At 37.3% G+C, this 72,089-nt stretch overlaps 1 protein-coding gene across 1 annotated transcript; it reads right to left on the reverse strand.

Moving 5' to 3' along the window:
- Window positions 1-14,453: 14,453 nt before the first annotated feature.
- On the reverse strand, window positions 14,454-50,508 carry CCND2 (cyclin D2). Its single transcript, XM_074269235.1, has 5 exons — window positions 50,056-50,508; window positions 48,010-48,225; window positions 42,953-43,112; window positions 29,442-29,587; window positions 14,454-16,622 (listed from the first exon to the last, which is right to left on the reverse strand). Exons 1-5 carry the CDS (start codon window positions 50,248-50,250, stop codon window positions 16,467-16,469), a joined length of 873 nt encoding a protein of 290 aa, XP_074125336.1. The 5' UTR covers window positions 50,251-50,508; the 3' UTR covers window positions 14,454-16,466.
- Between the last annotated feature and the right edge of the window lie 21,581 nt (window positions 50,509-72,089).

Raw genomic sequence — 72,089 nt, forward strand, 5'->3', positions numbered from 1 at the left:
CTGTATCCACCATCTAGCTACCCCTTCTCATTGCTTTTCTAGCTAAATTTGAAACCACAGTAAATGGGAATAAAATGTCTTGGAATTAAGGAGAGAGTTTATTCTGTAGCTCTTGAGAAAGTTTTTGTCATTGTATGGATTACTTTATTTTAGAAATATTAACCTGGGCATTGCAAATAATCAATAAATTGGCTCTGAAGCCTTACCCCCTTCTCCCTCCCCTTCCATTTCCCCAAAGGTGAAGATTGTTGGGGGAAATAAATAAATAATTTATTGTAAGATCATATGCTTGGTGTTTATATAGCACTTTATCTCATAAGATATTTTATCTCTTTGGAACAACCCAGTGAAGTGCTCTTGTTCTCCCATTAAACTGAAAAGGAAACTGAGGCAGAGAGGTTAAGAGATCCAGCTAATAAATAAAATATGTCTGAGGCAGTATTTGAAGGCTATCTAGTATAATATGCAGAACAGAGCTGTTTACTCTTTAATATCAATATATCAATTATTTGGGATATTCAAACATGGTTAATTATTAGATTAATTAATTAATGTTCTAAAGCATTTGTTGTCTTCCATTGGAGTAAGAATGAAACTTAAGTTCTTCTAAATTAACTCGAATACAGTTATTAGTGTCTTTTAACTTACAAAAGAAACAGAACTAATATCAAACAATAAGTGAATATTTAGCAAATTGAAATTCTGTTTTCAAAAAACAATGAATTTTGAAATGGAACAATTCAGAGCTTAGCTATGGTCTGGAATCTGCAAATCATAACTTTTTCTCTTCCATTCTACTCAATTTCAAGTACTTTGATTTAGGATACTTTATTTTGAGCTTTTTTTTTTATTTTTATTTTTTTAAATTAAGCGATTTGGATTTACTGGCAGAGATTTTCTTTTGTCACTCAATGTCCTAATTGATTACATGCTGTAGGCTGATGGTTTTCAGGCCAACAGAGATGCACAAATATATGGCAAACCATCTGCTTTGTCCAGAACTCACATAATAATAACATGACCCATGAGCCAAGAGAAACAGAGCTGCCAGCCCAAATGTGCCCAGTCCTTCCATCAGTTTGATGCCCAAAGGTGGAAAGAGATTTGATTTGGCAGCTGTTTTGCCAAAATCTGGCATCTGGCATAGCTCCACATTACAGTTAGTTCCAAAAACTTCTATGTCATTTGAACAGATTTCCCCCACTGGACAATTTAACCGTGCCTCCTCAATCTGACTCCCTTCTGAAGAGATACTTCTCATTTGAATATAAGATGACCCCTTTGCTGATCTCCTTTCATGCCTTGCCTTAGCTTGTCACTTAGTATAACTGGCCTCTCCCAAACCTGAGCTGATTGCTAGCTGGAATAAATGACAAGCTGCATGGGGGTGGGAGTGGGTGCCTGCTACTTTGGGAACTGCCAATGCTCACAGTTTTATTGCCTTAGAGTCAACAGGACTTCCCTCTTCTTGGATTCACATGAAAAGAGGTTCACACACATTGACCTTGTGCTGATAGGAAGTCAGGGCGTTTAGGATGCCACAATACCGGTGCTTCTTGTACTTGTGTACCTTTCAAGTACATTTTATAGAGTTTTCTAAAAAGTAAAAGAGCAATCACAAAAGACCATTAAAACTTGCAAGTACTGGCTGTGTTGCAAAAGCAAACTTGGAGGCCTTTAAAAGCTCTCGATCTTATCTGGAGCCTTAGGCAACAAAGTTAGGGAAAGTTAAATCATGTTGGGGCCAAGAACTCTAGTCTGCAGGCCCTAGCATTCTGTAAAGATTTAGGACCCAAAGCAAACAAATTGAGCAAAACTGGTGAGCTAGATAGAGCAGAGCAGCCAAATTAAGTTCATTTATGTTTTATAGTATGAATCTATTTGTGGACTGGATTGTACTTGTTTCAATTTGATTAAGTTTTACTCTCTTCTCATCCTTTCTACCCTATTTAAGACAGATAGCCTAGAGCTAGGGAAATACAGGGAGCTATCTCATCAGCTGGGAGAGACTATCTAAGGTAGATCTAATGAGATAATCTGCTTATGGATAGGGTTCTGTTTGTTTCGAATGAGGCAAGAATGTACTGACTGCCAATTAAAGGCAGCTGGGCAGATAGTTTAGTCTTATTAGTCCTATGACCAGAAAAGTCAGGAAACCAACTCTAAATAAATTAAACCTTACTCACAAGCACCCAGCAACTGAGCCTTTTGAAGCAAATAATCATGGCAAACAGGCAACTTGCCACATTACAATTTTGAGGTTTAGCTAAGAGAATTACCAAAATGGGGGAGGGGAGTTAAATGGTTTGAAAACTTGGTTTCAAGAAAATAGAAAAAACAAGTAGAATTTTGTACTAATTTGCAGAGAATGTTAGCATGTAGGGATATGCTAGCTCCTAGGAGCTGATTGTTAAATTCTCAATGTGGGTTTATAATGTCTCAGAAATAAGCAAACTACTACAAATCAGGATTTGATTTTAATGATTATCTAGAGTTGAAGTGATAAAGGAAATGTTAATAATTCATATTAAATTTTAAAGTGTGTGGTGGGTAAATATTTTTTCTTCTGGAGATGCTAAATATTTATTAAACATCCCATATTCTAGATTTGCATTTCTGTCAGTAGCAAATAAGATTCAAGTTCATCTCCAAATTGAAAAAGGAAGAGAAAGGCTAGAAGCATAAATTTCTTAATTTTTTTTCCTGAGGCAATTGGGATTAAGTGATTTGCCCGGGGTCACACAACTAGGAAGTGTTAAAATGTCAGAAGTCAAATTCGAATTCAGGTCCTCCTGACTAAAGGACCAGCACTCTATCCACTGCGCCATCTAGTTGCCCTGTTCATTTTCCATATCATCAAGGAGAATGAAGTCAATAAGCATTTATTAAGTGCCTATTAAGTACTAAGCACTGCAATAAGGTAGTCCCTATCCTGAAGGAAGGCATAATCTAATGGACGAGACAATAAGCAAACAAATATGTCCAATACACTGGATAAATAGGAAATAATGAATAGAGGGAAGGATCTGGGGAATTTGGAAAGGCTTTCTGTAGAATGTAGGATTTTAATTGGGTCTTGTGGGTAAGCTCTGTGTAAGAATGGTAGATAACTATCAGAATGTGAAGGAAAATAATACTGAAACATTGTATATCAGAACTCTGATATTTTCAGTGATTAACTCATAACTCTATTATATCACTGATGATACATTATTCCATCTTTAATGAAAAGACATGATGTTAAATTAAGTGACTTGCACAGGATCACAGAACTAGGTTAAATATCTGAGACTAGATTCATAGGAATTGTTATTTTTAAGCAATATAATAGGACTGGCCAATGACCTCAATTTTTATGTGCATGCAAAGGCTACTTGATTTATATAAATACCATATGGATTTTGAAGTATGCATAGATTTCTGAAGTCTTTTTTGATTACCTATGGAGCTGGAAGTGCAATAGACTCAAAACCTACTTAGTTAAAGGTTTGGCCCTAGCTTTGCTCATTCTCTTTTCTGCCAGATGTATTTTAAGTGAGGGTTAAGAAGATAAAGGGAGAGACCTTAGACCTTTTTCTGAGATGAGGAGATAGCCCATTAAAACAGCGTTCTGTTCTTTACCTTTTTGTATTTTTTTTTTTTTTTTCTATGTTTGGTGAAGAAGATTGGAGATGAGCTTCAAAGTTCAGGAGAGTGAACCACCTATAACAGCTGATGCTGGATTTTGTGACCTGTTTCAGCACAGAATCTATGAAAAAAAAAAATGACCTTTGAGATTCATTCAAGTAATAGCTGAGATACAGACATACCCAGAAGTTAAGCTTCATTTGCGCATAAAATTAATGGGACCAATGCTGTGAAGAAATTTCATTGTCTCCCTTTCTCTCTGGGGTCAGAGATGGTCTGAGAGTGTTTAGGTTGGAGAAAGAAGGAGGAATATTTTTACTTCTATTCTTGTTATATCTGCAATGTAAATATCCCTTTGTAAAAGCTAAACACTGATCAATGGTTAAGTGGAATTCTTGATTACTGGCAGCTAACAGTAAAGAGAATACCTTAGAGGGAGAGTTTGATCCAACATCATTAGAGAAAAATTGCCTCCACAGAATAAGTTCAATGGAACTGGCATTTTTTTAAAAAAGAAAGTCAATACATTATTTATTTAATACATTTAATTAAAATTTTTAATGGCTATTCATGAATTAGTTCTGAATACTAACTTATGGCAAATTTAAGGTAGAAAACCTTTCCTAAGACAATATCTCTTAGGATTAACAAAAATTTCATTAAGAATTGCTTAAGGTATAAAAATCTAATTTTAATCTAATGTTAGACCTTATAAATAACTAATATTGCCAGAGGTATTGAATTAAAATATATTGGAATACTGGAAGTAGAATTAATTTTTACCTTCCGAATACATTTCTTCCTTTGCAACAACAACAACAAAATTCGATTATGCACATATATATTGTATCTAGGATATACTATAAGATATTTAATATGTATGGGAATGCCTGCCATCTAGGGGAGGGGGTGGAGGGAAGGAGGGGAAAAATTCGGAACAGAAGGGAGTACAAGGGATAATGTTGTAAAAAAATTACTATGCATATGTACTGTCAAAAAAAAATGTTATAATTATAAAATTAATTTTAGAAAAAAGGAAGTAGAATCAAAAATTAAATGGAGAATAACATAAAACATCATTTGGAATTTCTATGCCAAAAATTTGGTAGTACACAGATATAAAAAGTAATAATATTCTAATCTCTGAAGTATAGCTATAAAACTAAAGATCAAAAATATGTTTATTTCAAAGAAAGGCAACATGATAAAGCACAATGTTTTCCGTTTAAGAAAGGTAGTCTAAGGGTTTTGCACTGTGATGGCACTTTAAGCAGTAAATATTGCCCAATGGTGTTACAAGTATATTTTTCTTTTGTGACAAGTATGTGCATGTTTGAAGCATTGTATGTGTTTCTGTGGTGATCTGAAACCATGATGATCATGTATAACTAAACAGAGTATATTCTTACAGTTTCTCAATCAGTTATCAAATTGTTTCCAAACTTCCATGAGAGCTTCACATTTGAATACAAACTTATTTCCAATGAATGATCAAATGCATAGGCATACCTCTGTGTTCTGTGAACTCCCTTGTTTCCCATTGTTACCTTGTAATCATACTTCCTAAGCTATGTAATATGCGATCAACAAATAACATGTTTTGTGTTCTTGATGTATAAATAGTTATTGGACATGGACATTTTAAGCATTTTAAAACCATCACACATCAACACAAATATTGCAAAAAACAAAACAAAACAAAACAAAACAAAAAAACCTCATATAATAATATATATCTATATAATATAATATATATATATATATATATATATATATATATATATATATATATATATATATATATATATATATATATAATGTTTCTATTCTTTTACCTGGTAGGTTTTTAAATGAATCAGCAACAATGGCCAGTTGTAGAGTTTCTGTAAAAATGTGGCTGGTATTCCAATAGTAGAAGAGAAGGAAGTCATATCTGGAGAGACTATTTTCTTACAAAAGATTGTTTAAATATTAACATTGTTAAAAAATGAAGCAATATATGCAATTGTGCTTTTTAAGTATATAAGTTGTCATTAGCCAGTAGAAAAAGAAGTATTTTATAACCTAACTCTTAGCTTTCATTGCGTGGTTGGGTGGCAAAAAACAAAAACAAAAACAATTATCTCTCAGATAGAAAGTTTATAAAATTTCTACTGTTTCCAGCACACATTTTCACTTTATTCTTGTTTTAAATCAAAATTCAAGTATAAATTCAATATGGAACCAGATTTAAGATTGTATTAGTCTGATGATGAGCCAGATATTGCAAATTTTTGTCCAAATAAAAAACTCCAACACCAAATTATGCTTATGTACAATTACTATATATATTAAACATCTTCCAGGTTGTAATTTATTTTATTAAAAATATTATTTAAATTCAACCAAATTTAATGTGAAGTCTTATAAGTAATAATAAAATTTTGCTGGAATTTTACAGAATGCCCTGCACATAATAGTCATAATTACTTTTATTATTTTGTGGCTTGGATTTTTATAATTATAATTTATTTTTAAAAATATATAATAATACAATATTTAAAAAGATGTTTTGAAGGCAAAAAGAGAGCCAAATGCTCCAGGGGTCAAAAAGATGACGGAAGATGGTGAGAAGGTTGAACTGCTCAATTTTTTTTTTTTTTTAATCGTTCTTCTGTTTACATTTTTAAGGAAAATATTTGGACTAGCAACTGAAGATATATGTAGAGGTAGGCAGAAATGATCCTTGCAATAGCCAATATTGAATCCATACTACATCTAGTGAAGTAACAAACTTGCTACTAACCTCTGAAGGGAGATGGAATGAAATATACAGATTAGAATATGGCTGATGTGTGGGTTTGTTTTGATTGACTATGCTTATTTGTCATAAGTAATTTTTTTATCTCTAATTTTTTATTTTTTAATTTTTATTTCTAATTTTTGTACTTTCAGGAAAAAGAGTTTAAATGATAATGACGTCCCAAATAAAGAAAAAGGATCATTAAAGCACTAAAAAAAACACACAGAAGAGTATAACATTTGGAAAGAGACCCAGCAAAGGTGGATATCTTTAAAGAGAATATTAAGTTTTCATTTATTTATTTGTTTATTTCTGGTTATTCATAAACATTTATTCACTTTTTAAAAAAACATTTACTTATGAATAATAATGTTATGTTTATTGTATTCTTTAAAAGGAGGGAAGTTATTTGTAGAGACATGCTATTTCACATGTAATTCTTTTGTTCTTTTTTTTTTTTTTTTTTTTTGCATATGCAAATGTTTATGTTATTTGATGCTTGTCCAGTGTAGAAAAAGAAAAGTTTTAAAAACAAAAATAAAAACAGACACTTATGAGGCTGGGAAGGAAAAAAGATGCTCATGCAAAACCCTGCGCTAATTTCAATATATATTCAGATTTGAAATAAATCTGATATTTCAGGGGGCTGAACAAATCTGCAGTGGCCTACCATCTCTGGACAGCCTCGATCTATGGGTTGCTTAGGGGAGGTCAGATGAGAGCTACATTTGCTCCATCTAGTGGAGTTGACAAGAAGCATGGCAGTTCTTGGTCTATAAGGCTTGGATACATTGGCTATAGAATAATTACCTCACAGTTCAAATGTGTTGTCAGAAACAACATGGAAGACTTAATCAAACTTTTGTGCCAGAAATAAATAATTATGAATAGAAAACAATGCTAGTCACATTTTAAATAAGCCAAAATTATGTGTTGGTTAAATTAGTGCTAAGTGCTGGAGATACAAAAAGAACAAAGTTGATTGAGTGGAAGGGTGACATGGTCAGCCGTGTACTTTAAGACATTATTCTTGAGGCTGAATGGAGGATGGATTGAAGTGAGGAGAGAACTGAGGCAACAAATTCACTAGCAGGCTATTGTATAAGCACAGTCCAGACCTGAGGTGATGAGGGTCTGCACTAGAGTCGTGGAAGTGTCACAGGAGAGAAGGGGGCATATTTGAGAGATGCTACAGGTGAGAAAGTTAGGAGGTAAAGGTGACACGTAGATTGGGAGCCTGAGGAACTAATAGGAAAAATAAGAATGGGGGGAAAGCTTAGAAAGATAATGACTTCAGTTTTAGATATATTGAGTTAAAGATGCCTACTGGACATCCAGTTTAAGATGTCTGAAAGGCAGTTGGAAATACAAGATTGGTTGTCAGCAGAGACATAATGGCAGGATAGGTAGACAGGAGAATCATCAGCATAGTAATGGTAATTAAATCTGTAGGATAAAATGGGTAAAAAGAGGGAGAATCATAGGCTGGTAAGCAGAATTGATTGTTTTTTTTTTTTTTTTTAATTAATTGTATTCCTGGAGGTTAGTTCAATTTTCTAGTCAACCAACTTCAGTGTCCTTTGTTATGTCCTTTGTTATTTTTAATATTTATTTTTACAATTTTCAATAAATGAATATCTCCATCTTGAGTCTATCAAGTCTCTAACAGGAAGTGGATAGCATGTTTCATTATTAATTCTTTGGATTCCTGTTGGTTATAGTAATGCTTAGAATTCTTAGGTTTATCAAAGTCATTTGATATATAACAATGTTGTTATGGTTTTACTCCTTTATCTTTGAGTGAGTTCACGGCTCCCTAGATTTTTGTTGACATTGTCCCATTTCTTAGAGCACCATAGCATTCCATTCATGTACCATAGCAGAGGTCTGAATGGTTCAGCCATTCCTCAATTGATAGATATCCCTTTTTTTCTCTCTTGCTTTGATTTTTTTTTTAAATGTATAGGCTAGTAGTAGTATTACTGGATCTTAATGAGATGAAGAAACCTAATTTCTGCCAGACTATTTTCCAGTTTTCCCTAGTTTTTGTCAGCCTTAGGGTCTTATGTCTGAATTGTTATGCTATGGGACCTTTCTGGGGGAAAGAGAGGAAAGCTAGTAGAAGGGTAAAGAGTAAAATGGTAAAATTGTTATCAGAGATTTTTCCATATCTAGGTTTATTGCTTCTTCAGCTTCAGTACGACTTGGATGGTGATTTCAGGTTTCATTCAAATGTGGTTTTCTGAACTTGGCTAGACAGCTTTATATTAGCCTATGTTTTTGAAGTTACCTCCTCTTGGAGTATTTAGCTTCTTAAATTTTCAGTGTGGGGAAGCAGGTAAATATAATATAAAAGAGTAATGCATTAAGGAGACCTGAGTTGAAACCCTATCTCTGAAATTTGCCACTGGGTTATGATAGGCCAGTCACTTAAATTGACTCTTTCCAGATTTGTAAATGGTGATTCTAATGCTTGTAGTACCTATCTCCCAGGATTATTATGAGGCTCAAAAGAAAAAATGCATATAACAAGTCCCATGACATTTACAACTTATTTTGCAAACGTCTAGACCTTACTCAAATAATTGTTTTATTCTTTAGTCTCACCCCAATTTCCTAAGTTAAATTGTTCAGAACTTCATTTAAATGCTTCATGGTTAAGTAAAAAACTCCCATGAAAATTTCTCTAAAAATTTTGGAATTTTTAACTTCCCTTGTAATTATTTATTTATTTTTTGGGGGGCTCCATGGGACTTTGAAATTTGTACTTGACAAATTTGCTTTTCAACTAGTTTCTTATCCCAGTGTGTCATTTTCCTAATCAGATTGAAAACTCATTGAAGGTATGGACCATGTCTTCCTGTTTCTTTAATATTCCTTCAAATTGTATAATTATTATTGATTAACTTTCTTTTGGTTTCCTTGATAAAGGGCTATGACATAGTTATTGGAGATGTTATGACTTTTATTTTTGGTAATAATTTTTATGTATATAACATGTTGAGTGGCAGGGAGAGCTGAACCCAGAGTTTATGTAAGGGGAAAGTTTCCATAGTAGGAAGTACCTATATGGAATCTTTAATTTCTCCTCCTTCACCTCAACAAAAACATCACACACACACACACACACACACACACACACACACACACACACACACACACCCACCCTATCATCTATCTATATAACACCAAGACTTTCAAAATACTTTCTCAGTGATGCCCATCCCCTTAAGCTAGCCAATGTAAGTATTATTATTCCCAGTGTACAGATGAGGAAACTGAGACAAGTTAAATGACTTGCTCATAGTGACAGTCAGTGTTAGAACTGAAATATGAGCTTCAAGTTCAGCTCTTTGAATACCATACTTGGTTTAGTAGAGGGAGAATACTTTGTTATAACACTGAATTTGACCATGAAGGAAATGTGCTTAAAATATTAAAAAATATCCTCTTTTGGTGATATCTCTTGGTTCAAAAATTGGTGATTTCATCAGAGTAAGGTGTTATTGTTGTTGTTATGGGTTTTTTTACTGATACAGATGAGAATCCTACTATTTTTGAGTTACAATGACTGAAAAAAGGGGGCAGCTAGGTGGCACAGTGGATAGAGTACCAGCCTTGAATTCAGGAGGACCCGAGTTCAAATCTCATCTCAGACACTTCCTAGCTGTGTGACTCTGGGCAAGTCACTTAACCCCAGCCTCAGGGGGGGGAAAAATGACTGAAAAATTCATCACTGCAGACAACCTGTTGAACCTTTCTCTGAAAGTAGTTAGGTATGTTCTTAGATGACAGATATATGGTCTGAAATTGAAGCCATTTCCAGATCGTTAGGTTAAAGTTCTTTACGTGGAATCTGTGAATCTTTTTTTTTTTAAGATATTTTAATACCTGCATTTCAATATATTTGTTTCCCTGTGCAATTCAATTTTATTTTATGTATTTAAAAACTTTTTTTTTGGAGAACAAATCCATAATATTTCACCAGGCTGCCAAAGGTACTGTGACTCCCCAAAAGTTAAGAACTGTTCTAGAAATTGTATTCTGCTGGCATAGGCCCCTCAAGAACTTGGGACTAAATTGATGCCCCAAAAAGTCATTAGAACATTTTCTTGTTAAATGCACTGAATCCAGGCAAAATTAAGGAAAAATAGGAAAAGTTAGAACTGAAGAGAAAATACATTTTCATATTTAAGTACAATTATTGAGACCATTCACTTTCACACTATTCTTGAAAAGTATGCTAGGGATTTACAAGCTCTGGAAGGTCTTAACAAAAAGCTTTGAGTACAGGCCTGATGTTCAACTGCATGTCTTTCATCTGAGGTCCTGACCATCAAGTTGGGAATTGAGGAATGATTAAAGAGAGATAAGTCTAAGTTATAGAAGCAGTAAGTTGGATGAAATGGACCCAATACACATTCTCTGATAAAAGGTGAAACTGATGTGTCAAGAAAAGTAATGTGAACCTCATTCAGGTCTTGTGTTTAAAAACAAACAAACCCCACACCATAAATAATCTTGAGGCCAATTTTTAAACCCTGGTAATATTTGCTACCTATCTTTTTAAGTGGTGAAGTTAAGCAAAATGGCCACACTATCACTGAAAGAAAAAAGAGGGTTGATATTGTAATATTTTGACCTAAATGTCTACCCTCATGAATTATACTTAATATGTCCCCCAGGTTTTTTATGTCACACTAGAAGTTTTTTTTCTTTTTTTTTGGTAACTACATGCCCCAAATTTAATGACCAATGTCAATAAGAGATGTTTAAACAATTTTAAAATAGGTATGATTGGCAATAGTATAATTCTGCTTTTAGGTCTACTGATCCTATGAATTACAAGTCAAGATGGCCAGAGAATTTAGGTCACGGTGAGTTTATTGTCCATACAGCATACCTAATTGCATCCAAAACCATTCTCAAATCCAACTTCAAACTAGTCGGAAGAACAGGTTATTAATTTTTTAAAAACACTGAACAAATCAGCCTTAAGAGGCAATCAGCTACATGTCACAGTCTGATCGAATAACGCAACCTTATATACTTTCTCCAGACATTGTTCACATGAAGCATGTCTATGACAGTACTCTCTAGGGTTCCCCACCTCTAAAACAACCATGCCTCTTAACGAGCCCATTGTGAGAGAAGAAAATTGAAATGATGTGGTTTCACACTCATTAAAGCAGAAAAAAAGTTCAAGACCGGAAACTCTGCAACTGAGTTAACTGAGGTACGTGGTAATGAATGAGACATAATGGAAAAAATCCAGTGGCCTGGTATTTGATGGGAATTTAAGAGTTGCCAAATTATGGGCAGTGGTCAGAAGAAATACATCTGTTTGATTGAGGGTAGGAGCTTGCCAAAATATTTAGGATGTGCAAAGAGTATAGTTTTCAAGGATTTTCGTTCAACCCTTTCTCCCACCAAAGTAGGCTGTGTAGAAAGGAAGGGTAAACTAGGGCTACAAGAAGTAACAGGATCATGCATTCACTTATTTGAAGATGGGGGGGAGGAGGCCAAAAATCAACAACATACAAATACATGGAAGTAGTTTTTCCTGAATTGAAGATATCAGGTTATTCAGAGTATGTATGTAACCCTTTGATTGGATGAAGTAGCAAAGTTCCTCTTGAATTCTTGCACCCAATGTTAACCCTGAAAGGATGTTCTGAGACTTCTATGCTGCGTATCCTTTCTGGAGAGAGTAGGGACAATGAGTAGGGCATTATAGTCTAAGTTTTAATTTTCACCCTTTAAAGCTATGTACAGGGTTGGATTACTATTAAAGGTTGGATTATATCAGGAAAAACACTAGTGTCCTGGAAATCTGATTAATCTCAAGTTGGTTTGCTCAAATATTTGCCCCAGAATCAGAAAGATATTTATCTTCCAACCCACTTTTTTTTTTTTTTTAATTTAGAAAGTAATATTTAGGGGCAGCTAGGTGGCGCAGTGGGTAGAGTACCAGTCCTATAGTCAGGAGGACCTGAGTTCAAATGTGATCTCAGACACTTAACACTTCCTGGCTGTGTGACCTCAGGCAAGTCACTTAACCCCAATTACCTCAGGGGGAAAAAAAAAAAAAAGTAACATGTTATAAGGTGCAATCGGTCATTTTCTTCTCAACAGTCCTATTCAGAGTCACATAGAATGCGAATTCTGCTCCTTCTCTAAGAAAGTTCCTTAACTAAGGTACTACAGTGTCATATCGTCTGCATGGACATTGGGACATAATCTAAATAGATTTTTAAAGTTCTGAACTAAGCAAAAATATAGTTTCTTTTTGAGGGAAACCCAAAATGCTATAGAGAACCTGTGATATCAGAGACAATCCAAACTTTGACCTAACCATTTAAATCTCTGCGCTAAGGACACAATTCTCCTGGCCCCCATTGCATCCTGATTTAGCTAATAAGGGAGGCCAGCAAGAGTCTTTTCTGTGGATTAAGTTAACAGACTAATTGTGGACATTGTAAGCTGTCTTAAAATAACTCCCCAGAGAATTCCCCAGGATTGGGCTTTCTTGGTAGGCATTTATCTTTTTTCTCCCTTGCGGAGGACTCCTCTGTAGGTTCTTGGTGGGGAGAATTCCTACCTCCAGATTCCTCAGCTTTTGTTAACTTGTATATATCATATTATGCTTTATTCTATATTTGGCATTTTGTTTTTTAAGGATTTGAATAAACTGGCCGGAAAGCACCACAATACAAAAAATTAAAAATTTCTAAACATCTTTTGATGGAGGGGAAAGAAAGGAAGGAAAGAAAGGAGGAGAATGGCTAAAAGGGGAAAAAAACAAAAAAAACCCAAAAAACTGGTGGCATCTCTTTTGATGGGATTAAGGGACAAAGAAATAAACTAAAGTTAATGGGCAATCTGGAGCCTGAACCGAAGCTTCTTTAAAAAAACAAACAAACAAACAAACAAAAACAAAACACTGTTAAAGGAGAAAGGGCCTAAGTTTCTTAACCAAGAATTCTTCTATTAAGTGTGTTTCCTGAAAATTAACTTCATTACACAGGCCTGTGAGATATTCAAATTAAAAAAGAAAAGGAAGAGGGAAAACTAGCTCCAGAAGTGCTAGGGAAAAGGGTTTAGATTGAGAAGTACCTGGTTTCTTGCTCCTTCCTTGAAACATTATTGTTCCAAAGTCTCTTCATTGTGAATTTTAAAATGATACCTTCTCACTTATAACTCCCTCCCAAAAATGGACATTTAAAGAAATGGGAGCTGATTGGATTCTCAGCCTCCGATTTTTAGGGTTGAGAAATCCCCCTAGAAATTCCTTTTAATCCAAGCATCTTTCTGAAAGACCAGAGAGACAGAATCATTCACATATGCAGAAGTCATCTTGGGGGAAGCAATATGTCTTTTTTTCCAAGATTTTATAGAAACAACTCTAATCACTGATGGCTCTTACTGGATTCGTGGTCCTTTCCTTTAGTCTTATCCTAGGGCCTTAAGCTATCCCAAATTCAGGTTGGGTAAATAAGACCTAAATCTTCCATGTGAAATTTGCTTAGGAGGCAAAGGGTTTGCTAGTGATAGGAAGAACAGACACTGAAAAATTACATTCTAGGTTTGGTGTTTGGAATTTATTGGGCCAGAGATTGGGAGGGAAGGAGGGAGAGACCTTTGCATTGTATGAACAGAATAGATAAGGGAAAGGCCTTTTCTTTTTAAAGGCATGCAAAATATGGATTTGTCAACAAGCTGCCAAGATCCATTTTTACTCTCTCTTCCTGACACCTGGTCAAAGACAGTAAACCAGACTTCTAAATCCACTGCATAGTTGATGGGTCATAAATATATGCTCCCTAGGGTTCAGTGTATTTTTTCCACTATGATGATGAGTACACCTAAGTCAAAATGGGAGCCTTAATCAATATCCTTGTGGTCAGAAATTGTTCTCAATGGACAAGTTGCTCCTTCCTAGGCCAAAGTAGCCCTGTCTTTTTTCTGAGGGGGAAAAGATTATTTCCCATCTCCTATATCAAGGATATGACAAGGCTCCCCAGCAGAAGGTTGTGAGGTATTAGGAAAAAAGAGTGTGAACCTTTTATTTTGTATCCAGTAAACCTGAGGTAAAGTAAATGCCATTTTTTTGCAGAATGAGCAGGAAAAAAAAAAAAATGAATACACTATCAGAGAAAAACAAAAGGTATACACGGGCTTTTCCAGTAAATCACAGAACTTAAAAGCTCAACTTAACCACCTGCTTCAGGATTTGAAATTTAAGCAGTAAAATAATATATTATCAAAATGTTTATAAAATAGCAGCACACTCAGTGAAACATTACAGCTAAGTACTGTTAATGTGGATAAAAATGAAGGATCGTAGCTTCTTAGCAGCGCAAACAATAACAAAAAAAAAAAACAAAAAACAAAAAAAAAAAAAAAACCCCAAACAGATAAAAACAAATGAAAGATACCCTAAGATTTTTAAAAATTTCATCTTCAACCCTCATATTGCCAGACGCAAGTCTGTTTATAAAATAATGCTTCAAAGTAGCCCATTATGATTTCTTTAAAAAAAATGCAAACAATATTTCAAACAACAGCTTCATATACCCCCTATCCTGCTAATATAATTGTGCAAATTTTTTTTTTCTGCTCCGACTCCTTTGCTCCCTTTTGAAACAAAGTGGAAAAAAAAAATTCAAGTACACTGAAGACAATTTTGTAATAAAATTAACCACCACCCCCCTCAAAAAAAAGGAAAAAAATAAAATACAACACTGCGCCCCTGGTGTTCAGTCAACTGACTTTTGCACTAACAGTAATTATTCTCTTAAGGCCCAAAGGAGAAGTGTGCAGGTAGGTGTATTAAGATCCTTCTGTGACACAGGAATAACATTTTTTTTTCCTTTGGAATTTCATCAGGAATGTTGTGATGGGAATGTCACCTGAATGGGGTGTCTCTCATCTTCTAAAATTATTGCAGGAGCTACTGAGAGAGTATATCAGATGCAATACAGAAATAATACAGAATGGGGAGGGGGCAGAGGAGGACTGCATTTTTCACCCCCTCTATACTTAATTCCACATGATTTTCATAAACCATCCCATTTATCCCTCAAGAATAATTTTCAAAGTGCTTTTTGAATGGAATGGTTTATAATAATGCTGAGCTGTGGATACGAAATGTTAATCAGTCCATGGAATTAATTTGGACTGGTGAAGGATGTGAAGATCTCATCACCCTTGTTTATTGCAACAATTCAGACTCTGGTCCTGTTTTTCTGCCTTAAAACACGACCCCTGGAAATGGCCCAAAGTTGGGCTTTCCCTTGTAATGGTAATGACCGTGTTTCAAAGGAGAAGCGGCGTATCACACCTGGGAACCAATCACCTGTATCTGCCTGGCAAAATAAAGCATCTTCTTTCTTTCCTTGGCAGCAGCTACCGCAGATGGGAGTAAGCACAACTAACTCGGAGAAATCCAACAAACATTTCCAATTAAACCAAAGGCGACTTCAGAGCCAAAGAACTTTTGCATCCAGAATGGTTCAATTGCATCAGAGATAATTATCTTTCTGTGTTGCCCCCTCATTACTTCCTCATTTCCCCAACCCCTTTAAGTCCATTGCTCTGCAATCTAATTAAACCATGAATTACATAGTTCTTTTCTCCCATCTAAATTGGGGATGTACGCACTAGTTCATAATATGGAAAAATAGAGTATAATCTGCTTTGTTCCCACATCTGCAGGCACACATTTTCTCTAGCTACTTTGTATGCTTTTATATAAGCATTTTACTATACATAACCAAACAGTAATTTATTCCCTTCTTTTTAACATTATAGGCACCAAATATTTTTAATAGTTCAACTTTTTTTTTTTTTGTAGGCTTCTTTTTCTCTTTTCTAAAAGACGCTTAAATATTTCTAGGCGGGAGTAGATTAAAAAAAGTTTTGTTCTAAAAAACACACACATACACACAAAAAATCCCACAAAGTAAGAAAACACCCAAATGGAAGTCTGGAGAGCCAGTACTACTACTACTCTCTCTCTTTCTCTGTTGTTTTTCTCTCTCTGCATTGGCAATCCTCACAGGTTGATGTCCCTCACATCTGTGGGGGTGCTGGCTTGATCCAGTTCATCCACTGTCTTTGTAGGATTCCTCTGCTGTTCCTCTTGTCGAACTTGTCTCAGATTGTTCACCAACACGGCCTCGATCTGTTCTTGACAGGCTTTCAGGCAATCCTAGAAGAAAGGTGATTTGAAACTGGGCATTAATGAAATGATATTTCACTGTCCACCATAAGCTCAAGCCAGTAAGTCTAAATGAAACATAGAGATGATCACTTAGCTATTGTAAGAAACTTGGAAAAATCATGGAGTTCAATAGAATGAGGGCAGGAGGAGTTTTAATGTTCCTCAGAAGGAAAAGAACAGGCTGCAAACTAAAGGTTGATGGGATTGACCTCTGGTCTTAACAAAATTCTAGATAACTTTATTGAACTTTATTGTGAGAATTTAGAGACGGTAGCAATAATCACTAAAAACCAGCTGGGCTTCTTCAAGAATCACACCAGACTGAGTTAATTTCCTTTTTTTTTTTTTTTTTTTTGGGGGGGGGGAGGATCCAATTACACTGATAGATGAGGGAAATACTCTAACTATAATATACCTAGATTTCAGCAAAATATGTGACACTCTAATGAGTAATGTGGATAAAAGTGGTAACAGATGATGGTATAGTTAGAGACATGTGACTGCAGGAAGAAATACAAAAGATAGCCAGCAATAAGTGGCGATCAAAAGGGAGGGAAGTTTTTTGTGGCGAGTCCCAGAGATCTTCACTCAGATCTCAGAGAAATTCAATATTTCTATCAATGACGAAATGCTGCTTGCCAAATTTGCAGATCACATACAGCTGGGAGACTTAATAGATGATATAGTGGGATTAGAGGAAGAAATCAGTATGCTAGAACAATGAGAATAAAAGAAAATGAACTTGGAGTCTACTTATAGGTTTCACACAGGTTCAAAACATCAATTCCATAAGTACAATATAGAGAAAGAATGGCTAGAAATAGTTGAAAAAAAAAAATCTGTAGATTTAGCGTGGACCAAACATTCAGAACAGCAATGGATTGAGCATTGGGCTCAGAATTTTATATATATATATAAAATGGAGCTTCTTAGGGTCACGGAGTTATCTGAGGCTGGACTTGAATTGAGGTCTTTCTGACTATTAGCTACTTCTAGAGAAAGGACTTTCTTTCTACTACCTTATTATGGAAAGAATGTTGGACTTTTGGGTTCAAATCCTGTCCTAACCATGGTCACATAGTTGTGACCAGGCTAAGTAGCATAAGTGATATGAACTTCAATTTTCTTTATCTTGGAAGCAAAGCCAAAATGATGGAAGAAAGGCAGGAACTCAATTTTTTCATTTGAAAAACAAGAATAATTTCGGCAGTCCTCCCCACTAGAGAAGAGAGGAAGAATGTTTAAGTCAATCTCCTGTAAACATTATTTAAAGGCTATAGAAATGTCAGACCATTATGAATAACCTGTCTAGGAATCACGACTTAATAGGCTGTGCTAGTTTTTTCTGAGATGATGAATTAAGGGGAAGGGGGGTATTGCTGGGCAAAACTCCAGAAGGCAAATCTTTATTTATTAGCTGGCATGTGGTACTGTGAAATGTTAACTGCACCAACTGTAAACAGCCCTGACGGCTGTGGCCCAGAGATCATGCCATCGAGGTGACAGAGAAACCAACGCCAAAGCAGAGTAGTCCAAGAGGAGGATGCTGTCTAGGAGATTGGGTTGGCAGCTTCAAAGAGGGAAGAATTAAAGAGAATTAGGTTAAAGTAGCGGCAAACACTATTCTAGGGATAAAGAAAACTCTCTAGTTGGGAGCAGACATTCTATTGGAGGGAAAGAAGTAGGAATAATAGGAGGAATTTATTGAAAGGAACATTTTGGCTTGATACAAGAATTATAACCGTCCAGAAATGAAATGAATTATTTTCTCCATCAATTGCATGATGACCTATGGCTATGTAGATAGGAAATTATTTTTCAGCTATGGATAGACTTAGAGATAGCTCTGAGATTCCATAATTCTTAAGCAGATGAGGTAGAAAGAGGCAAAGAAGGAAAGAAAGTTCAGTTTATGAGGTTTAAAGCTCAGCTTAAAAAAAAACAAAAAAAACAGCATTTTTTTCTTCAAAAATTTTGGGGGTATTTTTGATGGTTGCAATAGTATAATCAAAAAATCAGAAAAGAATGAAAAGTCAGGAACATTTTTGTGAATAGGAAAAAGTTCAGAAAGAAACAGGTCAGAAAAGTAGCTCTGAATGTAATACATCAAGTAAAAAGAAAAAGCAAATTGTACATAATAGAACCAGTTTCAAATGTAATCCTTATAATTTCTCTACGTTGTATGAGATGCTCATTATATTTAGTGTTTGAAACATTCAGAATAAAATAAATTAAACATATTAAAAAAGCATCTGATTTTTAAAAAAGTATATTCAAAAGATGATGAAGTAGGGAAGTCAAGAGATATGTTCTAGTCCTGCCTCTTCCTTCAACAAGTTCTATAAGCTTGAGTTATTTTCTTCATCTTTCCAAGGACATTGGACTGAGACTTAGAGAATTTAAGAGTTGCAAAGGACATTGTAAATCACCTTGTCTAATGTCTTTTTTCTGAGTACTGGATGAAAATCTATTTTTCAGTGTTATTCAAGAAGACATTTATTTGAAAGTTAACTACAGATTAGGAAAGTAGTAAGGAGATCAATGAGGTTCATCTTTAATTTTTGCTTAGAGGTTGTTAGAGAATTAAAGTCCAACTTCTTAAACTATGGTTCTCAACCCTATTTGAAATCTTGTAACTTAATGTGGGGACTGTGAAATTATTATTATTATTACTACTTATTTATTTTTGCTGGGGCAATTGTTAAACCACTTACCCAGGGTCACACAGCTAATAATTTTTTTTAAAAAATAATTTGTACACCTATTTTGTATATTTATATATCTAGGATCATGTAATAATTTCTTATGTGAAAAGGAGTCACAAGGGAAAGTTAATTGCCCTGGTCCAGTTAGGGAAAGGGGAGAAAGCAGATACAAATGACTTAACTTTTGTGGGCCTCAGTTTCTCTATCTATAAAAATAAAGAGGACAAAAGGGTTTAAATAGTCCCAACCAATGCTAAATCCTAAAGAATCACATCATTATAGAACTTTCACGCTATGGAAGGAGCCTTGCTTGGAGATTGACATCCCTTCCTCCCATTTTAAGAAATAATTTCAATTTTTTCTTTACTTCCTTGTAAATTGTTCTTTGATTCTCTGCTGCACATCTTATATACTTTATTCTTTTCCCCCCCTTCCATCCCCAATAAGAGATAAATTAAGAGGAGATGAAATTGGGATCAGAACTCAGGTCTCCTGCTTCTCAGTCCACCACTATTTTCAGTACCTCATTCTGTCTTTTTCACAGCCTCCACATGTCAGCTTGGACAGGTGACATCTATAATGCTGGGGAATCAAGGCAAGCTTCCAACTCTCACGATCTCAGACCCGTGCCCCCCAGCCCCATTCCCTTTTCACCCCTCCTCCCATCTCTCCCCCTTCCTTTCCTAGGCTCCAAGCCCTGACAGCCATGTTTGTGATCTCTGGCTCATTACATGGGCTTCTCACTTCCTCCACTTGCTGGCTTCCCCTCGGCCCATGAATGGGGATGACGGAACTTTACCATTAGCCCTCAGTGTTAACTGTGTCTCTTCATTGTCATCACACACGCACAGCACTCCACTGGGGAACAAAAACCTGAATAAACCCCCAGAGCAGCTGCCAACTCAGGCAAAGACAACTTAGGAAACTTTTTTTTTTTTTGCCCTTTTCTTCCAAGGCTGATTGGCCTGACGTTCCCTTGCATACAAAATATGGCCCAGGGGAAAAATAAGGCAGTAGAGAGAAATCTGGAGCTCCCTCCCATTCCTTCTGCCCCCTTCCCTTGCAACTCACCCCTCCCCAAACCCACTACAAGTCTCAGAAGTCCAGAAAAAAACCCCAATGCCCTGTAGTATTGTAGTGCATGCATTTAATGAAAAGCTGACTATATTGGAGTAAAAAGGACCCCTCAAAAGCTTTCAGGGATCCATGTTCCCAAATGTCTTAAAGGAAAGAAACAGGGAGGATTATTTCTAACATAATATACCACCACCCCCAGCCTGGAGACAGGTACATATCACAGAGATGAGGCTATGAATGATGGGGAGGATTCTTGAAGGAAATGCGAGGTCTGCCAGCAGGGGTGAACTTAGATATCCTTGAGGACCACCTGTGGTCAGAATTCAAGAGCACATTTCCCCCATTGCTACTTTAGATGGCCAAGGTAGCATTACAGAATTACATTTCTGAAAGGCTAACATCTATATAGCGCTTGCCTATGTGCCAGACATGGTACTGAGCACTTTATAGTTATTATCTTATTTGTTCCTTACAAAAGCCCTGTGGAAGGTAAATACTATTATTATAACCATTTTACAGATGAGGAAAACTGAGATAAACAGGGACCTTAAGTGACTTATCTAGAGTTATTCAACTAATAAGTGTCCAAGCCCAGATTTAGACTGAGACCCATGCCTATTAGTGATAGCAAGCTGATCCATGCAGGCTGAAAGAGAGACACTACTTTGCTGAAGACATTCAAAAATGAGACATTTTGGTCAGTCCTAGGAGGCTGAGGTATAGCTTAGTTCTGAGGCAGGAGCATGATGTTTCCCAGTGGGATAGATGCTTTGTATTTCTGCCCTGATAAAAGCATATAGGACCTCTTTGTGTTCTCCATTAGTTCTCATTTCCATCCCCACACTTTTCAATTAAGACAAATTACAGCACAGAAAGGTGATATAATTTTAAGTACTTTAAAGTCTGCAAAGCTCTCTCTATATGTTAACTCATTTTGAGCTTTACAACACCCTGAAATCGGATGCTAATAACTATCTGCATTAATTTTACTATCTCCCTCATTTTTCTTGAAGAGCTCTCAGGACAGGGAACCCATTGCTTCCAGACCATGCTATTTATGGACAGCTCCCACTGTTAGGAAGTGTTCCCCAACAGCAATAACCTCCACTTGTCTCTTTTCTTCCTCTATCCATGGTGATTCTGCCCTCCAAACAGAACCAATCTAATTCCTCTTCCAAATAAAAATCCTTCAAAGATTTAATGGGAGCTATCTAGTCTCACTGGAGCTTCCTTTCTCTATGTTTAACAGCTCTACTCTCTGATACAGTATGGATCAAGGCTCTATGTTATGCTGAGATGGGCTTCCTTAAATTGTAGCATCCAGAACTGGACCCTGATCAGGGTAGAATGCAAAAAGGTTATTACTTCCTTATTTCTAGAAGCTATGCTTCTTTAAGTAGCCCATGATCACATAGTTTTGGTTTCCACATTACAACGCTAATTCATAATGCTAGAATTTTAGTCAGCAAGATCTGATCTGTTTTAGAAAACTCCTAGATCTTCTCCTTTCTACTCCAACATACTGCTGCCATGCTTTCCTTATGGTGTACTTATGAAGTTGAGTTTTTGGATCCAAGTTTAAAACTACATTTATCTCCATTAAAGGTAATCTACTTAGATCCAGTCTAGTGCTTTAGTCTATCAAGATCATTTTGGATCCTGAATTTGTCATTGTAAAATATTAGTTATCCCTTTCAGTTTGAGATCATCTGCAAACAGAAATGTATGCTACCTATATCTAAAACCAAGTCACATTGATAAAAAAGGCCTCAATAGTTGAACTTTACTCATGAATCCCTGCCAAGTGTTCACCATCATTTCAAGGACAGCCATACAACTGGGCCTTTATCCATTATCTTCTAAGTCATGTTTCTTTTTTCCATAAGAACAGTATGAGGTAGTTAATCAAATTTTTCTCCTAAAATCAAGATTAAACTCTAGACTCTTCCCACCTACCACTAATTAACCCTGTCAAAAAAAGGGGGGAAGGGGAGAGAGAAGGTTAGTCTAACATGAACTCCTTTTTTTAAGGAAATATTTCATCAGATTCTCTTCTCCTTATTTGAAAAAATGAAACATTTGCCTTTCTCTAATCCTGTAGAACTCCTAATATCTATAACTTTTCATACTGCTTGGCAATGGCCCTAGCAATCACATTTACCAGCTTTTTTTCAGTTTCTTGAAAATGTGATTTATCTTTAAATCTAATTCCTGTTTTGGGAGTATTATTAGGTATAGGAAAAAATCCTTAAAATATAACATACCAAGAGACTTTTATTACTGATAAAACTGTCAGGCTTCTTACTTAGCTTTTCACTAGAATGAAGAATTTCTTGTTTATTTTGGCAACCAGAGAGAACCACAAAAGCCTAACTTTCCCAGAGACCCATTTCTCTTTCGTTTCAAAGACTTTAGTCATTGCCTAGGTAAAAATGGAATTGACTTCAAGTCCTTAAGGAAGCAAAGTGATACAGTGGGCCTGGAGGCAGGAAGACTTGAATTCAAATTTGGCTTTAGAAACTTACTGGGCTGGCCACTTAATATCTGTTTGCCTTAGTTTCCTCAACTATAAAATGGAGATTATAATAGCACTTACTTCCCAGGGTTATAGGGATTAAATGAGATATTTGTAAAGCACTTAGCAGAGTGTCTGGCACATAATCAGTGCAAAAGAAATACTTCTTCCCTTCCCTTGAATCTTCCAATTGGATGTTGCCAAAGGTTCTTTTCAGGTCCAAAAATCGGTGATATTGAGGTTAATTTCTGAGACATTTTGCAACACCTGGCTCATACCTGGCAGTTACTACTATGACATGCCACATTCAGTACCATGAATCAGAAACTTGAACTCCTGCTTCTCCTGAATGTGAGTCACCTGAGAAATGTTCCATAATTGTGTTTGAGTTGCTTCTGTATTTAACAGCTGAACATCAACCTGGAATAATCTCATCAAGTCTCTAGAAGGAGGTTCAACACTCCTATTTCTGTGCTCCTTCAGATCAAGAGTCCTGGTCCTTCCTAGCCTCCCTTAAAAATATCAACAGCCTCTACCACATAACTTGGAAATTAATTAGGAAACTCTATTCAACTGTTCATTCTAGTCCAGGTTTTAAGCCTTGTCTCCCCAGCTATGTAATGAAGTCCTTGAGAATACTGAAGGTTACTTTGCATGTCTTCTGTATTCTCTCACAGCATCTAGAACTGTTAAAGACGTTCAATACGCACATGTTGGGGGATTACTTTGGAAAAAGTCCTTCTGAACCTAAAATTTCCCTCCACTTTAGATGTCTGCACTGTTTCTTTTTTCTCTTCAATTATTAGACATTAATTTTTTCCTCCTCGATGTGGGAAAACTGGGACACTGATGCATTGTTGGTAGAGTTGTGAAAGAATCCAACCATTCTGAAGAGCAATCTGGAATTATGCCCAAAAAGTTATCAAAATGTGCATATCCTTTGATCCAGCAATGTTTCTACTGGGCTTATATCCCAAGGAAATAGTGAGGAGGGGAAAGGGACCTGTATGTGCAAGAATGTTTGTGGCAGCCCTTTTCATAGTGGCTAGAAGCTGGAAGATGAATGGATGTCCGTCAATTGGAGAATGGTTGGGTAAATTATGGTATATGAATGTTATGGAATATTATTGTTCTGTAAGAAATGACCAACAGGAGAAATACAGAGAGGCCTGGAGAGACTTACATCAACTGATGCTGAGTGAAACGAGCAGAACCAGAAGATCACTATACACTTCAACAACAATACTGTATGAGGATGTATTCTGATGGAAGTAGATATCTTCAACATAGAGAAGAGCCCAATTCCAATTGATCAATGATGGACAAAATCAGCTACACCCAGAAAAGGAACACTAGGAAATGAGTGTAAACTATTTGCATTTTTTGTTTTTCTCCCCAGGTTATTTTTACCTTCCGAATATAATTCTTCCTTTGCAATAACAACAACATTCGGTTCTGCACACATATATTGTACCTAGGATATACTATAACATATTTAACATGTATGGAACTGCCTGCCATCTAGGGGAGGGGGTGGAGGGAAGGAGGGGAAAAATTCCGAACAGAAGTGAGTGCAAGGGATAATGTTGTAAAAAATTACCTATGCATATGTACTGTCAAAAAATGTTATAATTATCAAATTAATAATGAAAAAAAAATTTCCCCCTCCCATCTGTTTCCCCACTGGAGAAAGAAAAGAAAAAAAAAAAAAAAACAATACTCATATCAAATAAATACAGCCAAACAAAATAAATATTTGCTAATGCTGCAGTGCCAGTGTGAGAAAAGTATCTTGAAAACCCATAGAACATATTGTATTTATGTTATCATTATTATTATTCTCTGATCCCAGGCCCACACAGATCTTACTCCTTACCCAAGAGGGATTGTTTGTTAGCATTTAACCTCTTTTGCATCGAGGGACATCTTCAGGTTTCACACATGTCCAAGCAATACAACTCAACAGCCGTCTACATCAGATGTTGCCCAACAGACTGGAATATAGTGTTTATGAAGGGAAAAGAGTCTCACTCTTGAGCAAGAAGGATCAGATTCATCTGAAGTTTGGAAACCCCAAACTGACCCAATAGCAAATTCATCAAGAAACATTTTTTAAGCATTTACTGTGGGCCAGGCCCCATGTTAAATGTTTTTGTCCAGAAAAGCAATGCCTGTAGAGACAAGAGATAAGGACTCAAGAGCTAAGCCCATCAAAGTGGGGCTCTGTGTAAAAAAAAAAAAAAAAATGATGTGGTATCAAAAAACAAAGCAAAACAAAGCTTTGGGTTCAAACTCCAATCGTGGGAGGGACCTTATCTCTGAAGAGATCAGGGCAAGAGTTTGCCTGTTTGGCTGGAATCTGAATTGCAGAGAGGAAAAATTCAGGAGGAAAGAATCAATTAGTTACCAAGCAGGTTAAGCTTTATCAAAGATCCCTCCAAGGAAAATTATGGAATTTACCACTCTGAGTCCTTGTTTCCTCATCATCAAGGAGGGCATTGGACTAAATGAAGAAGTCGTTTCCAGATCTGAAATTCTGTGGTTCTATAAACCTAATGTAGACACTGTCTATATGATAGTAGAGAAATCTGATTAACATTTTGGAGCTCACATTAAAAAACAAAACCAAAAAACACCATTCATAGAAAGCAGGCTTATTCCTGAAGGGTAGACTTTAAACACCATCTGTGGTCCTCTGCATTTTTCTAAGACAATTTCTCAAACTAGGGCTACAGAGAGATCAAGGTGGCCACCCAAGGCTCCCCTTCATGTGAAGACACTAACTTAAGGGCCCAGGGTGCCCCAAAGCAGCCTGTTCCCAAACTGGAACATTCTCAAAGCCCATGGAATGTTAGGAATGTGTCATGGTAGTTTTCCTGCATTCTTGCATGTTGTCATGGTGATTCTCAAGCACTATTAAAGACAAATGTTCTTCTCACCATGTTTCCTATAAACCAGGAGTTCTGAACCTGAGATCTGTAACTATTTTTTTCCTTCTGATAACATATTTCAATAAATTGGTTTCCTTTGATTTTTTTTTTTTTTTTTTGCATTAAGAAGAATTATGATAATAATGATCAGGAGTAGACTTTATCAGAAATAAAAAAGGAGTAGCAATCACTGATTTCAGACAAAGTTAAAGCTAACATAAATGAATCAAAAAGAAAAAAAAACAAGGAAACTATATTATGTCAGCCATATTAATGTTCTTTCAGACTATTTAAAATAACTAGATAGAAAAGGGTTGGAATATTGCTCTAGGGTAGGAAATGATGAGATGGTGGATTTAGAAAAATATAGGAAGACTTGGACATGTAAAAGATGATGTTATCTACCCTCAGAGAAAGAAACAAACAAGGATAGTCTGGCCTTACTTAGATAAATATGAATGTATATATGCATATGTATGTGTATGATTATAAATATCTCTGTATGTGTAATATATATATCTCAGTGTTTAATTGTAGCCTTCCTGGGGGAAGTGGTGGGGAAGAAAGGGGAAAAAAGAATAAAGTAAAAAATGCATACCTCAGAACAAAGAAAATGTACAAGGAGGCTAAAGAAAAGATGGACAGCTCTAAACACAATGTATAATATTTGTTATATAGGCTTTCTTGAATTGGAAATTTATCATCTCGTATTTTGCATTCTCTCTTTTATTCTGTTGTATACATGGTAAATTTTTTCTGCTTTTTTTCCTTTTCTATTTAAGTTTTAAATAAATAAATTTAAATTTAAAAAAAATGTTCTGACAAGGGATCCAAAGACTGTACATCATGTTTCCAAAAAAAGTCCATGACAAAAAACAAATTAAGAATCCCTACTATGTATCTTAACCTTTGAAGCAAAATGATTCCCACACTGCACTAAGCAGGAAGCAATTAGGCCACTAGGTTCTAATTCTATTTGTTTTTAACTAGGTGCATGTCTGATCAAGTCACTACACACCTGTAGACTTTAGTATCTCCATCTTTAAAATGAAGTGTTGGAGAAGATGGTTCTTAATAGTCAGAAATTCTAAAGCATTTTCCAATTGCCCATTTGGATTTCCTCCATGACCTTAGGGGATGTAATTCATCACATTTCTTCATATGGGCTCAAAGCAAAAGCCCACCCCCTAAAAAAAAAAAGCATTTTGGGGGTACCAAAGGAGAAAAAATATCAGTGTTTATAATCATATTATGAAGATCTGCTGAATGGGGCTATATGCCCTGACCTCACAAGCAGAGAGTCCTCATAATTAGAACCTATGTTAAAGATGACTGCTCACCAAGCAGAAAGAACTGCCCACTCTTTACCAAGTTTTAAAAGAAGAAATAATTGTCATTCTTGCTCTCCCTTTTCCTCAAGTTCAACTTGAAACTTGAATAGGCAGCCTATGGACCATCCATTTATGCATGGTGGTTTTACATGACAGGGAGTACCTGTGCTTGTTTTGGCGAACCTGAGACCAGCTTTGAGGATTTTGCTGTCTGTCCTACTTTGTTTCCTTTCTGAAATATGGGTGATCCAACAGTGATCTTGAGATTGAGGTTTCTATAGCTCTGGAAGCTACTTCTTAAGCTTGGGAGTTCCGTTATTCTTGGGAGAATCTAGTGCTAGTGCTAAGTTTTCTTTTAGGAGAAAGTGACCACTTCCAGAAGACCTGGGGATGTCTATTTGACCAGAAGATGTAGAACCTGAAAAGCCACTGGATAGTCACATAAACCTCTTGGAAGTCTTTCTCATCTTCTGGTCTTCAATAATAGAGACAATGTTTGTGTTTTAAAGTAACTTTTGATACAGGTTTATTAGGTTTTTTTGGTTGTTCTGTTTTTTTTTTTTTTTTTTTAGCATTTTGTGGAGGGGCAGAAAGCTGATTTCTACTACTTTTGTACAATGAATAACTTCAAGAAATGATTTTATTAATCCTTTTTGGGGAGATTTTGGAATCAAAACATGCTTAAGAGATTTTATTTAGAGTGCCAGGATATGAGCCTAAAGCACCAGAGTGTAAAAGAAAAGCCTTATCTTCCCCTTTGGGGTGAAGTTCCCAAAAAACTGGACCTGATGTACTCCCTTGTGGGAGGCCCTTGCACTATTCCCCACTACAAGATGTAGGTGACAATAATATAACATTTCATTGTACACAAGAAGTTATACTTTACATAGCACTTCTGTGTGCCTGTGTGTGTATATGTGTCTACTAAAGTTTTAGTGCAAGCTTAAGCTTTTATATATAATCTCATGAATATAAATGCTACAGACTTACAAAACCATTATTTGAAAGCCTAATTATTTTAAAGACAGCATGGCCTGTCATTGTGCAGTAAATATTCTGGATGATACTTTCTCAAAGTGATAGAATAGCAGAGGAGGCCCTCCTTTAGCCACCTTCATCATTCATTTGATCTATCTTCATTAGAATATTTCCTAGCTGTGTGAGCCTGGGCAAGTCACTTAACCAATTGCCTCAGCAACAAACAAACAAACAAACAAAAAAAGGCAAACTGAGAATGTTTCCTAGGAGGTTATATCAAATGTTGTATATGAATAAAACCTCACTTTTTTGATGACTTTCAGCTAGAATCAATCATTGAGGAGTAGCTGATCAAGTTTTTTTTGTTTTTTTGTTTTTTTGTTTTTTTTTTTTTTACAAAGTTATAAAATCAACAAGAATTCTGTGGAATTTTAATAGGAAATATCAATTTTTAAAAAATTTATCTATCACTTTGATACTGAATGGATAACAATGATACCTCTTTTTTTAATAGGTAAGGAAGCTAAGAAGCTGAAGGAATCCCTTATCCAAGGCCACCCAACAAGACAATCACCATGCCTCCTAAGTTTGAGTTTTCAGTTATAAGTTCTTTTTGCTTAAACCATATTGAAGAGATTCCCATATATCAGACTGAAAATCAGGCTGCATAGTTTCCCATGCCTGCTGGTTTTCTCACACTGTGCTTCACTGCACTCTAAACTAATCCTGGAGGAAGTCAATTTAATGGAAAATTGTGCTCCTAAAAGGTTATGAATTACTCATATTTTTGCAAATTAAATTGTATGTATTAACAAGGCTGATCATTTTTTAAAGGAAGCCTTTTGTGAAATGAACAAATCACTCATTAACTGATCTATTTTGTCAGATATAGTTAGTAAATAGTCATATATAAAGGTGATGAGTTCCCCATCATTTGAGTTATTCAAACAGAATCTGTATAGCCCACTTGTCTGGGTTATTATAGAAAATGTCCATATTCTGAATAGGGATTAGCCTACATTAGATATATTTCTTCTAGCTCTAAGATTCGATGATTCATATTTACACATACATTAAGTTTTCTGGAAGTAGAACACAACTCTAAAACATAAAAGATGAAATTTCAATAATACCACTTTCTATGTCAATCTTTAAAAGAAAAATTGGAAGAAATCCATCCAACTTGTGAATATTAAAACCAAACTTTCATTTCCCTCTATTAGAAAAAGAGAAATTCCCAGCCTTTTGGGATGGGGGAGAGGCTTACTTACCACATCTGTATTCGTGATCTTCGCCAACAGTTCTGTGAGATGGTCTGAGAGGGAGTTGTCCTCACTGTCAAGCTGAAGGCCACAGATGGCTGCTCCCACACTTCCAGTTGCAATCATCGAGGGTGGGTACATGGCAAAATTAAAGTCTGTGCATAAGAAAAAAGTGCAAGGACATATTAGGACATAGAAAGAACTTGGGGGAAGATGACATATTAAAATCAGATTGTTTTATATTGGTAGAAAACTCATTAAAGATATATCCCCAATGGAGACCTTATTGGACAAGATGGACTGGGAGGGGAGTGTCACATGCCAAAAATGGAACCTTATGCAAAAGGTACCTTCCACCCAAGAGCATCTGCCCCCCGTGTGACCTTAAACAAATCTTTTCATTTCTCAGGGTCTTAAAACTGGCTTGTATATAAAAAGAGTTTCAGTTAACAATTTCTTGGGTCCTTTTCACTTCTTCATCCTGTGAATAATTTGCATATTTCTTGGTGACCAGTATAGTCAGTCCCCTGTTAGTGGTAAGGGGATGAAAAGACAATGGCAAAGATGATATACACACACACGCATATTCTATTTTATACATACACATATTATGTAAACAAATATATTTGTGTATGCGCACACACACACTAAATATAAAGTAAATAGGTACAAAGTAGTTTGGGATGGAGGTTACTAGCAATTGAGGATGGTAGCTGAAAATCAGGAAAGACTCTGGCAGAATGATGTCTAAATTTAAAAAAAAGAGGATTTAGGAGTGAATTTAAGGAATCCACATGCATTTCAGTCACAGGGAGGAATGGCGAGTACAAAGAAGATGAGTATTACATGTGAAGAACTAAGAGAAGTCCTGTTTGGCTGGTCATAGAATTTAGCGATCCAATGAGGTTGGAAAAAAAAAAATCCACCAGAATCCACTGTTTCCTGACCTTTTGCAGTGATTGCTGTATAGAGCGTGGGCAGGGAAGATGATTTTGGTTTGGAAACATGCTTCAAGTAACAGTGTCAATATTAATTTGATTGATTTAATTATGGTTCCAGAGCTGGAGAAAGGGATGTTGCATCAGTGGGTAAGATGGCTAAGGTGTAAACTGAAGCATGGCTGATTAGCTATGTTGAGCTATAATGTGTTATTATATGCCCTTACTATAATGTGCATTTAGGGCAGGGTATTCCCATTGTTTAGACCTTTACTTAACATATGCTAAGCATTTAATAAATCATTTCTTATTGATTCACTCATGAAGGAATGCAGGTCTTCTAAGTAATATTCCTTCCCTAATATTAACAGCCTATCAACTTCTCAGTTAGTAGTATTCTAGGGGCAGACTCCTAGAAGGTTTACTCTTAGTTAATTCAGAACTCAACATTTACTCAGTGCTTAATATTAAGCACAAAGCTCCACTTAACTTTCGAGGACACTAGGCCTCCAACTCCAGTTCTTAAGGAGTTTACTCATTCTACTTGCTGGGGAGGAGACAACGACATTCCTAACTACACAGAGATTAAGTATTTTTAAGGTCAGGCTACTGATAGGGTAAAGGAGAGTTTTTAAAGAACAACCCAAGTTAGCAACTTTCTAAATTATGACTCCTCCAAGTCCTAGACCTCTTATTCTATCTAAACAAGGAATTACTCTAGAAAAACTAAGGTCTGTAGCATACTCTGAAACTTTGATGATTTTTAATCTACTTATTTGTAATATTTGTATTTTATATTAAATAATAGATAAATAGGGGGCAGCTAGGTGGTGCAGTGGATAGAGCACCAGCCTTTAATTCAGGAGGACCCGAGTTCAAATCTGGTCTCAGACACTTAACACTTCCTAGCTGTGTGACCAAGTCACTTAACCCCAGCCTCAGGGGGGAAAAAATAATAGATAAATAAATAATAGAATAAATAATAGAATTACATAGTAATTTACATATATTACCTCATTTGAGCTTCACAGCAGTAGTTGTGAGGGTAAGAATTATCCCCATTTTACAGTTAAGGAAATTGAAGCTTACAGAGTTGAGTGACTTGCCCATGATCAAAACAATATTAAATATCAGTGGTAGGGTTTACATGTAAGCTCCAGCTACCTCTGTACTTTGATACCAGGTCATGAAACATTTTCAAGTATATAAAAGGTCTTTTCCTCACAACAACCTTATGTAAGCATTACGGTCCCCAAAGAAGTACTTTGCTCACCAAAATGACCTCAAAGAGAAAATATGGGAGTCAGGATGGGAACCCACCTGTCCCCAGATTCAGAATCAAGAAGTCTTTTTTCAAAGCTAATATTCTTTCTCCTAGTCCATGAGGCTCTTATGAGCTCTTAGCCAGGAAACACAGGGGTCCCCAGTGGCTTCATCTACACTGATCTAGACAGCGGGTCTTTCCCCCTTTCCATCTTCTTTGTCCCCTTAAGGTTTATTACAGTCTTGGATAAAAACTGTACCATCCTAACCTGTTTCCTTCCCACTCTGCTCTGCCAAGCTGAATGAAAGAATGCCCCTGCCCCCATTTAGCTCTGCTGTAGGTCTACTTCCACATGGGTCACATGAGAATGTTTCTCTGCCCAATAACCTCGTTAGCTCCCCTCTGTGTCATTCACAATGCAAATGAGACAGACATCCGAGACCGACAGAGGCCTCCGGCTGGAAGCATCTGGGGGCAGGGAGAAGAGAAGCTAACTCTGGCCTTTCTCTTGCTTCTGCCACAAGCCCCAGAACCGGGGCTTTCAAAGCTCACAAATGCCTGGACTTTACTGTGTAACAAACTGATGATTTGTATGGTCACTCCTATTAATTACACACTAATTAACTGATTGAAGTAAAACTGCATACATGGAGGGTGAGTATGGAAGGAAATTTGGAGAAAGCATGAAGCAGGAAGCATGTTATCCAAATGCATTTTTTATGAACTGAGGAAGATTGCAAAGAGGACATTTAAGCTGTTAGCTACAAAGCAGTTTCATGCCTGCTAATCTAAGTATGAATATTCTGATTCCCAAGAGAAATGTGAACTGGGGGGGGGGAACCTCTTATTTTGCCTTTTTCTGTGTCCTCAGCCCTTAGTACAATGCCTGGAGGCCACAGTAGGTGTCTGATAAATGCTTGCTGAATGATTGGTACAGCTTCTTTGTGGTCAATCTTATGTTGGGAAAAATGAAAACTGTCTGGTGCTGGGGCAGATTTTTCCAGTGGTTCAGGGCACTGCTGGGCTCCAACCAACAGCCAGCTCCAAAAAAAGTCCTATGTTACCTCTGGACAGATGTTCACTTGCTCTCTGGATGACAGGCTACCCACAGGGGATTTAGGGCAGGAAATGGAAAAAGAGCCAAGGAAATGACTAAGAGTCAAGAATCCTTGGAAATGTTCTGTGAAGGCCACCACCACAGGCCATAAAGTTTGCCAATGTGCAGTGTGAAGGCACCCAGGCTGGCAGCATGGTATAAGAGAAAGAACACTGAACTTAGACTATGAACAACTTTTATATTCTAAGAACTTGTTTAGTCATTACCCAATCAATGGGAATCCTCTTAGTTTCTGATTCTTCGCCACCATAAGAGGCGCTATACATATAGACAGATAGATAGAGATCTTTTCTCTTTTTCTTTGATCTAATTAGGTTACAGATTTAGTAATGGTATCTCTGGGTCAAAGGGTATATATATGCAGTTTTACAGACAAAATTTTGAGCATAATTGTGAATTATTTTACAAAAATGGATGGACCAGTTCACCACTCCACCAACAATGCAAAAAATTTAAGACTTTAATTCTGCTTTACCACTTACTGGCCAGAGACTGATGTCTTGTGGTTATAGGAAGAACAATCTATTGGGAGTTAGTGGATCTAGATTCTACTGCTTTCTCTCTAACATACATTTGCTCTGGGGGTTGTCACTAATTTTCCAACTGGAAAAAAAAAAGTACTTAATGCTTATCCAACTTGTAAAATTTTATTGTCTTACCTTAGGCTCAAGAAAATCACAAAAATAAATACCATTTGAAGATGCCCCAATCAAAAGGGCATCTTAAAAAGATACTTAAAAACTTGAGCCAGAAAGCCTCAAATAAGTTATTTCCTAGATGATTGCTGGGGAGTTATATTGTCTTTCATAATAATAGCAATTCACTTAAATTCACTTCTCCCAAAAAAACTAATCCAATACCCAAGACAAACCCAAATCAGTCCTTCAGTTGTGACGCATTTGATGAATATTATCTAGTTTGACCATGCTTGCAACCCTTGTGAGCTCAGCAACAGTGCTTCCTGGCCTCCTACTAACCCAATAGCTCTTGTTCTCTGCATAGTCTCAAGAAAGAAAAATAACTCCCTGCCCCCAACTTGCTTTAGCATCCTTACTCTCACCTGTGATTCCCTAGATAGGGACTCTGAAGGGAGGACAACATTAACTACCCTCAAACAGGCCAGACATATGGAAACATTCCAAGGGGCCTTGGGCAACGTGCCAACTAGTAGCTTAATATTAGCAGCTTCCTTAGTCAGAAAGAATGGGATGATGTAATAAATTGTGGGGTAGTTCAGATGGTTGAGTTCAGAGAAAAGAGAGTTCAATGTGAGCTGGAATAATCTAAGAAGATTTTGTGGAAGAGCTGGACTTGAGTAGGATTTGATAGAGAGAAGGGGTAAACCATACCAGCGAGACTCGGAAGGCAGGACACGTGTGGGGGGACCCAGTAAGGGTATATACAAAGGGAAAGGGGGCTCAAGAATGTCTCTACCCCATCCTACCAAGCAATCAACAAGCATTTTATTAGATGCCAACCGTGGGGAACCCAAATACAAAGAAGGGAACCATTCTTATTCTCAATACTTCTCCTCCCAAAGAGGAGAACTCAATGGGAATGATAGTAGGAAATATTTTATAAATCTCTAGAGTCAGAGTGAGGTTCCTGATACAGAATTCTTCTGGGTTGATTACAGAGTACAGCTACATATCTCTAGGGAGTCTCAGGGAGAAACCTCCTCTTCTGCTGGCTGGGAGGGCAGGAAGGAGGCACATGGCTGCTATTTCTCACCTTTCTGAAATGTATATAGAAATAGTCCAGAGAGAATTTAGGGGACTTTCCCTCAGTTCCCTCTCAATATGTGGGTGAAGAATTTCCTTATTTACCTTCCATTTACCTTTGGGAGAAGAGCAGAAATCTTTGTAGGAGCTGAGGGAAGGAGATAGGGAATTCTTTAGCACGTTCCTGAAATTTCTTCATTTTTCAGGCTTTAATCAGTTCAGGCCATCAGAACTCATTAACTGGAATTCCTATTAATTACTTGGGAAATCTATATTGAAACATTACTATTTCTTTAGATCAAAGATTCTCAGTGTGTGTGCATGCGTAAGAAAAGAGAGGCAGACTCCTTTGGCAGTATGCTGTACCTACAAACCCCTTCTCAAATAATTTTTAAATGTATAAAATGTAATATTACATTTTATTACAAAGTTAATCCATTATCTTGAAATAGAGTTATCAAAATATATTTTTAAAAAACATACCAAAAGAAACCAAATTCATCAACTTCAGGTTAAGAATCTCTTATGAACATATATAGAGTTGAAAAGGGGCAAACACTTCTTACTTCACGTAAGGGTTACACTGGATTCCTTTCAGATCTATTCCAACTTTAAGATGTGAATTTAGGGACCCTAAGTATCTCAGGCTAGGAAGGTCTAGCAACTTAGTGAACATCTGTGCCAGAGTCACAGAGGAGAGCTCTCAGTTTCTTATTAATTATTTTACTACAAGAAATCTAGGCAGTTAGTAGATAGCATAGTAAGTACAGCATAAAAGACCTTAATTCCAATATGGCTTTTGGCACCAGTTGTGTGACTATGGACTGGTCAGTTACTCTCTGCCCTCCTCAGTTTTCTCATCTGTATCTGAGAATAATACTAACACCTCCCTCCTTGGGTTGTTTTATAATGACAAAATGAGATAATATTTGTAAAAGTACAGTCCTATCTCCCGGCCTTTTGGCAGATCTCCTCCTTTTTACCACAAAGCAGGCTTTCCACATACTCAGAGACTATACTATCATCATCTATTGTTGGTGACAACTGTGAACCTTCTAATCATTTGGTCATGACCTTGGATCTTAGTACCACCCAGAAGTATTTTAATTGTTATGAACTCTAATATAATTTTACTTAGTCAAAATCTTTCATTATTTTTTATTTTCCTACACCTTAAATGCCTAATTCTGTTCTCCATTCTCATTTCTTTTTTTTTCCCCCCCTGAGGCTGGGGTTAAGTGACTTACCCAGGGTCACACAGCTAGGAAGTGTTAAGTGTCTGAGACCACATTTGAACTCGGGTCCTCCTGAATTCAGGGCTGGTGCTCTATCCACCTAGCAGCCCCCTCTCCATTCTCATTTCAACCCTAGTACTTTCCCAGGCTATCACCTTCCCTCTCCTACTCCCTTTCCAATTTTGACCTTCTGGTGCATACATTTCAACATTATATCCTTAACTTTCAAAACCCTTGCCCCTATGTTCTCATGCTTTGAAACTATGCTGATTGGGCATACTGTGAATGTTAATTCTATCCTTTCAGTGGTCTTCTCTACAGCAAGGCAATTATGGCATATTATTATTATTATCTCTTCAATTGGTTAACTATCACATCACAATTCCCTCAGGCCTCTAAAACACTTTTCTCCCACATCTTTTTGGGTGACTAATAAATGAAAGTTTAGAAGGACACAAACTTTTATTAAGAGCTTGTGCCAACCACTGGGCTAATTCCTTTAAAAAATGTTATCTCATTCGATTCTCAGAACAACCCTGGGAAGTAGGTACTATTATTACATCTATTTTACAGATGGTGAAACAGAGGTGAACAAGTTGCCTACAGTCAAACAGTTAGTAAGCATCTAAGGCCATTTCTGAACTCAGTTTTTCCTGACTCTAAGCCCAGTATTTTACCCACTGTGACCCACAGTGACTTCCAGGCAGTCCAAAAAAAATTGAGACCATTTGCTCAGAGCTCTTTATTTTTTTAATTCAATAGTTATCCTCCTGTATCTCTCCACTTTCAACTAAACTCCGAAGAAAAAGTCATCTATATTTGGTACCTTCACTTCCTCTCTGGTTTAAACCTTTTGCAATTTGACTTTAAACCTCATTATTCAACTGCTCTCACCAATAACCTATTAACTAACAAATGTAACCATTCTCTTCTAAGCCCTCATTTTTCCTGCCTCTCTTCTGCCCCTGAAACCATTGACCTTCTCTCTCTCTCCTCTTTGGATTTTTATGATACTGTTCTTTCTTGGGTTACTTTTTATCTATCTTGACTACTGCTTAATGTTATTGTTATTAAGGATCTTTATCCATGTGATAACACTAAATCAAAGCTCTATCCTGGGCCCTCTTCTCTCTCTCTCTTATCTCAACTAGTGATTTCATCGGCTCCAATGTATTGTATTATATCTATGAAAATCTCTCTCAGATCTATACAACCAGCCTCAGAATTCTCTTTCAAGCTTTGGTCCCCACATTGTCAACTGCCAAGTGGACATATACTAACTAGAAGTTGTAGAGGAATCTCAAACTCAACATGTCTAAAATAGAACTCATTGAAATTCTCTTAATTTTCCAAAATAATGATGGTACCATTACTCTTTGGGTCATTCAAGTGAACCTTTGACTCATCACTTTCACTTAACATGTGTATCCAACCAGTTAAAATTTTATTTTATTTATACCATTTACCATCATCTATCTCCTTCTCCATTCACACAGCCATCATCCTAGCTCAAGTCCTCATCATTTCTTGCATGGATACTGCAATAGCCTTATAATTAACCTCCATGCCAAGTTTTCCCTGCATTTCAAACCATTCTCCATATAGTTGCCATTATAATCCTCCTTAAATGTATGTCTGATTATGTGACATTTCTACACAACAAACTCCATTGGCTACCTATTCATTATCTACCAAAAAATATGAAGTTTATTGCAATCTTTGCAATAAATTGCCATCTTTATTATTTTGCCAGTCTTTTTACATTTTTACTCTCCTCCAAGAAACCATATAGTTAGGTCATCCTGATCTATGTGCTGTCCTTTAGCAATCCATTTTCTAAATCCATGTCAATTAATTGACTGTTAAATGATTTTATTCCTTTCTGAATTCCTAACTTCATCCAATAAGCGAATCTAAAAAAATTTTTTGAGCCTTGCATCAACTACAGTATTAAAGGCTGGGAATGCAAATGGAAAAGGAAGACAATACCTTTTCTCAAGGAGCTCTGGTTCTACTAGGACCAGGACAGCACCTAAAAGAAACCCATGACTCATCTCCAATCCATTGGTATGGATCTTATAGGTATCTATTCATTTAAATGCAAAATCTCCCATTAGATGTGAGCTCCTGAGGGTAAAGATGCTAGATTTTTATTTGCACATAATGCAAATGCTTAATGATAAGACAATTTTAGTGGGAGGGCAACTGAAAAGACTGGGATGAAGAAAGATGTTGATAATAGAAAGTCAAAGATACCAGGGGCTAGAAGAACAAATACTCTTATTTCCTATAGTACTTTCCATCCAACCAATTTGGTGCAAGTTCCAGAATCAAATTCTCACTGCAACCCAATCATCCCCTACAACTTCCCTTTTGTAAATGAAAAAATTGAAGCCCACAGATAAGGTAATTTGCCCATTGGACACCTGGCCAGTTAATGGTAGTGCTATGATTAAAATCCCAATTCTGATGGCTCTCAGACTTTCTTCTTATAGCATGTTAGGCAATTTGCTTAAGGTCACTTTGGACAGGACACAGAATCAAGCATTTTTTGTCCTCAGGATCCTCCTCCAGGTTCTTGTAACAAACAGCAAAGGAAGTCCAAAAAATACTTTAATTTTCCCTTTAGAGCTGGAGAGAGTGTGATCTCTTAGAGAATAGCACCACAGAAATAGATAGTACTTTGGTTGAAAGTCTCTCTCTGAGACCAAGAAACACTCAAATCCTTTCAAGTAGGGATAATTTTATTCTTTGCATTGGCATCCCTGGTACTTAGTAGATGTTTAATAAACACCTGATCATTGGTTAAATGCTATGCTTCTCGGACCCTTTATTAGGATTAGTGTTAGTATATATTGTCTTTATGACCATACAAATAAAGGGTAAAGACATGATTATCCTTGTTCAGAAAATAATTACAAAAATTCTACAATCCAAAAAGATACTGAATTTTAAAATTAAATACAAATGAAAAGAAAATGACAGCCATAACTGCTCTGCAATGTAACCACTAGGAGGCAATAGCAACCACATCCTTGAGAAAGACAAAGCCTAAAGAATAAAGCTAGGACCAATGTCCCATGCTCCTTACCACCGGCTCCCAAATGAAGTTAACATAGACCTCTCCTCCTGCTTCCAAGTGCAGGACTAGAAGTGGATATCCAAGTTTAGCTTTTGCTAACTTAACTCAGAGGCACAAAAAGAAGTCGGGGCAGGAAGAAAGAGAAGAACCAGGATGTTCATTTTATACAGGCTCGGATCACAACAGCACATTAATTACAGCCTGTGGAGCTTTAGAGTCCAAACCTCCAGCTTTACAGATTAGCAACCTGAGGCCCAGAGAAGGGAACTAAGTGGTCTGAGATCACATGGCTAATAAGAGGCGGGCCCAATCCTTACCCAGCTTCTGACTTCCTGGGAATATTATTTTCGAATCATAGGGTTTAGAAGTTCAAAATTCCAATGAAACATGCCATAAGTAGGTTAACACTGATTGTATAAGGGATGAAAAGCTTTAAAGGCAAAGCAAGCCTGGGACAGGATCGTGGTGCCAAAAGGGGTGTGAGGCAGGATGTGTTGTGGGCTTTGGGAAGAGTATTAATCACCTTCTCCTTTCCTCCCAATGGTGAGTTCAAAAGGAGATGGCATTGGTCCTTCTGTTCTCAGTGGATGGCTAGGAACATGACATAAGGAGTCAAAAATCACCAAGCCCTTAATTAGGATTTCTAGTCATTTAAAATGTTCTTTTTTGTCATTTTGTTTTTAAAGAAAGAATACTGAATTTAGAGTTAAAAGGCTTGGATTCAAATCCTTAGCACCTTTTTGTGTGACCTTAGGAAAAACCAATCAATGTTTTTGAGCTTGTTTCCTTATTGGTAAAATGAGGTGGGTTGGAATAGATACGTTCAAGGACCTTTCTTGTTTAAAATCCTATGATTCAGGGCAGCTGGGTGGCGCAGTGGATAGAGCACCAGCCTTGAATTCTAGAAAACCCGAGTTCAAATCTGGTCTCAGACACTTAACACTTCCTAGCTGTGTGACCCTGGCAAGTCACTTAACCCCAGCCTCAAAAAAATAAATAAAATAAAATCTTATGATTCTTTTATTCTATAAGTCCCAGCTCCCTTCTATGTCTAAACCTATGATCCATAGGATAGTCAATTATTATATATAAAAGCACTTTATGAGTGTGATATAAATCTGAGTTGTTATTATTGTTGCCAAATCTGGAACTATGAAGTCCAAAAGCTGACTGTTTAATTCCTGGGGGGATGTACTCTACAGGAGAAAAGTAACTGGCTTTACCAGGGGCCTTCATTCATCAAGGGTAAATCTAAGGATGGCATGAGGTTTGGGTCAGATTCCAGTAGGAACCCAGGTGCTTTAAAAGTCAAACCTACCTTGATGGTCATTTAAAGCCAGGCCCAATTAAGAAAGGAAAAAGTTTTTGTGCTGATAGGATCTTATTCTTAAATCCTATACACTGGAAGGTCTCACTCCCCTTCTTCTGGCCTCTCTGTTATTTTCCCTATCTTGCCCTTTCACACACATATACTCTCTCTATCACCACTTATTGAAATCACCAGCAGTTCTTTTTCACAGCCATCTATTCCCATGATCTGGCCTGATGACTGGCTCTGAGGTCAACAAATGGCTCAGAAGATCCCCCATTTTGCTGGTGATTGATCATTACCCCTAATATACCAGAGAGGAAAGGAAAGACACAAGAGCAAGAGGAAAAGAATGGATTTGTTAAATGGTCTAGGTCTTGATATATAATTTACCTGAACCTTAGCAGGTGTGTGGTTCCTGCACCCCAGATACCATATGCAAAGCATAGTGCTAAGGGCTCATATATTCATATATCCATTAATCCCAAGAGCTAAAATCATGGAAAGCTAATATCCCGAGACCTTAGTTTCTCCCTGATAACACCCTAGACTGTAAGCCCTTAATCCAGGTCTGGGACATATCTGTGTAAGTCTTGCATAGTAAGTATTAAGACAATTAAGTCAAAACTCTATAATAATATGGTTACTTTCATACCCAATAAGCTTTCTCTCTATGAGGCTTTCTGAGATTAATCCTACCTAATTAAATACTCAGTTTGCACAGTATTTATACTTCCTAATAGGTCTTTTCCTGTTTATGTCCTTTTCTTATTAAGAAACAAAAAACTCTCTTGAGGGCAAAACATTTTGCTTGGTATTTCTCACAGTAGGTTCTGTTTGAACTGAATCTATTGTTTTGACTCAATAGGTTATGGTCTTTAGTTCTGATGAAGAGTTAAGTGTAATCAGCTAGCTAAGGAAGCCAGGAAAGGACTGCTGAATTTTAGGATAGGTGTGAAATTAAGGGGGCCTGTCCTATGGGGAAATTGCTCTGTTCCCGGCAATCATAGAGATTATAGCATTTCAACCTGGAAGGGACCTTACTGATCTTGTAATTCAACTCCCTCATTTTTATACATGAGAAAACTCATTTTAAGACTCAGTGATTTGCAGAGGTCAAAATAGAAGAGGATCTATTCTAGAAAAAAGTCAGTAAGGATATAAGGACAATAATGGTTCTTTGGCTCCCAACAGCTAGGCAGTGAGGGAGCTTAGAAACTGGGGTCAGCCATGGTAGGATCAGAGAAAGGACGAGTTAACCTCACCCCCACAGTGCTGTATGATTAACAAAGAGGAAAGGAAGGACAGGACCTAAGGAGAACAAAATAATGAGTCACGGAGGGATTGACCTCTATGGATGAAGCCAGAAAGCAGAAAAGAAGAAGGAGGAAAATCATTTAGTCTAAAAAGATGGTTCAGTCTAGCTTGTCGGGGGTTTTCAGAATGGACCAGTGAGATTACTGGAACAGAAGTCACCGCCTTTCAACCTAAACATATAGCATATATTCTGCATCAAATACATTAGGCTATGAGGGAATGAAATGTTGGGAACCTGAGATTGTAAAGCTACATTCCAAAGTCCATATCATACAAGAAAAAGACAAAAGAAATCATTAGATTTTGGGAGAGCAATAATGTTTATAAGCCTTTTCTTTTGACTGGCTCAGTGATTAGATTGGTATAGCAAATTCCTCTACCAATCCTCCATCTCCTGACTTCCTTTAAGTCCCTTCACCAAGCCTTCTTAATTCCAATGCCTTCCTTCTGTCAATTATTTCCCACTTAGCCCATATGTAATTTGCTTTGTATATATGTTTCCATGTCATTTTCCTTAATCTGAGGTTCTCGGACCTCTTGGAGATTTTTGACCTTAATTAGGAAAATTTACACTTTAATTTTACTAACCTTTGGATTCCTTTGTACTCCTAAGTAATTTATTTTGTGCATTATTCAGAGAAGGGTCCATAGGCTTCACTAGAATACTCAAAGAGGCTATAACAAAAATGTTTAAGAACCCTAGCTCTAAGTATCACAGAAATTAATTCCTAAAATACAGATAGCTATACAACTCTCTTCTGTGTCCAGACTGAGCTGAATGTCCATCTCCTCAGGCAGGTCTGCCCATATGTATTTTGTAGGTAAAGTGATGCTTTAACTAACTCAATTCCAAGTCACACTCCTCCACTGGAAGGCTGGGCTTCAGGTACTAAATGCAACCTACCACAAAGAAATACTAAACAAAGGGAAGATTTTCACTCAGAGAGGTGATATTCTGTTCCATTTCACCTCTACTTTCTTTAGATACTGAGGGAAAAGGGGGTCCAAGAGAACCAACCATCAAATGTGGCTAAATATAACACGAGTTTGAAATATTTTAAAATAAAGAATGCGCTTGCTGAGTCTATTTTTACAATGCCAAGAATCAAGATAGTGCAGTGTTCACCCAAGGAGGAAGAGAAAACTCAGCTAATTATATTCTTCCAGACTTCCACTATTCTCCTTTATAAAAATAGGAGGATCTATACTTTGACATTATTCCTTTAACTTACATTTAAACTCACTCCTCAATTTCTTTTCAGCTTATCTCCAAACTATGCATTCCTTCAAAAGATTAAATATTATAGCAATGAAACTGAGGATAGTCTAGTAATTTCCTAATTAAGTTCAAAAACCTCCAAGAGGTCTGGGAACCTCAGGTTAAGGAAAATGGCATGGAAACATGTATACAAAATTGTTCTAAACAATTAAAAAACAGGTTTATGTGAACTTTTCCTTTAGAACCTACCAAAGTGTGGCCCCCACCTCGCATTTCTTAGTCTTCTCTAACCCGTGAGAACCAGAAAACTACCCTTACCTGTTGCACAAAGAGCAATAAATGTCTGTGCATGCTTTCGGATCAAAAGCAGCTTGTCTTTCGGCAGGGGCAACTTCCGTAAAATGTGCTCGATGAAATCGTGAGGGGTCACAGCTGCCAAGTTCCACTTCAACTTGCCCAATACCACCAATTCCCATTCCTGGGGGGAAAGAAAGGGGGAAAAAAAAAAGAATAGAATCTGAATATATTGGAAAGAGAGATGCAAGGGATGCTGGTGAATGGCATTAAATCACTGCTAAGATTTTAGACTTGAACTCTTCTCCCCATAGCTTAATTGTTTTGTGGGACTCTCTTGTAGTGGGGAACCTCTTCGTGTTATTAGAAGAGTAAAATGCAAATTCAGGTAGCATCTTACTTACAGTAGGAAGTAGTAAGAAATGGTTTATGGTTAATACAAAAAGAGATTTCTAGTGCCATCTATCAGAAATCTGCCTGGGACTACACTATGACTTATCAAATTTACAGGTGACATAGACACAAAGCTGGAAGGGAGTCAATTTTAATTTATATGCTTACTATATACAAGGTACTGTGAAAGATTTATATTCTACTGCTGACATGTACCAAAAATTATCAGCAATATTGGATAGTTAGGAGATAACACTTGTGTGAAGCCTTGAAAAAGGTAGGATTTGGAGGAAGATTAAATATAAAATATTCAATGATTGTCAGAATCCAAAAATGATCTTGATTGTATATAGAATGCAGGGCTGAATTTGTTAAAATAGAAATAAATGTAAAATCCTAATCGAGGGTTCAAAAGAACAATTTCACAAATACTAAATGGGGAAGATAAGAATAAATCATATATATATATATATATATATGTATACACACATATACATATATATATATATATATATATGCATTATAATAACAAGAAAAATGAACAATATCTTAGGCTGTATTAAAAGAGGGAATGCCTACCACAGAAGGTAGGCAGACAATACCCAGAGTACTGCATCATGTTCTGGATGTCCCATTTTAGGGATGACATACTGATAAGTTATAGTGTGACCATAGTAAGCTATAGGGACAGAGAAAATGACAAACCAGAATAAATGAAATAAATTGAGCTTGGAAAGGCCTTGATAGATAGGGTAGTTAGCATCAAGTAATAGGAAAGTTATTATATGGAAAAGGGAATTGGACTGTTTAGCTTGAACCCAAAAGGCAAAAAGAGAAGCAATACGTAACAATTACAGAAAAGTAGATTTGACTGGATCTTTCAAAAAAAAAAAAACAAAACAAACCTAGCAAACAAAAAAACCCAAAACACCCTCCCCTCCAACCCAACCCTAACAATTATAGCTATCTAAGTGAAATAGATTGTCTTCAGAATTACTGGGTCCTCTACCACTTGAGATTTCCAAACAGAGGCAGGTTGACCACTCATTGGGACAGTGTGAAGAGTAATCTTGTTTAACAATAGCTGACATTTAAGACCCACAAAGCTCTCTACTATTACCTTGCTATATCAGGTACTAGTTGGAGTAGATGGCCTCTAAATGTTTAAACTGTTAAAATTACTGACTTTCTTCTTTTGTTAAAAATATAAATTCTTGGCAAGTCTAGGGAGCGTATTTCCCTGATATTTATTCTTTGCCAAGATTCTATTTCTCTTTGTCCCAAATCCCATGCTGCTGTTTGTCCACCTAGAAAGCTTAACTAACAGTTAGATAGTGCCAAGGTCGCTGTGGTCCTTCTGTAAAAATTTATTTTTAATGTCTGTGTCAGTGAAGTTTATAATTTAATTCCTCATGGAAAAATGAAGATTGAAATAATCTTCCTTGACCCTGCTCCATGGCAACCTGCATCTTGCAATAGTCTGATTGTACTTCTTAGGCAATGGCAAAAAATGGCATACTTATTTTTTTCTCAGATGGCATAATTTGAAGATCAAAGAATCATCATCTCAAATTTAGCAAGGATTTTAGAGTCCAACCTATCCCTTTTCTATAACATAATACCCCAAATGGATATCTAGTTTCTGCTTGAAGTCTTTCAATGAAGGGGCATCTACTACTTCCTGAAGTTTGTTGTTGTTCAGTCATGTCTAACACTTTATGATCCCATTTGGGGTTTTCTTGGCAAAGACACCATAGTGGTTTGCCATTTTCTTCTCTAGCTCATTTTATAGATAAGGAAACTGAGGCAAATAGGATTAAGTGACTTGTCCAGGGTCATACACTCAACAAATATATGAGGTCACATCTGAAATCAGGTTTTACTGATTCCAGGTCCAGTGTTCTGTTCTCTGTACCACCTAGATGCCCACTTACTTGAGGGAGTCCCTTCTATTTTGAGATATCTTCAGTTCTTGGTGTTGCCTAGTATCAACCTTCTATTTGATACTTTCAAACTCTCATTCACTGCTCACAGTTCTACTATTCAGGACCAAACTGAATAAGGCCACTCTATTTTCCACATAAGTTTCCTTCCAACATTTGGTTATTACTCTCTTGTATCTACTAAGTCATTTATTTTCCAAGATACCTCCCCTCATCACTTCAAGGACTTTCTCCATTTTGGCTCTTCTTCACAAGACACTCTCCAGCTTATCAATATTCCTTCTAAAATGTAGTGTCTAGAACTGAATACAAAACTCTACAAATACTTTGACCGGGGCAGAATACAGAGAAACTTTTACCTCCCTAATCCTTGAGATTATACCTCTCTTAATATGCCAAAACCAACCTTTTTTTTGGCTGCTATATCACAATAAAGATGAATTTTGAACATGCAGAGTACAAAACCTCAAGATTTGGTTTTATATGATGGATTGCTATCTAGCCACAACTACCCCATCTTGTACTTATAAAACAGATTTTAAAAAATTAACTCTAATAGTCATTATTTGACTCAACATTCTTGCTAAAGCTCTTTTTTGTATCCTTATTCCCATCATTAGTGTTAGTTCTCCCTTCTGCTTTGATAAGATTGCCTTTATTATTCTGTCCAAGGGCTAAGCATGCAAATATCAGATCTTCTAGGTTTTGCACCATCAGTTCCCTTAAAGATCAGTCCTCACTGAGCATCTTTAGGAAGTTTTGTCCAAGGTGAAACAGACTAAAAAGGATATAACAGCTGGAATTAAAAAATGCCAGAGGATTTCTTCAAAAAGAAGGAAAAGAGAGAAAACCCAATACTCTCCCATTTGTCCTAAGAAATTCAACTCTCTTTTTCTTGTTCAGTTTAAAGGCTGTTCAAAATATTGTCCTAATTTCTTAGTCTGGAAAATTAAGCTTTGGTATTATTTCCTCCCACTCCCCCCCCTCCCACTAACTAGCTCTTTAATCTTGGCACACATATTTCTTCATCTAGAAAATGACTTGGAACCCACAATGCTCAAGATTCCTTTTCTAGCATTAAAATTAGCTGTCTATGATAGGAGAATGGGGAATGGTATCAAAGCATTTAAAGATGACTACTTAATCCTAGGAAGCTTCCAGTCTAGGTTTTCAGGGAACTATGAAAATGTCTTGCATATCATAGTTCAAGTTCAATAGATTATATTTATTTGTGAATACATTTCATTACCCCACTGACTGCAAGTTCTGTGAAGTCAGAGATCATACTATTTTCCTATTGATTTTGCCCTTAACTGAAGATCTCTACATTCGTCCTAAGCAAGCAGAATGCCTTGCATGTTGAATCTCAAGGCACTATACAGAATGTAAGCCCGACCCACTAGTCTGGTGTCTTGCACAAAGGACATGATTAAAGAATATTTGTTAAATCAAACACATGACTTCTGAATTTGCCAGTGTGTTGAAATGAATGGAGCTGTCACTGATGTTGACATCTTTCTTCCGGCTCTTATGAATTGATATGGGCACATTCCATTGCCCACAGAATAATAGCCTGGTCCCCAAACCCTACAGTTTCCCCTCTATAAGCTCCAAAGTCAACTTCGACTATTTTTGGAAACTGGCGAAATCCTGAGGTCTTACTGACTACAAAGCTAGGTTGAAACCCCAGCCTCTAGCTCTATAAAAGGATATTGGTGCAAGAGTTTTTTCTTGCACAATTTTAAAAAGAGATATCTCTCTAGAGGAAACCACTTTTCTTCAGCCTCAGAGAAGCAGCTGAAATTTGGCAGTGTTTCAAAGGTGAAGTCATTCACTGTGGCTGTCTATATACCCCTTGGCAAATCCTTCCTCCTACCTCTTGGTTTATGAATTTCTGCCATTAGATGGCAGCACCGCCCATAGGAACAGCCCCCTTTACCAGTTAATGTAATTTCCTTAAGAGAGCCCCAACCACTTTTTTATAGATCATGGTCACTATGTAGATTAGAGATGGAACATATAGACACTACTACTCCAATCCCTGGTTTATAAGAGACAGCTTCAGAGGAAAAGAGAGGGGTTGTTCTGTATAAAAAGGGAGAGGGAAAATTTTCATCTCTCTTTATAAGGTTTGGGGGGTAGAATGAAAGAAGGGGATATTTCCTAATAAACCCAGAAAGGAGGGATCGAACCAGAGCCATTGCTTGTAACCTACCAACTCTCTCCTTTTCTTCCAAACTTGGTGCAAAAAAAATCTTGCCCCTAAAAAAGTCTATTACTTCAGAGATGCTAAAAACCAAATCAACTACTGGAATGATACATAGTCCCAGCTCAGAGTTACTTAGTAACACCTGTATCCTGAGCAAGTTACTCCATCATTGCATGCCTCAGTTTCCTCATTTGTAAAATGAGGAGGTGGATTGAGGAGAACACCTCCCAGGTCTCTTTGAGTTTTAAGTCTACATCAGGTCAGATTCCCATCTAGAAAAGTTAGATTATTATTTTCTCAGCATTTAAAGATCAAATTCAGTCTGTAGATCAGCAAGCAGGCTCCTGTCATTCCTATCTCTCACCAAATAGATACTGATATACAAGAATAAATTTAAACAATCCATATTTATACCTTCTTTTCTTGATAGAGATATCACTCACAAAAGAGAAAGACAGCAGTATTAAAGAGCTATAGTAAATGCAAGAATCTAGGAAAGGGGCTGAACAGAATGGGAAGGAGGAGGCATTAATTACCAGCAGCTCTTGGGGTTTGACAGAATTATCTGTATAAATGCACAGTTTCTCTGCCGTGAGGGGGATGGTTTCCTTCAGCTTAGAGGCCAGGAACATGCAGACAGCACCCAGAAGTTGGAGACGGCACTTAGGAGTGGGCACCCCAGCCAAGAAACGGTCCAGGTAATTCATGGCTAAAGGGAAAACCTCTTCTTCGCATTTCTGCTCTTCACAGACCTACAATGGGTGGATAGGAAGGGGGGTTGGGGGAAGGGAGAAGAGAGTGTGGGAGATAAAGAGGGAGAACCAGAATATAGTTAACCAACTCAAACGATTTTATTTTAGGGGATGGGGAGGGCTGCGGATGTGATGGAGTTATAAGATTAGAGACAGGAAGTTATAGACAGCTGACCAGGTATCTGACATCCCGATTCCATTAAAGAAAAAAAAAAAAAAAAGAAATGAATTAAATAAAATCCCCAAGTCAAAGGAATAAGCAGTAGCTTGCCCATCCCACTTTCTCTTGCTACATACTTCTTTCGCTGGCTCTCACTCTTTTTTTAAAAATTTCTTCATATTGAAAAATAAAATCAAAATTACCCAGGCAACTGGTGGGCAGTACTTGGACATAATCAAACCTCAGGACCTTTCCTCTATCATTCCATATAACTAAAAAAAATGCTTAGGGTGGTGTCGGTGGGAAATCGTGGCTCCGAGATCCAGTAGTTGCTAGTGGGGTGGGGGTGGGGGTGGAGAAAAGGGGGGAAGGGAGGAGAGGAAGAAATGTCGCAGTCTCAGCTGCAGAGTCGGAGAAGTGGCCGTGGCCGTTTCAAAAATTTACTAAAAATCGAGGAATAATTCTAGAGGAGCCATTTCAGCACTAAAACCCCAAGAAGGGTTCCGGCTTTCCAAATTTGTTTGTTGGGGGTGCTTAGACATTTTTATTCCGGCTTTTTAGAATGTTTCTTACAGAGGTCCAACTCGCTCACAAGCAGTTAAGAAAGCAAGTGACCGCTATGTCCTGCTGGGCCCCACAAGGATGAGAGCAAGGGAAGGTAGTGGGGGTGGAGAAATGGGGTTGCTCTAAAGAGCAACTGAGGGTGGGCCACCGTCTTACTTGTTTTAGGGGTGTCCTGAACCCCTTTCCTTTCCTTCCTCACCCCACCCAAATCTCCGCAGGAAACAAACTCTTAAGTAACTGAACTCCTTAAGTAATCCTTCTAGGGATGTGGGACTGGGGGCAGAGTACAAAGGCAGAAGAGGGGTACTGGGGTCACGAGGGAGGTCTTCTGAAGATCCAGTGGTAATTTCAAGATTCTTGAAGCCGAATTTGCTAAGCAACATGGCGAAACCATGGCAGGTCCAAGGCTATGCATACGTGGGCACTTTGAGAAAGTTACTGGGCAAAGATTTGGGTGGGGGAGGAGAAAGGGTATGTGTGTGGGGGGTCATCTCTGCCCCCCTATTTTCTTCAGAGTTTGGGGCTACTTTAATTGCCGGCCCTTCTTCCTTCTCCGCTCCCCCTCCCCCAGCCCACTCTTCAGTGCCAACAGTGGATCCCCGACCGCATGCGGAGACTTGGGGCTGGGATAAATTGGCTTTTACATTTTTTTTTGCAACTTTTCTGCTCACATCGCCATACACGCATACAAAGTACACATGCGCGCGGACACACACATATATACATACATACACACACGCTGCACAGACACGCCGAAAGCAGCCTCCGCAGGTTGGGGGCTGGAAGCAGGGGAACACATGCGAACCTGCACACGCGGGCAGGCTCGGAAGCCCTCAGCCTTCCCCTCTCGGCCGCCACCCCACCGCTGCAGATCTCACCCAGATTCGGGCCAGTCCCCTCATTTTCCCTCCTCCCCCGCCCCCAATCCTGCCTCGCGCAGATCATAAAAAAGGCCACGAGTCCAGCAGAGGCGCGCGCGGAATAACCGAGTTTAGGTTAAGAGTGCGCGGTGCAAAAGTTCCGAGGTCTCAGCCCCTCAAGATCCCCGAAATAGAGGAGGGGATGTGAGGGGGGGAGAGGTTTCCGCGGGGAGGGTCCAGACCAACCTCCAGCATCCAAGTCGCCACCATTCTCCTCATGTAGGGCTGAATGTCCTTTTGAACACATTTGAAATAGGAGCACTGGGGTAGATAGCGTTCCTCGATGGTGAGCAAGTTAAGCAAAACGCGGTCATCGAACAAGAGGCTGGGGTCCGGCACGGCCCTCCGGATGGGGTCCACCTCGCAGCACAGCAGCTCCATGACGTTCCCGAGGAATCTACTTCTCTTCCCTCCCCGCCCCCCTCCTTTTCCTCAAGACTAGAAAAGGTTTTGGGGGGTGGGTGGGAGTCCTTACCTCCTTCTTTTACAAAAAGAAGGGAGGGGGCGAAGGGAGGGAAGCAAGATGGGTAAACGAGGAAGAGGCTGTAAGAGAGCTGCTCCACTCACTCCTGCTCTCCCTTCAAACTTTTCTGGTCTTAGGCTCTCTTTCCTCCTGCAGAGGAGGCAGTGACGTAAGCCGGCTGGGCAGTTAGCTCCCCTCCCTCCCTCCCTCCCTCTCCTCCCCCTAGTTCCTCCTCCGCTCCTTCTTTCAGCCTCTCTCCCTCCCTTCCCCTCTCGTTATTATGGAGAACAGCAGCTGGTGAGATGTAACATCAAACGCTCCCCCCACCCCTTTTCTTTTCTCCTTTGCCCTCTCCCTCTATCCGCTCTAGCAAAAAGGAACCAGGGGCCCACGTACAGGGTAGCCCATAAAAAATGACAGCTTCCCGTTTCACCTCCTTCCTCCACTTTTTCAATGAATTGTGTCCTACAGAATGTCCCAAAAGTCTTAGTGCAGTGTACGTCTGGGTGGGGGTGGGAGGATTCCCATTTCCCCAAATAAAACCCTGCCTATGCTCCCTTTGGCTTTCCTGTATCTTTCTCCAGATGCTTGCATAGTGAAGGATGTATGCAAGGGAGGGGGAGTGGACAATTTTGAAATTGATCTTTAAGTGAAAAATGGGAGTTTATTTGGAAAAAAAAAAAATTGCATGTCTAGCTTTGGATAGGGTTGAGGCTCCGGCCTCGCCTGTGCTCCAGATAAACTTCTTTCAGAGCACTTTAGCTAAAAGTGCTCAGAATACAATGTCCCGTCCCCGCCTCCCCTCCGAGTCCCGCGCGCGCGCTCGCAGAAACCACCTTCCTTTCCTCTAGACTAGCAAGAGAAGGAAGAGGAAGGGGGACGGTTCCAGGGTGGGTGGATGCACCCCCAGCAGACAGGAACTCCTAGAGGGAAGCGTTCTGCCCTAGGGTGTGTGTGTGTGTGTGTGTGTGTGTGTGGTGGGGGGACATGAAGCCACTGGTTAGAAAGGATGGGGATCATAAGGATAAGGAAGGGTAAGGTAGGGAAAGAGGAGTCTGGCATTAGGCCTGAAGGAAACCCAGGGGCTCCCCAGCAGCAAGCACTCGGGAGTTTAAGCCCCTCTAGCTTGACTTTGCCTCTATCTGCGGAGAAGCAGCCGGAGGTTTCTGAACAGGGCCTGACCACACAGATACAGCTTTCTAGGAAATAGAGGGGAGGTGGAGGAGGGGACTGATTAGATTTAGCTCCCCTCCCCCACCCCACCCCTCTGCGCATAGCTGACGGTCTCCGCTGTCAGTTTGCGTGCATCCAACTTGCTTCTCAGGATGCATCGCTGGCAGACGTCGTTTTCCTTTTAATTAGTTATTAAACTCCCGGACCCTGATTCTAGGTCACGGCTCTTCTCTTCCACCTAGAATCCCCTAGCATCTAATATTAGGAGGATGGGATGTCTCCCTCGCTCTCTCCCAGCCACGCCCTTTGGGCACTCAGCACGTGCTGGGGGGTACCGGGCACTGCTGGGTTCTTCTCCTCCCCGATCTACTGAGTTAAAAAGTTCTGCAAGCCTTAATGACAAGGGACTGGAGAAAGGGAGATGTGAAAGCAAAGGGGAGGGGGAGTGGAGAAGGTGATGTGCTGTGGAGGCGGTGAAGGTTGGATGATCTGGTTCATGAGACTTTCATGAAGACCAGAGGTGGAACAACTGAGAGTAGGTAGAAATGGAGAAAATCCGAAGTACAAGTAATTAATTCAGCCCCTTTAAAGGAGGGTGGGGCGGAAGGGGTGGATGGTTGAGGGGAGGGGGCATATCACTTTAAAAGGGTGAGTAAGAGTTTGGGGAGCTGTCTCTCCCCTCCCTCTATTTGCATAGCCAATAGCTCCGAGACTCTTGCTACTGCGCGCTGAATGTTACTGGGCAGATTACTTTTTTTTTCTTAGTAGGAAGCATTCCCCTCTATATCAAAAGAAAGCAAAGTTGGCGAGAAGCGGAGAGGGGGCTGGGGAAAGGAAGGAGGCACCCTCAGAGCTAATCAATAGGGAAAGAATCGGCATCCCGTGTACGCTGTGGGAGGCAGGAGCGGAGGGAGGCGTGATTGTTCATTGGAAGCCATTAATTTTGCAGAAATGAAAAAAAGCTCAAAAGCTCCCCGGGCAAACCCAACTTGCAAACTTGAAAGTGTTCTGCGCCATAGATGACCCTCGGTTTGAATAAAGTATTACTAGGAATACAGTAAACTCATTTAAACTATTGATTTTAGTCAGCTTGGAGTTCCCGACTGGGGATTTGAGTCATTTCGGATAAATAAACATCTCTTATTTTTGAAAGCCATTGAGAAATAACTCAGACTTCACCTAACCTACAGATCAAGCAGCCGTGGTTGGGGGGGGGGGGGGTTGGAAAGAGAAGGAAGGAGGGAGGCGCATTTTAGAGGAAGAAGATGTGTAATTGGGTAAGCAGGGACAGAAGCCGGGGGCAGTTTCCAGCCCGGCTGTGTGTCATTCATATTTTGCATTATTTGATAACTGGTCACCGTCCCTGCCCCATCTCTATGCAAGAAAATGGAAAGTACCGATCTCCTCGCAGCCCTTTGGTGGGATGGAGCGAGTCTCAATTCCCCCAGGCCTTACTCCCCCCGGGGAAGGGAAGCGGGGTGACTGGTCCTAGAGCCTTGGGGGGGGGGTAGACTAAGATGCTAAGTCTGCTTTGCCGCCCTTCCCCCGCTCTCCGACTTTGAAATACCAGCAAAGGGAGGCTGAGTAGAAAGGGGGAGGGGAGTGGAGGGACAAGAAAGAAATCCCCGATTCTATCCTTCATTCATTAAGATCCTTAGCTCGGGCAAATTCCGCCTTCCAGGCTAAGTCCATGAAAGCCTCTTTAAAAGTTTCTTCATTCTCTTCTTCCCATTACCGACTGCTCCCGTACACCAGCAGCGCTCTCTATCGCTCTCCGGCCTCCAATTTATCTTCATGGGGGAAGGGGATTGTCCACATGAGCCGTCTACGAGGCTAAAACGTAGCGTTAAGAACAAAAACAAAAATAAATTAAAAGGCACTATGGCGCAAAAAAAATAAAAATAAAAATAAAAAAATAAAAGCGCATTTTGGAGAGGGGGTCAGAAGTTTATTTGTACATTTAGCTAAAAAGTAAGCGCTTGGGTTTGACTTTGAGGTTTAAAAAAAAAATACCCTTCGGGATCAAGGTTTTCTTCTGTGTGATTTCTTTTCCCTCAAGCGACTCCACTGCACAAAGGAAAGTGTCCGGGATTTTAAGTCTAAATTTGGGGGAATACAAGTTTTCCCGTCTCTCTGCCCCCTCTCCTCCCTCCTACCCCTTCTCCACGTGTTTGTGTAGTTTCGGTTGGAAAGTGTACAAATCGCTGTAGGGGTAGGGACCAGCCCGGTGTTCCGAGCCGCGTGTAACAGCGCTGGAATCTGCTCTAACACACTCACCTGGCAAATACTCCCGGGCCAGGTGAGCTAGAAAGCTGGGTGAAAGTTTAGAAGCACGTGTTCAGAGCACGGACCCATAGCCTCCAATTGTAAACAGTGTTCACCAAGCAACACACTGGGAGGCTGGGGAGAATTTCCTCCCTTGGCCGAACTTGGAGGTCGAAATGCGAGGGTGGGGTGTGGGGGGGTGTAGGCGAAGGGGAGGCCGGGTAAGGAAGAGAATAGTAATTCTTTCTTTGATGGTGGATTTTTGTTATTTCATGAAGGGGATGGTCAGAAAAATTGAACATAATTAATTACGCTCAGCGCAAAATTATTTCTCTCCTGAGTGACCTAGGAAGAGGTGAAGAAGGGAGAACAATGAAGGAAGGTCAGAGGGAGGAAAGGAGGAGGAAAACGATTGAAAGGAGGGTAGTCTGTGGGGGGCATGGGCTGTAGACTAAACCAGCAGTGGCAGCTTCTCTTGCCCCGGGCGGGGGAGCACAGGTATGAAGGTGTAGTTTGAGTTTCCAGGGAGCAACCCTGTCCGATCCCCAGGGCGTTTCAGGTGAGAGGATGGGTCGGGTCTTGTGTGTGTATGTGTGTGTTGTGTCTTTATCTGTCTAATTCTTCTGTTTATTTACTATATTTTAATGCACACTCGTGTTTTCTTCCGGAGGCAGCAGATGCTGCAAGTACATTTTAGGAGCTACCCGCTTGCCTTATGTTCACCTACTCGCGCCCCACTCCTTTCCTGGAAAAGTAAAGATAAATAAAAGGTCGAAAATTTTCCACGGCTCTCCTGCCTCATTCAGCTTTTTACACTTCTCCCAGGGCCGGGAAATTTATTACAGCTTCAGAGAAATGTTTTCCAGCAATATGGGTGGTGGGAGTTCTTGAAGGAGTCACCACATCCTGAAGCGCCCCGACTCTCCAGGAGAAAAAAAAACACAAAAAACGACTGATCTCCTCCATAGTTTTCTCTCCCGGAGCGCCCTCCTGGCCCCAGGCCAGCTATCCATCCCCTTGAGGAAACAGGGGAGGGGGGCGCAACCTTGGCAATCACTCCTCTGTAGCCGCCACGCGGCTTTTTCGAGGAATTTTGACGTCATTCACACGTGGGGGGAAGGGGCTGGGAGAGTAAGAGGAAGCTGTCTGGGAGAGAGGGAAGGGTGTGGAGAGACGCCGCAGCTTGGGTGGGGGGTGTTGGCTGGAGGGTCTCCCCACAGCACTCCACCCCCAGCCTCCTCTGCTTCGCCCAAGCTGAGCTCTCCTAGTCCAGCCTTGCAAATCCTAGGGTTGCCGGCAATTTTGTTTGCAGAAATCGCCACCGCCAGTACCTTTTTAGGCCACTCAGGTCCAAAGTTGCTTTTGCTTCTCGGCCTGCAGCTCCGCGACCCTTCCCCGCCATCATTTTCATTTCCCAAGAAGTTTCTTTTCCCTTTGGGCTCAGGAGCATGATAATTCTGCTGGGAGCTAAACCTCCCCCGTAATACTTCCCCCCACCCACCGTTCTTCCTGCCTCAGAATATAGAGATTTGACAATAATCGCGATTGTTGTTAACGTCCACACTATGACTTCCCCCTATCTCCAGTAAAAGCAAAAGTAGCATTAAAGGAAAACCTGACCTAGAGACCTTTGGACTAGTGAATGAGTGAATGTGTTCTCCTGTTGTTCAGGTAGTCAGCTCTAGATCCAGTTTCACAAAAGTAGTTTTCATGCTCAATAAACTCCCTTCTCTGTCTGCCCTCCCTGTACTTCCACATGGAAGAGAATGGGGGCTTTGGTGGGAGGGTGATTATTCCCCGAGTAAAGCTGCCTGTGCATACAAGCATACTTGTATGCTTGCTACTTTTTTAGCTGTTTATTCTCATTTGTTTACAAATATACCATATGAATTAGTTTCACTGACCTAGAGTAAAGGATGCGAGGGGGGAGGAGGGGAAATTGATTATCCAACTGGCATCCGGTACCCGGGGCTAAGATTCCTTAACTGTAAATTTAACCAGTCATTTATTACCTTCTTTAAAGTCCTGCTGATCCTTTTTACCTTATTGGGATAAGGTTCCTTTCCCAAAGCTGAATTGGCAATTTCTGATTTTATAATGAAATATAGTGGAAGATTTTAAAACCGGGACATTGGAGGGGTTTGAGGTGTGGGATTAAGGGGAAAAATACACACAGCCAAACCACAGGAAGTAACAGTGTAAACTTGTATTTATATCCATAGGCAGATTTGTTGTATCATTGAGGAAATGGTTTGGAGCTGAGCTCTTTAAAAAAAAAAAAACAACAAAAAAAAAACCTAAGTAAAATCATTTGTCTCAATTTGGGAGATGGAGGATTATGGGATTTCAGTACCCTAAATTGGGTATCATGGGTACATTTTTAAAATTTTCAGATTTCAGTTATAAAAGAAATGCTCTTTTAAAAATGTTTCTACCTGTTCCCCCCTTTTTACTCCTTTTTAATAACCACAGATGTGACTCAAGCAAGGATTTTATAATAACCCCTTAAGAGAAATAATTAGTAAAAAGTGAAATTTTAAAAATGAATTAATATAATTTGTGGTTGTTTATGGCTGACTTACATCATCATCTGATTTTACTGACACTTGATTTGTATGTGGAAAGTTAGGTAATAAAATGATTTAGTTAAAAATAAATGAGGCAATAAAAAAAGAATGTAATTTTAAAAAGGGAAGGGGCCAAAGGAATTGTTTGAGGAGCCGATAAGCCATGTGTCTCTAAAATTTTATTTAGATTCATTTTTGGATTTCTAAAAAACTAAGCCAAATTCTTTTTAAAAGAAAATTACTAGTTTGTCAAGATCATATTCAGAAATTGTTTTATAGAATTATGACAGTTTGTTTTTGCACTTAGTTTTTATCAGAAATTACAAAATAAATCCATTCTCATCCTCTACAATCCATTTCCTAATAAAACTGAGTTACTTTTGATTTTATAGTTTTCTTTATCATTCACCAATTAAAACAAAATTGAATCTGGAAATATTTTCTAATAATTTCACATTTTATTTTAAAATGCAAAGATTGTTGCCTTGTTAGTAGAATATCCATATCATTTTTAAGAAGGTTGAACATACTGATGTCTCATATTATAGTCAATTTAGTTTTCTTGCTTTGTTTCTTATTTTTGTGGTAAAATGATTTTTAAATCTTTGAAAGTTATTTTCTTTTATAATGTTATAGTAATATAAATAGTTCTCCTGGTTCTACTTATTTCCTTCTGCATCAGTTCATGCAAATGTTCCAGGTTTCTCTGAATTCATATATTCTTAATTTCTTATGTTACAATAATTTAGTTCATTCCACTGTACAGATTTTGCTTAGCAATTATTTTTTTCAATGTTTTGTGTAGAGGTTAAGTATGTTGAAAATAATTAAATTTAAAGATGCAAAACCAGTTGTTCACAGAGTTTTGTAATCTCCAAAATATATAAATGAGCACATACCAAGTTTTAGGATTTATCTGAATACACATTTTTACATTCTATTGTACATAACAGAAGTCAATCCATTCTAGGAAATATTTTTCCTCACAGCTTTAAATAAGATCGTCTATACTTATGATAACTTGAAACAAGGTTTGTGACTATGCATAACCAAAACAAATTATAAAAATAAATCATTCAACTTGGTTATTGTATATGATTAAAGATGAAATTAGAGTAGAAAATCCAAGCTAATTCCTAATGTGATCCACCTTAACTAACATTATCATTATGGCTGAATGATCTTTGAGTAAAATAATTCTTTGTGGGATTTAGAGGTAAATTCCTAAATGGGCATCAAATGTTGGGGGAAATCACAGAGTGCAATTGAGCTGTAGTCATGGCAAATAATAAACTCAGAAATTTATATTTTAATATGTCACTGGTTTGGGGATTTCACTGATGTGGGTTTATCTTTCATTGCTAAAGTACTGATATTCAGGTAATAGCAACAGAACTACCCTGCCAGTCTGTCTTGTTCTGACTTTGGGGTATTTTTTAAATGTCTGATTGATTTTTATAGTATTTATTTTCATATGACTATCTTTTCTTACCAATTTATTTTTCCTCCACATAGAAGCCTTCCCTTGTAACAAATAAATACAACCAAGCAAAACAATCAGTACATAAAATATATGTTTCATTCTGAACATTCAATTCATCACTGCAACTTGGAAGTATGTTTCTTTAGCAATCTTTTGGCATCATGGTTGGTTATTGTATTGATCATATTTCCTTATGGCTTTTAAAATTGTGTTCCTTTAAAATGTTGTAGAACAATAAGTTCTTTTCCTGTTGATGCTCAGTTTGCTTTGTATCAGTTCATGCAAGTCTTCTACATTTATCTGAATCCATAATATTTTTGGGTATAGTAATATTCCATATCATTTATATGCCATAATTTGTTCAGCAGTTCTCCAATTAAAGAATACTCATTTTGTTTCATATTTTTTGCTGCCATAAGTAAATTTTGTGCATATGAATACAGGATTTTGCTTCTGCCTTTGGGGATCTGGTTCAAAGAGTAGAACCAATTTTTATTTTATTTGCAAATTGCTTTCCAGAATGGTTGGATCAATTCAGAGAACCAAGCTGGAAAAACCTTAGAAATGTTTAAAACCAATCTTGTTTTACAGATGATGATACTAAAATCCTAAGATGAACAGTCATTTTCCTTAAGTTATCCAGGCAATAAAAGGGAAAATGAAGTTTTGAACTCAAGTTCTGTTACTCCCAAACTACTGTTCTTTCCACCATACTTTGATTTCCTTGTAAACAATTGATCATCGATCTTAAGTCTCAAAACTGTTCATTTTTATAATGTTATTGTTATAGTATAAATCATTCTCCTAGTTCTGCTGACTTCACTGTGCCTCATATCTTTACAAGTTTTTTCATTTCTTAAAGTATACAATTTTTAAATTTCATTTATATAGTATTTGTTCAGTCCTTCTCCAATTGATAGGCACTCCTTCAGTTGTAACTTCTTTGCCACCGCAAAAATATCTGCTGTAAATAGTTTTGTACATATAGTCCATATTCTGCTTTCTCCGATGCCCTTGAAATATAGGCCTGATAATAGTATCCCTGTGTCAAAAGGTATGCACAGTTTAATGATTTGAGGGGCATAGTTTCCAATTGCTTTTTAGAATAATAATATCAATTCACAGCTCCACCAATAGTGCATCAAGGTACTTGTTTTGTTATTCTTTTCAGAGAAATAGCTTTCAATATTGCTTATTATTTCTATAGCCTTTTTGTTTTCCATTTTATCTCTTCACTAATTTTCAAGAATTCCTTTTTGTTCTTTTGAGTTTGTGTATTTGTTAACATTCTATTTCTGGAGTTCATTAATCCTCTTTCCCCCTCCATTTTATTGATTTATGTTTTCAGAGGCAAGATTTTTCCTTGGAGGACTATTTTGGCTGTATACTATGAATTTTGTTATGTATCTCAATATTATTATTGTTCACATAGTTATTAATTCTTTCTATGGTCTGTTTTTTGAGTATAGACTTCTTAGAACCCTAAAGTATCTTTATCAAGTTTCCATTAAAGTCTGTATCTTTTGTTTATGTTCCCTGCATTAATTATTACTTTTATTTATTTACTTTTATAAAGTTATACTCTTAATATTTTTTCTTTTGTTCACTTCCTTATAATTTCTTTTTGCCCTAGTAATAAAATACTTTGTGGTAATGAGAAATATGTATATTATTTAATATTGCTATCTGGAAAATTTTTCAGATTTAACTTCAATGGTTTATTATATTCTATATTTTCCTGTTGATCTTTTTGTTGTATTTATCCAATTTAAGTGAAAAAATTAAAGTTTTTTATATTTGCTGCATTTTTTTTTGCATTCAGTTAACCATTTTATGTATTGAAATACTTTGCCATTTGGTGCATATATATTTAGAATTGATATTGTTTCATTGTATTTGGTTTTCTTAAGCATACAAGTAGTTCTCATTTCATTTTACTTCACAAATTTAAAATTTAAAAAATTTAAAATCAAAAAAAGTGATTTCAAATCTTGTAAACTGGAACTACTTAATATTTAGACAATTTTGCTATAGCCCCTTATTTTCATTCTTTATGTCTTTTTATTTTTAGATGTGTTTCTTTGATTCAACAAATGGTTAGATTTTGTTTTTTTATCCATTCTGCCATTTTTTCCCATTTAAGCATTTAAAACATTTACATTTAAAGATAACATTGCTAAACTTATATTTTCCTCCTTGTATTGCTCTTATATTGATAAGTGAAAAAATTGATTTTTTTATTCCCCCTTTTTAAGGCAGTGTTTGTTTCTGAAATTGGCTTTGTTTACACTATAAATCTGATGATGCTAATTTCCCTGTCTTTTTTCTGTCCCTTTTTCCTTACTCTATTCCAAGTTCCTTGAATTTGCTTAAATTATTAGGTTTTTGTTCTTTCATTTTTTTGTTCTTTTGACTCATTTGTGTCTAGTTAAATGTGTATCAAAATCTTCCTTCCAATTTTTCTTTGAAGTAATAATCTTTTTCAATATAGAGAAGAGCTAATCCAATTCCAATTGATCAATGATGGACAGAATCAGCTACACCCAGAGAAGGAACACTGGGAAATGAGTGTAAACTGTTAGCATTTTTTGTTTTTCTCCCCAGATTATCTTTACCTTCCGAATCCAACTCTTCCTTTGCAACAACAACAACAACAACAACAAAATTTGGTTCTGTACATATATATTGTACCTAGGATATACTATAAGATATTTAATATGTATGGGAATGCCTGCCATTTAGGGGAGGAGGTGGAGGGAAGGAGGGGAAAAATTCGGAACAGAAGTGAGTGCAAGGGATAATGTTGTAAAAAATTACCTATGCATCTATACTGTCAAAAAAAAAAAGTTATAATTATAAAATTAATAAAAAAAAATAAAAAATAATTTTAAAAATGGGGAAAAAAAGAAGCAATAATCTTTTGCTGTGCCCTTGCTGAAGAAGTTTTTCTTTGCTTTGTCCTCCTAATTTCTCTTCCATTCTAATTTGTTTTGAATTCTATTTTCCCATTCATGGATTACCTGTTCTCGTTCCTCTTTTATTTTCTGTCCCTTAGGAAGGTAAAGTTTCTGGAGAACCCAGTTTGAACTCCTTCTTCTAACCCATTTCTAAGTAATTACGTTTATATATCTTACCCCATCTTTTTTTTTTTTTTTTTTTTTTAATTTGTTGTACCACACTCTTAGAAATATCAGTTCACGAAAAGAGTAATGTGGGAATTATTATTTCTTCTAGATCCTGAGGCCTAGTACTAGTTTCTAGTCCTCAAAATAATCACTTCCCATTCTAAGGCCCAGCTATCTCTCTATGGTTCTGTGTCTTTTTTTACTACACTGAGTTCTGTCTGCCCATAGGTATTCATATATTACTATGCCTGAGAGGTAGTACAATTTCTGGGATCTAAAACCCTTTGTAAATATCTACACACCCTCCTGTTCTTTGTAGTACTGTTTCTTTACTCCTCTGGGACAGAACTCCTTTCATTCCAGCCTCTATTCTCAATTGCTTTTATCCTATTCTCTTATAGTCCTAACTCTTAGTAAGGAAATCATTATCTTTTCTCTATTGATTGAGTGGGTAGTATATATAGGAGTATGCTGGTAAATGTTTAACAGCTGACTCTCTGGGGGAAAAATATACATCCACCAGGCTTTTAAGTTTAATTTGCATTATTATCTTCTCTATGACTTTCTTAAGTCTAGACAATCAATAAAACAATAAATCAAGTTCTGATTTCCAGGATATAAATACTCACAATGAAAATTTAACAATCAGCTTTTGAGTCAACAATATGGTTCTAGTACAGACTAAGTAAAACTGTTTCTTCCTTTCTTTTCTGCCTTCATTCAATTTCCCAGATATTTCTTTATTTATGATGATTATAGAATTTAGGCTATGGAATATTCAAATTTCCCTTCTCTTCTTTTTCTTTAAATTCCTTCCCTTTTTTGTCTCTCTGTCCTTGATCTGTTTTTCTTCTTTCTTCTATTCCTTTAGTTCAATTTATTAATTTTCTTTTTTAAATTTAAAGACTATAAACATAAGAAAATTTCATTATTTTAAAAATAATTGTACTTATTTTTCTTGTATTTACTTGTTTTTAGGTTAGATATTAGGCTTATCTTTACTTTTTTTTTTTTTTTTTTTTTTTTTTTTGCATAAGTGCATTGAATGCCTCTCCTTAGTTGAAAATTCAACTTTTTTTTTCATTGATGATTAGGTTTCGCTTTGTATTATATGACATTTTTTGTTGTATATTTTTGGATTATCTTTTTCTATTATTTTCTCTGATTTTATATTAGTGTCTACAACTAAAGTACTTGCTCTTGGCTGTTTACAAAATAAATTTGTTATTGAAATTGCAAAATTTAAGCACTCTGTCAGGCCTTTGAGTTTCAAGCTTAGATTTTTCAAAAATGTTTTTCCTGGAAGAGATCTTTGGATTTGTTAATCAGTTCTTTATTGTCTGTGTTCAAATGTTCTGAAAAGTTTTCTTGTATTTTTTCTTACAGTATAGCAGTCAGATTTTTTGATTTGTCATTTACTTCTGGGAGACCTAACATCTTTAAGTTACTTTTATTCATTCTATCTACAAGGTCATTTTGGCTTGCATTAATTCAGATATTCTTTTAATTTTTTTTTGCTTTTTGATAATTTTCTGCCAAATTTACTTCTAACACTATATTTTTGTGTTCAAAATCTATCATTCTCTCTGAGAGAGTCTGATTCCGAGATATTCTGTCATGTCTTCTATACTTTCCCTAGAAATCCTAATAATGTTCCTATTTCTTTTAGCAGCACAATTCTCCAGCTCACCTGGGTTCTCAACCTTAGAATTATTTTTAACACTTTGAGTGCAAACTGGCTCACTTATCCCACTCACTATATTTCCTGCTGGACCTAGATGCTAGACCACTCTTCATCCCACCTTGACATTTACCTACCCCTTCACTCCAACTTGCCTTTCTCCATCTGGATCAGCATATTCTATACCAAACTTGGGATTTTTGGACCTCTGCATCTTAGACCTAGAGAACCCATGCTCCTAAGATTCTAGGGAAATGAACCCATTCATCTTTGTAACTTTAGTCCTATTGATTGGTGATTGAGTAAGTTTTACACATTACTAAATTACAAAAAATTTAGAATTTTGTATCCTCTGCTCTCCCTAGTCATGATATTATGCTTCATCTATTTATCCCAATTATTTATCTAATCAGGTCACCTAATCATCTGCCTGTCAAAACATAAATAACCTTCTCGTTTCCCCTCTTATCCATCCTATTTTCCCTTTTTCCCTTCTGTCTTTTGCTTGATACTATGATCAAATCAACTGTAATATTATTTCTGGAAAGGTTGTATTAATTGACTGTTCTTTATCAACCTGCTATCTTTGGCTAGAAATCATAACAGACTAAAACTCTCTTTTCTGACCACCACTCCCTTTATGAATTGTCTTCCTTTGTAAAAACAAAAGCTCTTTGAGGTAAGGATTTTCATTTTTTAAAAATTTGTATTCTTACTATCTAGCCCAGTGTTTGGCACAGGGTAAGCCTTCATTCATTCGTTCCACAACATTTTACATGTTTCTATTTTTCTACTCACACAACCATCTTCCTAATTCAAGCCCTATCACTTCTTACCTGGACAATTTCTATAGCCTTTTAATAGTCTCATTGCTCACAAGTCTCTTCTCTGAAACCATCTTCATTATAGCTTCCAAAGTGATATTCCTAAACATCATATTGTCCCCTCTTCCCGCTTCATTACACCATCTTGTGAGATTGTCTGTGCTGCCTGGTTACAGTGTGGGTTGGATTTAAAGAGTGGGAACATTGAATGAGAGTCATTAAATGTTATTTAATATTGCTTCATCTTGTTTTTATCTTGCCTTAGATTACCTGTGCCATCTTCTGACTTTGTCCTATTTGTGCACAATTGAATGAAAAAGGAGACAATCATGGAATAATGTATATAGTCTCATCTAGGCTGTTGTTGAAACAAGGCAGGTTTTTGGCAAGGATATAGAAGTAGTTTGCCATTTCTTTCTCAAGCTCACTTTTACAGGTGAGGAAACTGAAGCAAGCAGAATTAAGTGATTGTGACTCAGGTCAGGTTACACAACTAATAAGAGTACAAGACTGGTTTTGAATAGAGGTCTTCCTAACTCCAGTCCTGGTGCTCTATCCACTGTACCATTTAGCTGCCTGCTATCATCACTACTCTCATTAACCTTCATTCCTTCCCTACCAATAAGCTGTTTCCCTTCTGTCTACAGATATAGCCACGTCTCTCCCATCCTCAAGAAACTCATATATGATCCAGCTATCCTTGTGCTAGCTATATTGTTCCTTTTATGGCTAACGTCCTTGAGAAGCCCATCTATAATCTACTTCTTTTCCTCTCAGTCTCTCTCTCTCTCTCTCTCTCTCTCTCTCTCTCTCTCTCTCTCTCTCTCTCTCTCTCTCTCTCTCTCTCTTTTTTTTTTTTTTTGCTGAGACAGTTGGAGTTAAATGACTTGCCCAGAGTCACACAACTAATAATTGTTAAGTGTCTCTCAGTCTCTTCTTAATACTATAATCTGGCTTCTTCCTCTCTTTAAAGATACCAGTGATGTCAGATTGAATGATCTTTTTTCAGTCTTCATCTTTCTTGACTTCTCTAGTCTTTTGAACAATCAATCACTCTCTTCTCCTTGATTCTTTCTTACCTCTACGTTTTGGGGACATTGTTCTCTCCTATTTAACCATTCTTCCTTTTTAGTCTCTTTTACTGGTCACACCTGTAATGATAGTACTGTTCTGTAACCCCTTTTTTTTTTTTCTCTACACTTAGTATAGCTTGATGATCTCATCAATTTGCCATAGATTTAATCATTATCTCTATGCAACTGATTCTTAGATCTATTTGTCCAGCTCTAACCTGTTTGCTGGCATCAATTTTCACATATTCAATTGCCTATTTTAGTTCTCAAATTGGATTTCTTGAAGACTCACATCAAAAACTGAACTTATGTTTTTTCCCCCAGACTTTCTTTTCCCAATTTCCATATTCCATAGTCAAATGTACTATCTTCTTAATAACCCAAGCACATATTAGCTGTCATTCTTGACTCCTCACTTTTTCTTATCCCCCTTATCCAATTAGCTACCAGTCTTACCATTTCTACCTTTGTAACATCTCCCTTATACACTTTCCTCTCTTTTCTGCCATCACCACCATGGTGCAGGTTCCTCATTACTTCATGCCTAGACTATTTCAATAACTTGCTGGTTTGTCTCCCTGCCTCAAATCTCTCTTCCCTCCAGTTAATCTTCCACTCAGCTCTCAAATTGATCTTCTTAAAGCTCATATAGGATCATGTCATACTTTTCCCATATTCTATTCTATTAATTCCTATTGGGAATCATTGGAGTTTGTTGTTGGATTTTTTTTTACATCTAGCATCAAATATAAAAATCCTATTTGGCTTTTTTAGTCCTTCATAAAACTTGGTAATTTCCTACCCTTCCACTCTCCTTTTCTCCCCTCCATGTGCTCTGTGATGCAGTGACCCTTGACTCCTTGCTCTTCCTTCCAAAAGACCTTTCATCTCCTGACTCCATGTATTTTCATTGACTTTTTCACTGAGATTATCTCCCTCCTTATCTTTCTTCTTCCTCAATTCCTTCAAGTCTCAGCTAAAGGTTTACCTTTAGTAAGAAGCTTTTCCTTAATCTTAATGCCTTACCTCTAAGATTATTTTCACTCTATCCTTTATCTCTCCTGTTTGTATATAGTTGTTTGTATCTTATTTCTCTCAGACTATGAATTCTTTGAGATCAGGAACTATTTCTTTTTCTTTAATTATATCTCTAACACTAAGTACCCTCTAAGTGCCAGGCGCTGTGTTAAGTGTTTTACAAATATTATCTTGTTTGAACTTAAACAACCCAGGGAGGGAGGTGGTATTATTATCCCCATTTTGCAATTTAGGAAACTGAGGCAGTTAGATATTGTGATTTGTCCAGGGTCATACAACTCATAAGTGTCTGGAGTCAGACACTTAAGAGTAGGCATTTAATAAATTAGGTAGGCACTTAATGAATACTTGTTGATTCCAGTTGATCTCAAATTGATAATATCATACATCTTGCAAAATATTGATCTTTTAAGGTATCAAAAATATTGTAGATAATTTTATATAGATACGTTCCTATATGAGATGATAGTATAATATCTTACCCAGTGATGATAGGTATGGGTGAGTTGGGCCAAATGCCTTTTGAATGTTATCAATCAGTTAACTCTTTGAGCGAGGAAGTGTATCTTGATTTTCATGATTATTTCTTCTAGAAATCAAGCAAAAGAACCTTTCTGAAGAAAAAACAAATAATTTTTTGTTTGTATTTTTGTTTATTTTTTTCTTTTGGCTTTATTACAAAATCTCTTTATTTCAATTCTATCCTAGGTTCTTGATATTGTAAAATCTTCCCCATGGCTTTTAACTTAGGGCTTATCTCATTAGTTCAATAAACCATCAGAAGTTGGGACCAAAGTTTAAAGGCTTAACAACAATAACAAAACCAACAACCTTAAACCATAAAACATTTAACAGTGTTCCATTACAGTTGGAGCCACCCTTCTACAGAACAACACAGATATCAGAAACATACAACTTCAGTCATGCTGAAATAGCTGAGATGCCTGAACTAGAATGGAATCTTTGGGAGTACCAATCATAGGGCCAACAAAAACTATTCTAGTCCCAACCTGTACCTGACTGAGAATTCCCCCTACAGTCTTTTATCAAATGGTGACCTGGTCTTAACATGGCAACCCATTTCACTTTCCTGACAATTGGGAATTTTTCCTTATATCAATGCACAGTCTCTGCAAGTTCCAAACAGAGGTCTGTTGGTTGCTATCTGGAATCGAATATTCTAATCCATTTAAGTGATAACATTTCCTATATTTGGAAACAACTATTCTGCCCCTACTGTATTCTATTCCTCAGACAAAACCACCCAATTTTCTATAATCTATCTTTGCAGGCCATCATTTTGAGACCCTTCATTATTCCAATTATCTACCCCTTATTGCTTTCTAACTTATGTGTCCTTTCAAGATGTTATTGATGCCCAAAACTCAACATTTTTAGTCCATTCTTTACTTTGTGCCTCTATTAATGCAGCCCCAGAACTGCTGACTTCCCCTTCATTTTGGCCTCCTACTCAGGTTTATTGCACTGCAGGCTAAAGGTTAGGACTAAGTCTCCCCTCTGCCATTGGGCTCAAAGCCATGCAGTTATGTTCTGAAACTTGTTCCCTCCTTCTTATACATGTAGATCCCTGATCCTTCATGACCTAATTCTCTCCACCCCAGAATCATGACCCCAAACTGGGTAATGGGCAACAGAGTTGCCAGATGGCATCTGTTCCTGCTTCCAGTGCTAGTAAAGAGGCCCCCTGAGATTTCTTTCTACCCAAGTTTTCAGTCCCTTTACTGTCTCTAGGCTTTGAGTTGTTTCTTGCTTGCACAGCCAGTGTCACTTCTTCCTGCAGCTGGGCACCTGGCCAGCCCAAACTCAGATTTTATCCATTTCCCTGAGCTGCTTTGGGTCAGAAAAGTGATTCCCTGTGACTTTTGTTTGGCTCTCGATTCAGAATTTGATTTGAGGCATTTTTTCAGGTCAATGTTGAGGAGATTTGGGAGTAACCAAGGCAAAATAGTGACCTCACAGGACTATCCTGACTTTGTCCCCTTTTCTATTTGAATTAGACACTACTGGCCTAAAGTACTGTCCTATGGAAATCCATCCAAGCCATAAATAGCTATTCTTCAAGTACAATCATTCAACCCCTCCTAAAATGTTTTTCTAGCCCACATTTCTCTATCTTATCCCCAGAGAAAGCAAGAGATACTCTTTCAAATGTTTTGCTCATCTCTATATTCCCCCAATCTACTGGTCTAGTAAATGCCAAAAAAAGGAAAAGGGATTGTTGTGATCTTATCTATTTTTGGTCAAGCCATGCTAATTCTTCACATTTTCTTTTTCTGAATGATCATTAGTCATCACTTTAATAAAACATTTGAAATTTTTGTGAGGAATCCTCATCTTAATTTATAACCAAATTTATGGTTTAGACTCTCTCTTCCTGTTTGAAAACCAGGGCAATATTTGTCCCCTTCCCAGTCTTGCAGGATCTCTTCCATTTTCCATGAAAGTTTAAAAATCAATAATAACCTTTATTGTGTTTTTTTTTCAGTACCCTAAGATTTGGTTCATCTGGGTTTAGACAGGAATTCATCAAGGCTATTTTTTTTTCTCTTTACACATTTTTTATTTTTCTTCCAATTATTATTTTCTCCTATCCTTTTCAAGTCTTTTTTCAGGTCAAAGATTGATTCTTATTGATAGTGAATAAAGGAAGAAAGGATAGAAGGTAGTTTGAAGGGAGAAGAATAGAAGAAAGGCAAAAAAAAATTTATTAAATTCTTGTGCTAAGTGCTTTACAAATATAATTTAATTTGATTTTCACAAAAAACCAGGAAGGTATTATTATCATTCCCATTTTATAATTGAGGAAATAGAGGCAAACAGAGTTTAAGTGACTTGCCTAGGGTAACATTACTAATGATTGAAAGAGACCATAATTGAACTCAGGTCTTTCTCATTACAGACCAGTGTTCTATCCATTTCACCACCCAGTTTGCTAGAGAAGTCAAGAAACAAAAGAATTTGAGTGATTTTTTTTTTAATCCTTTAGCTCTTTTCCATTCTTTTAAAGCAGTGATACTGCCTGTTCTCTAATCTTTTTTCCTGCTAATAAAGAACTGGTCAATTGGGCAATCCCTTCCTCCCTCCTTCCCTCCCTTTCTTCTTCCTTTCCTTCCTTCCTTCTTCCCCCTGCTTTCTCTTCCTTCCTTTCCTCATAGGGTATCATACCCTTACCTGTGGATACTTTGACAAAAGGAATGCAAATTAAAATTTTTTTTCTCTTCTCTTTTTCTTTTCTTTTCTTTTCTTTTCCTTTCCCTTTCCTTTCTAGTTAAAAAAGCCAAACTCTCCTACTGCATCCAGGGTCATCTCCAGTCATCCTGATCTAGATTTTACCACTGGACCCAAAAAGCTCTGGAGGAGAAAGTGAAATTAGTGACCTTGTTCACCATTTCCTCACTCAAATGTCACTTTTATGTCATGTCATCCATCTCCCCCTGATGTTATGGTTGTTTCCAACAATGAAGGACAAACAACAACAACCCTCTAATACAGAAAGATTCATGCTGTGGGTTGTTTGACTTTTTGGGTTCCCCAGTGCTTCAGCAGCAATAGGTCTCCGTAGCAGGTTTTCCCCTGTTTTCTACAATGTACAAAAAAGCAGGCTGTCACTTAATTAAATTGTCAATTAATTTGCAAGGGAGTGTACTATGTATTTTGGTCACTGGATGGCACTACTCCCAAGCCACCGGCCAAATGGCTTTGCCAGAGGGTATTCAGTGTACATGTGTTGGCTATCCTAAAGGCAAAAGAATTATACTATACCCAAGTATAGTATAGACTTTGGTGAGTCACACCAAAGGATGTTTAGTTTATAATTCTAAAATTACTTCCACTTCATCCATCTACTTTGAGCTCTCAGGTCTTGTGGGTTTTTTGTACTGGTCCTAGGTTCGATATAGATCTAGAAGTATGACGCAGAAGAAGCTCCAAGTATATTAAATAAGAAAACCTCTTATCTCTGCTCTTAAACCTCCATTTGTGATTTTGGAATATTCTTAATTATGACCTGCTATGTTTATTGTTACATAGACCATCCACACTGTAGCCACATATATTGTTCAAATAAATGAATCAGAGATTGGTCAAGACCTATTCTATGAAATACTTGACAATCTTCCTGAGTACCCTTACTTCTCTTGGAACATGGGGGGCACCATGGGTATGTCTAGGGCTTGGAAAAGTTTCAGATTCCATTTTTGTGAAGCTTGTGACGAGATTAAAAAGAGAAGTTTCCTCTAGTCACTAATAAGAATAATGCAAATTAAAATAATCCTGAGGTTTCACTTTATAACAGCAAACTGGCAAAGATAATTAAAGATAGGAATCATCAATGTTGGAAGGAAAATTAGGTAAACATTCATATTTATGGAACAGTGACTTAGTCCAACCATTACACAAATAATTTTGGGATTATGCCAAGAAAGTTACTAAAATGTGGCAATTTTTTTGACCCAGAAATTCCCTTACTAGGCATAGATACCTTAGCAATGATAAATGATCAATGATAAAAAAGAAAGTCTGCATGTACACTTTGCTATATTATAAAGAAACAAATAGTGACCACAAAGAAGTATAGGAAGATACAATATATATGAATTGATGCAAAGTGAAGTAAACAGAACCAGAAAAATATACTCAATGACTGCAATAATGTAAATGACAAAACTGCTACCAATAACAAAAATATAAAAACTGATGACTGAGGTTGGCCCCTAAGAAATGAAAAGGTACTCTTCTTATTTCTTTCAGAGATTTTGAACAATGAATATTTCAGATTTTTTTTTTAATGTGTTGGTGAATTTTGCTGAAGTATTTTAAGAAATGTTTCTTTCGGAGATGAATATCTAGAAAATGTAATTGATATAAAACAAAAAAAAATTCTAATACTTTTTAAAAAGAAGTTGTATCTTTGACCTTCAGGAAAAGAGCAATGATTCTTTTTTTATTATTATTATAACTTATTATTGACAGTACATATGCCTGGATAATTTTTTACAACTTTATCCCTTGCACTCACTTCTGTTCTGACTTTTCCTTTCTCTCCCTCCACCCACTCCCCTAGATGGCAGGCAGTCTCATACATGTTAAATGTGTTATAGTATATTTTAGATACACTATATTGTGCAGAACTGAACAGTTCTCTTGTTGCACAGAAAGAATTGGATTCAGAAGGTAAAAATAACCTGGGAAGAAAAACAAGAAAGCAAACAGTTCACACTCATTTCCCAGTGTTCCTTTTCTGGGCATGTATGATTCTGTCCATCATTGCTCAATTGGAACTGAATTAGGTGTTTGTCAAAGATATCCACTTCCATCAGCATACATCCTCATGCAGTATTGTTGTTGAAGTGTACAATGATCTTCTGGTTCTGCTCATTTCACTCAGCATCAGTTCATGTAAGTCTTTCCAAGCAAGAGCAACGATTCTTGAAACAGAAGACTTGTGTTCAAATCTCACCTCTAATGCTTATTACCTCTGGTGACTCTGGACAAGGCTTCTAACCAATTTTAGTCTTGCTTTCCTCATCTGTAAAGGGAAAGTCTCTTTGAGTTCAAGAGTTATGATCCTATGATCCTAGGTGAGATTTTTTGCCTTTTCAATGAGCTGTGTCATTCTCATTTTTGCCTAGCTAGGTCAATTCCCACCTCAAACTTCTCCCATTTTTGTTCTGGGCCTCTATTGAGGTCATCATTGCTATATAGAACTTGTCCTGTTGTAAACATTGCCATACCTAATTTGTGCTGTGAACAATGAGAACGAAGGCAAGAAACATTCAATGAAAGCTAATATTTACATGATGCTTTAAGGTTTACAAAATTCTTTCCATGCATTATTTTATTTGATTTTCACACCAACCCTGGTGTAAAAACTAATATTGTCCCTTCCTTTTTATTTTTTATACAGAGATCTAGCATTTATAAATTACTTTAACATTAGTAAAGTGCTATACACAAGTTATTTCTTTTGATTAGATGAGGAAACTGAGGCTGAGAAAAGTTGAGTAACTTACTCAATAGCATAAAACTAATAAAGATGTAAGGAGGTATTTGAATGCACGTTTCATAGACTCCAAGTCTGGTGAACTACTTCAACTGCCAGTGGTGTCTGACTCCTCCCATTGATAACATGGAAAGAAAGCTATGGAGTGGTCAATTAGAAGTTTTATCCAGAACAACGTGTTCTGAGTATTCTTAGCCAGCTTCAGCTCATTTTGAATTTTATCAGGGCTGGCATTATTCTTACAGAAACATGCTACAATTTGTATATTCAGTAGGGAGATCAATCTTCCTTTTGGTATATTCATCTTCAATTAACTGCCTTTGTTTCTATCTTCTATACATCTTCTAAAAATTCAAGATAGTCTGAATTCTGCATTTCCTGCATTAGAACCCACAATTTTCTCTTTTTTCTATTTTTCAGAATTTTTTGTCTTTATGTCTTTGGAATTTTGTTTTTGAGAGCTACCATTGTCTTCTGAGATAACTTTCCATTTATAGTTTTAGACT

The sequence above is a fragment of the Sminthopsis crassicaudata genome, chromosome 5 (assembly GCF_048593235.1).
Source record: "Sminthopsis crassicaudata isolate SCR6 chromosome 5, ASM4859323v1, whole genome shotgun sequence".
NCBI classification, from domain to species: Eukaryota; Metazoa; Chordata; class Mammalia; order Dasyuromorphia; family Dasyuridae; genus Sminthopsis; species Sminthopsis crassicaudata.

Coding starts and splice junctions, on each gene's coding strand:
- CCND2 (XM_074269235.1), bottom strand. CDS start 50,250: ATGGAGCTGCTGTGCTGCGAGGTGGACCCCATCCGGAGGGCCGTGCCG. Junction 48,226..50,055: donor TGGCGACTTGGATGCTGGAG/GTTGGTCTGGAC, acceptor CACCCATTGTAG/GTCTGTGAAGAGCAGAAATG. Junction 16,623..29,441: donor AGATCACGAATACAGATGTG/GTAAGTAAGCCT, acceptor CCTTTCTTCTAG/GATTGCCTGAAAGCCTGTCA.